This window comes from Polyodon spathula, chromosome 21 (genome assembly GCF_017654505.1).
Source record: "Polyodon spathula isolate WHYD16114869_AA chromosome 21, ASM1765450v1, whole genome shotgun sequence".
Taxonomy (NCBI): domain Eukaryota; kingdom Metazoa; phylum Chordata; class Actinopteri; order Acipenseriformes; family Polyodontidae; genus Polyodon; species Polyodon spathula.
In genome coordinates, this window is record NC_054554.1 from 13,680,248 (window position 1) to 13,752,336 (window position 72,089).

Here is a 72,089-nt window from a genome sequence, read left to right on the forward strand (position 1 = left end):
GTCTCAAATCTCTGGAAGACTGAAACAGGTTTCCCTCAAGAATTTCCCTGCATTTAGCGCCATCCATCATTCCTTCAATTCTGACCAGTTTCCCAGTCCGTGCCGATGAAAAACATCCCCACAGCAGGATGCTGCCACCACCATGTTTCACTGTGGGGATGGTGTTCTCGGGGTGATGAGAGGTGTTGGGTTTGCACCAGACATAACATTTTCCTTGATGGCCAAAAAGCTCAATTTTAGTCTTATCTGACCAGAGTACCTTCTTCCATATATTTGGGGAGTCTCCCACATTCCTTTTGGCGAACACCAAACGTGTTTGCTTATTTTTTTCTTTAAGCAATGGCTTTTTTCTGGCCACTCTTCCATAAAGCCCAGCTCTGTGGAGTGTACGGCTTAAAGTGGTCCTATGGACATATACACCAATCTCCGCTGTGGAGCTTTGCAGCTCCTTCAATGTTATCTTTGGTCTCTTTGTTGCCTCTCTGATTAATGCCCTCCTTGCCTGATCCATGAGTTTTGGTGGGCGGCCCTCTCTTGCCAGGTTTGTTGTGGTGCCATATTCTTTCCATTTTTTAATAATGGCTTTAATGGTGCTCCGTGGGATGTTCAAAGTTTCGGATATTTTTTTTATAACCCAACCCTGATCTGTACTTCTCCAAAACTTTGTCCCTGACCTGTTTGGAGAGATACTTGATCTTCATGGTGCTGCTTGCTTGGTGGTGCTGCTTGCTTGGTGGTGCCCCTTGCTTAGTGGTGTTGCAGACTCTGGGGCCTTTCAGAACAGGTGTATATATACTGAGATCATGTGACAGATCATGTGACACTTCGATTGCACACAGGTGGACTTTATTTAACTAATTATGTGACTTCTGAAGGTAATTGGTTGGACCAGATCTTATTTAGAAGCTTAATAGCAAAGGGGGTGAATACATATGCATGCACCACTTTTCCGTTATTTATTTTTTAGAATTTTTTTAAACAAGTTATTTTTTTCATTTCACTTCACCAATTTTGACTATTTTGTGTATGTCCATTACATGAAATCCAAATAAAAATCAATTTTAATTCCAGGTTGTAAGGCAACAAAATAGGAAAAATGCCAAGGGGGGTCAGTACTTTCGCAAGTCACTGTAATACCCACTTGGTGTAATGGGGGCTTATGGGGTTTGTTTGTATGCTATGGACACACTGTACATTAACACTTTAGCTTATCAATAAAGTCAGCTAAGTTACACTTTTACTATTTGGTCACAACATCACTAAAGGATAACCTTTAGTGTAAAGGATAACCGTTTACACAAGCACACTAAGAAGTACAGTAAGCTTTTTGAGTAATGTTTGTATATATTTGGGTAGGGTATTACATGAAAAAATTGTATTATTTTTTTTTAAATATAGTACCTGTCCTGATTACTTCATATGAATTGTTGATGAATTAATATCTGAACTTTAATTTGGCTCATAAGCAGTTGATTTTACAAGTGACCAGTATTGTCCGGGGCGACACTCGTAGTACGTTTAACCTCTTACATCGGGACGTTGGATTGCAAAAAAAAAAAAAAAATACAAGCGGCTGTCGGCTGCTTTTAAAGAGCCTACAGTTCAATACGTGCGCAACAAAATGTGTTGATTCATGCATTCATCAATCGTTTAAACGTTATAGATAATTTGTTTACCAATTCCAACATTTATAGAAAAAATAAAAAACTTCTGCGTTAACACTTTCTTTTTGTTATACATGCGACTTTGTTTTTTTTCACTCTGTGGAGATTCAGAAATTGCTAATTCTTAAAGCGGACTTTGTCGTGCTTTGATGACGTCACGGCAATGGCCGCTCTCTTAGTGTAGAGCAGGGGTTACGATTCTGTTCGTAAAACAAAATTATTTCAATAATTGCATTATTTCTCCTTCAAAGTTTGAAGCCGAGAGACGGGATAACAGCAACGCCCAGTAATCCTGCCTCATAGACGTACAGGTTGGAAACGGTAAAGAATATCTACAGCTCTCTAAACTTCATTTTGTACAGGGGATGTATGTAATGTTGATGGAGGGAAGCGTGGCTGATATTTACTGAACGCTAATTAGAATGCAAAAGTTGTGTCTAATTTCGTTTAAAAAGTAGCACTTGGAAGGGTAAGTTCATCTGGTTGTCCATGCACGTAGATTACTCGCAAAATGCACCGCGATATGGAGCGATGTGAAGTTGTTGCGTCGGCGTATCTTAATTTTTGGGCCTATTTTATGTTTTCAGATACGGTCTTCCTTGGCTTATTTATCACTAAACGTAATTTGGTGGTGTTCTCTTGAACTTTACGTTATAAATACGGGGGCGGCTCTGTCGGTGTGTCATTTCTTGTGTGTTTATGTAAAAAGTGGGTACCTCAATTACAGACGCCTTGCAGTATTAACAATACAACACATTCATTTGATGTTTAAATTGTGCCTACATTAGAGTTTACATATACGATTGAAGTATATAATGTATTACCCTTGTGATGCATAACAAAGTCATTTACGATTATACTGTTTTGTTCTTTTGACAGTGATCTATTAACTTATCTGAGTTTCCTAACACAAATTAATAAGTAATGACATGTTTGCATAATACGATCACAGATTTTAAAGTGTACATATGCTTTTAGGTACAGAATAAAAGTTAGCCATTAGTAGCTAAGTATTTTTGGTAACTGAGATTCCATAACGCAGTTGTACAGTCAGTATGCAAAAACTGCTACTTGACCTGCCATTTTTGTTGTTATGCTTTCTTAGAAGTAAGTTGTTTGACTTACCGCCTGTATACACATCTATTGCAGTAGTTCAGTCAATAACGAGGATGAAAATTACTGTTCTTTATTGAATCATCTGTTCGTTTAGAAGCATTAGTACAAGAGGGTGGTACATTGGGCATAGTAAAGATAAGTTCTTGGTGGTTGTCATCTGTCCCCAGAATATGGTACCGTAGTTGCTGCAGGAACTGGAGATCTACTACCTAAAATAACTTGAACACACCATGATTTAACTCTGACTCTATCACATGCTTTAAAAAATAAAATAATGTTGCATGTAATGAAAGTAAAACCACGAGTAGATCAAACAGCAGTTCAGTGGAAGTCATATTTCCATCTTTGAAAGCTAGTCGTCGATTTGTTGCATTTATTTATAGTGGTAAGACTTTAAGTGGTCTCCAGGGTTATTTAGTTACTTGGTCATTTGAACAAATGCAGTTAAAGGTTTTGACGCATTACAAGTATAATATATATCATATATATATAATATAATATATATATATATATATATATATAATTATAATACTTTATGATATTATGATATTTTTTATTTTGTAATTCATTTTGGTTCTGGATTGACAGCAGTGGAAACTGTAAAGTTATTTCTAGCTGTCCACCGTGAGAATAGCACAGGCAGTGCTCAAGTCTATGCTGGAGGGACAGCATTTCAGGCTCCCTGTACATCCAATACCTGGCATCTCTGTGCCAAATTGTGGGGTGGTTTTTGTAATGTGTAGTGGCCTACTGCCCACGCAAAGCAAAGCTGAGCTGAGTCTAACATAATAATTTAACATTATCTGGGCCATGTAACATTATTATTATTATTATTATTATAATTATTATTCATTTATTTGGCACATACAAGCATTTAAATCTCTACGAGTGTTGGTTATGGTACTTTTTCACACTGGTGGTAGGGGTGTCACGATATGAAAATGTTCTCATGTGATTATTGTGTGTGTTATTATCACGATAATTGCGATAAATACAATAATTTGCAAAGAACTACAAAAAAAAACCCTTACAAATTTATAAAGTTTACTATTTATTAAGCTATAATAGGTATGAAATCAGTATAGCCTAAACTTTAACTAAAGAAAAAAAAATGGTGCTTACTTATAATTCAGTAGATATTTATACAATACTCAATATTTAAAATGCAAAACTCTATGAAATAAAAAGAATGTGGAGCATTTCCAAAGTAAAATAAAATAAGCCTTACAGAAAGAACTCGGTCATCATCCCCATTGTTTTTTTTAATTGTTCTATTTTGCTGCCAACGTAGTCCAATATAGGGGAAAAAAACAAAAAACAACTGACTATAAACATAAAAACAAAATATTTTCATTGGAGTGAGGTGAACAAACTTAAATGGCACTCATTTCAGGTTTTTGTGTAAAAAACACTAACATGTTTATATGTTCTGGTGAAAGACGTAATCAAAAGGGTGTTGCAATATTTCTACCAGAACTAAAAACATGCTCTGATGGCACACTAGTTGCTGGGATGCAAAACAGCTTTTTCACTAAACTGGAGAGCAGGGGCAGAGCATCGGCATTGTCCTTCCACCAAAAAAGAGGATCAGTTTCCACTGCAGCTAATGGCTTGGCATGGCAAGGTAGTGGGTGTTTTCTTTTTCTAACTGTGCCTTCAAATTAAGCATCCCATCTTCAGGGGCGTTCTTCTGTAGTTTTTGTATTATTTTTTTGTTATCAGTAATCCGTTTTAAGATACCAGCTAGACCGGAAACCTGCTGAGGTCTTTCTTTCACCAGTGGATTTGGAAGAGCTGTAGAATGTCAGTAGTACTTTGGGATTCCTTTGGTAGAGTGGTTACATTACTTTTTGCATCTGTAGCAAGTGCCTTAATTAAAGCAAGCTCTTTATGCACATCTTCTACAGCAGTGGTATTTGGACCATCTGACTCAGAAAAATGTTTTTTGAATCTAGGGTCTACATAACTGGTTAGGTTAAGCAATCTGGAAGTTGATGCTGCAGAATATCTTGATTTTAGATCAGCAGAAATGATTTGCTTAATTTGTTTAGTGAGAATATGGTAACATGGGATTCTGCAGCTAGTGCATCTGTAAATATGTGCATTGTCTCAGGACTTGAGAGACATTTTCAAGAACCTGGGTGTTACTATCTGTTAGCATGAAATGCCTTGAACTGCAGTCAGAAGCAAGTACTGCACAAACTGCTTGTTGTTGCTCAGTGAACCTGGAAACCATTAAATACATTGACCCCCATCTTGTGGCCACGTCAAGGAGCAATGAGTGCTGAGGAACATCAAGTTCAACTTGCTTTTTAGTCAACTCTTTCTTTTTTTCCAGCTGCAATTGAACCCTTTAACAAGACTCCTGCAGGACCTCAAAGCTGTTTCAACTTGGGTCAATTTCAGGGCTTTACTGATAGATTATGAGATTATGGCCAAAGCAACTTAGCCATGGCACATCCATGAGGTCATTAAAGGCCTTCTTTACACTTGCATTTCTTTACGTTTGAGCCATTGTCTGTTACAGCTGACACATTTTTTGCATCCAGCCCCAACTTTTCCATTATGTAATTGAAAGCTTCCGCAATGTTTTCTGCAGTCTAGTCTTCTGGCAAGAACAATGTCTCCAGACAGTGTGCATACTACTTCCAATCATTTGATATGTAATGGGCAGTTACTGAGATATAAGGCTCTCCAGAGCCACCATGGCTTGTCCACATATCTGTTGTTGCTGCAACCCACTGTGCCTCAGCCATAAGGACTTCAATTTCTTCCTTTTTACTGTACATCTTTCTGATTCATAAATAAAACAGCTACTTGTTTATGTATGTATTATTATTATATGACCAGAATTGCTATCAATAAATGTCATATCACATTTTCTCTAAATTTAAATTTTCAAATGTATTTTTGTTTTTACTTTTAAATTTGAAATGTAAATTAAAAATAACTCAAAAATTGATGTTTTAAAATTATGAATGGTTGTAACACCCCTCGCTATGTAAAAACTACTGAACTATTTGTATAGTATACACCTTATGTAGTAACACACCAATATTAATTGTAACGAGCAAATGCTGCTCAGGAGGACATTGTTTTCCTGGCTTGCCAGTTGGCTATCATTTTAAAAGTACTATGAGGAGCAGCTAAACACAACTAGGCAGCAAAATAAAAAGTAGGAAATCAGTTTTGTTCAGCAATACAGAACAAATTAAAAATAGTTAATATGGCCAAGGTTTACATCAGTGCTCATGTTTGAGTTATTTGTTTATTTTTAAACAGGAAGTCCAAAAAGCAAACTGTTCATGACATTACTAATTTGTGACTGTATATGATCAAATACGTCTTAAACTAAGATGTTTGAAAACACTAATATTTAGTTGAAACAGAAAAAGAATGGATTCAAGGATATACAGCGAGTAACATGAATTTAAATATCCGATAGTCAAAGTTATGTTCAAGTACACTGCACAGGAAGATCATGTTGAAAGAATTACAGCAGCTAAAACATAAAATAATTAAATACACCAACTGTTATTAATACTTTGTTTAACTTTAAACTGTTCATACTTTGTTCCTTACCGATGTTGCTTCTTTATAAAGCGTTCTATGATGATCTCTTAAATGCGTGAACATATTTGTTGTGTTGCTGCTCTTGCAGAGAACACTAACTCTGCATACTTTACAAATTGGACCCGTGTGGCAAAGTGGTGAATACGTGCAGGTGAGTGCAGTGCAGAGTGGATAAATGACACAGACTATGATATACAGGTGCAAGGGTGTTTATTAAATGAGTTCAGTGTCCAGAGCCTTATAGCAAACCTGCAAATAATAATAATGTTGGAAGTGGTACAGCGGCGTGTATCACTTCTGATTATAATCCCACGGGTTTGACCTGTAACCCAAAGTCCAGTTGTTTCACCCACACAAAACACAGACACAATTCCGCCAGTGCGTGATTTTAGTGCTCGTGGTGCAAAAGACTGTTCCTGTAGTGGAAAAGGTCAGTGGTGATAGCCGGGTTTTACACTGGCCTGCGGCTGTAGCTCCGGATCATGCTCAGTATTCTTGGTGAAAAACGACACACAAAACAAACAGTGTTAATACACAGACAAGCAGAACACTCACGGTTTTTCGTATACACAAGATGGGCTCCTTCTTGGTTATTTGGCTTAACCATATGCAAAGGAACAGATCACAAAGCCACGCCCCCCTATTTATACCCTCGCCCATGACCCCTAGGTTAACGAGTGCATCCGCTCCTCCAATCCTCAGATGCCACGCCATTTACCGTCAGGGTCAGTGAGCTTGGGTGCCGTAGCTCCTCCCCTTTCGTAAATGGCCGACTTCCACCTACCCTTCGGAATAAATTGTCTTGCCATTTGTTTAAGGTTACTCTGTTCCTTCTTTCTAGTGCCCTCACCGGTCGGGAAGGAGATCTAACACCAAGAGTCATTCGATCTCTGTCACAACCACCCTCTTCAACAATTTGATCATCGTCAGTTTTTTTTAAACCAAAATAATCCCACATTATTGATTTAATTTGTTTTTTGGAGGGTACAGCTGCTTTGTCTCTTCACTATCTGTAGTGCAGTGTGTGCTGTAAACGCACTCGTGATTCAAACATAATTGAACTTACACAGTGCTGGGCCACGTATCATGACCAATCACAGCATTAGAAAAGTAAATAAAAGTTTCTACACCGGAAAAGAGTATGGAGGACGAAGTATACAGTATGGTACTGTCAGATCACTTTAAAAATTCCATCACTGCAATTTGAACTTACTTGTATTAATAATTTAGAGTTACAAATTATTAATTGAGGTTGACAAATCATAACTATAAGTAAATATTTAATTACCGCGATATTGAAAAATATTGACTATACAATAACTGTCAGAATTTATCAGGATTATCTTTTTATCGTCATATCGCAACACCCCTAACTGGTGGCTCTAATTCTTATTTTCAATTCGTGGCATGTGGGTTTGTATGTCTGTGACACACTTGCCTTTTTTTGTTGCAGAATAACCTCCTCCAATGGATGTACCTGAAAGTCCAAATCATGACCCAAAATCCCCAGATTCAGAAGATCAACAAATCTCAGACACTGAACTCCTGAAGGATGAGCTCTGTGATGAGGAGGGCGGCAGAGACTCAGACCTAGAGGATGAGGAGGGAGAGCAGGCCTCTGATGGTGAGGAAGAGGAACTGGAGATGGTGGATTTGGAGCAGGAGGGGGAGATCAATCACTCGGAGGAAGAGGAGGATATAGGCAGCGAGGCAGAGGTGCGCAGTGAGGCCAAATCTCAGGACTCTGATAACGAGCAGGGCCAGGAGAAGGTTGTTTCACCTGTTAACAGGGAAGATGGAGAGGAGGAAGGTGATGAGGAGGGGGTGACTGTAGAGGACCAGGAACATGAGGAAGAAGATAGGGTGAACAATCTGAATATTCTGAAAGATCTGAAGGATGAGTCCTCCTCTGTGAATCGAGATTTGGATGAGCACGAACTAGATTATGATGAGGAGGTACCGGAAGAACCGAGCACTGTGGCGCCCGGAGAGGAGGAAGAGGATGAGGAGGAGGAAGATGAGGAGCTCAAAAAAAGGCTGAAGGAAGAGACAGCAGCCAAAAAAATAGAGCAACAACAGAAGCCCCCCATAAGGGGCCAGAGAGATTCCTTCAGGGATAAAAAGAAAGATGAAGATGACGGGGAAATTGATGAAGGTGAAATCGATGTAAGCGAATATCTCTTTATTCCAAGGGTGACTAATGCTGTCTTTAGGAAACACAAGGGATTGCAGTCCCTGTTAAACTGCACTCTGTCGTTGTTATGAATTCAACATGCTGACTGTTGCAAAGTAGTTTTGTAGGGATCATTGCCTTACTGCTACCATTAGAGTAATATGTTTTTTTAATTTATTCCCAGAAGTTAATGTTAGAATGTCTTGCCCACACATTTACCAATAAACTATCAATATGCAGAAATTCAGTTATTCTAAAACTTAATTTCTGCATATTGAGAGTTCTGAAATATCTACCTTGAATAGTCTGTTAATGCTAGATGATTAGTAAAGTTGTTGGTCTTGAGACTCATTACTAATGAGTATACTTCTGTAACATGTTTGGTGTCTATTTTAATGATCTTAACCATGGTAGATTAAAATACTGCTACCCTTTAACTGAACCACTTAAGTACAATAACATTACAATGGAAAGAGGTCAGTGATAGAACAGATGTAAGAGTATAAGAGACACCGTATGATACACTAATGTTGTGTGTAATGTATTGGATGACAGTTTACTTTTTGTAATAGGGTTCTTCCACTCCAACTCAACCAGAAAAAGGACATTTCGTTGCCTGTCCATCTTGCATTTTCCTAGAAAAATTCACCTGGGGGTTTTCTTACTCGCTGAGTTCAGAAATGATAGCCATTATATATATATATATATATATATATATATATATATATATATATATATATATATATTTTAAAATTTCCCCTTCGACCTGTGTGTGACCTTGCAAAGGTCAACCTAAAGTGAGAAAGGGACCTTGACCAGAAAAATCATCCTGAGTGCAATTTACATGCTGCCATCATGTGTAGCACCTCGTTCTACTCACAATAAATAGGGCTTTTCAGAAAACAATACTAGGAGCACCCTACTCACTTCTGGCAAATTGCTAGACGAGGGGTAACTGAAAGTTTTATTTGAACTTCAGCCTTTTACCCTGTAGGGGATGGGAGTCCTAAAATGTAAGTATTGCTGTAAGACCCTTAGGAACCAGGCTTCCAAATTCTGTGAAAAACTTTTGGTTTCAAGTCCCACCACTGGTCATTAAACCCCATTAACATTTGAATTTTTACTGTTTGTACCAACTTTAGGCCGTAATAAGTCAGATATGTTTGGATAGATGTTGATGAACTCTGCAAACATCAAGCAAAATATTATGGTATCTGGGGATTTTGAAGATTTTTTAAGTTGCATTTGGCATGCATTTGAGCATTGCTTATCCTCACTTTGGTGAGGATAAAATGCCACTAGTTCTAATAATAATAAAAATAATAATAAAAATGGCTATCATTTCTGAAATCGTGTCTGAAAACCCCCCAGGTGTATTTTTCTAGTAAAATCTGAGGTAGAGATATATACTGCAGGAAGTTGTGTTCTTGCTGGCAAATCAACTGCAGTAAATGTCTTCCTTTCATGCAGTTCAATAATTAAGTCTGTCATCTTCCATGCTTGCATATCCCCAAGGGGTAGACACAGCATGTGGTGCTTTGCTTATTAAAACTCGTTAGAATTAACCTCTGTCTGATAAATACTTTTCACAACCTAATATTGAAGCAATAGCAAAGACATGTCGCCTTGATCTCCTGGTCATGAATGGCAACATAACATGTACAGAAGGCAAGAACCCTGGTTCTACTGGTAAAATCATTTGTCTAAAAGCAAGCAAGTGACATCTAGCAAGATGCAAGCACATTATTCTTGTGGATGCCCTATCTACTGTATGCAAGAACATGCTTAGAAAGTATATCTGATGGATATGAGCATTTTCCAGCCTGGCCTACCATTACATTTTACATCATGTTTTAACTCTCATTGATGCCTATTTTATACCTAGTTAGTAGTTTTTTGCCCCCCAAGTCTACTTTTGCTTGCTGGCTTCTTGAGAATTAAAAAAAGCCATACCGCTGTTATCTCTGACAAAGAGTGGGCACTGATGCCTAGCATAATTAATTACATGGCAAAATCCCTTGTCCGCAGGAACAGATTATTTTGGTAGCAGTGGTGCAAATCTGTTTTGGCCTTGCGTGACAATAATTTTCAGTATAATAAATCAATACGTGTACTACATAAATTATAGATAGTATCCTATTAAACAGTTGTTGTTCCAGTTCTAAATGTTAGTGTGTTTTTAATCTAGTATTAATTGCATAGAAACATTTTACGAAGCTCTGGAATGTTTAGTTCTATTATTGATTCTGCGCTGTGAACATTGAGTAAGACCTTTTATATTAATTCTACGCTTACGTACTGTGGTATTTGGAGGTTGAAGCTTGTGAAAAGTAGCACATAGGTGGTTGTGATCTTCAGCTGAGCTGACAATTGAAGCAGCATGGATGCATCTTATTTTTATTAAGTCTCACCAAGTCCTTAAGAGACTAAATATTTAAGTTATCCTTTTAAACAGATTTCCTCATTGAATTGCTGTGAACAACTGATAAAGATTCTTCGTGGATTCCAATCAAGAGACATTTGCCATCTTTTTGTGTTTTCCACAATCATTGGCTTCTAAATAATTCATATGAGAATATGTTTGTATTTTCTGCATTATAAATCAGAATGGCAGAGAGTCTTTGTTACCAGTTATGCTCCACATCTTAATATAGGTTTAGATTTAAGCCTAATCAAAATAAATTAACCAGGCAATGGCAGAGCTTGTTTGACCTATGGGGATTCACAGCCCCAGTGACAGGAATGTAGAGCAGATACCTTTATGTATGTCACAGTTATATTTGTACATTTAGCTGGAAAATCCAATGTAAAGGCTTTACACAATGAATCTGGGGATTTGCATGCATAATGTGGATGTAGACTTGTGTATTTTAAGCTGTGACGTAAGATATGAAAGTTCTTCCCCAGCTATGTTTTTAAAAAATAATTAGAAATATTAATTGATTATATTATTGATTGCTATGAACCAATACTTTCCCAATGCATATTATATTAATGTATATTTATGCACATATTTTTTGTTGTATTTTGTGAAGTCTAAACATTGTTGGCTTTTTGCTGATGTGCGATTACAAAATGAGTTGCTCATTGTACCTCAGACAATAATAATTTTGATTGTCATAAGAATGCTACTGATCAAGTGCTTCCGCTTTTGAGGGTGCGATCTGATTATATCTGATAAACAACAAAGACGCTTTTATATTAGCTTGCCTCCTTTGTCTTGATGATCCTTGCAGTTTTGCTCTATCTGAAGGGAATTTATTTAATACAAGTGGGACTCTCTCCAGCAGGAAACAGAAGGCCGGTGGTTAATTCAAACTCTCGAGACCCCTGTTCAGTGCAGAGAACTGAAAAAATAAATAAACTGTGTTGTTTCCAGGATGATGACCTGGAGGAGGGAGAGGTGAAAGACCCTGCTGACAGGTGGATCAGACCCCGTCGCATCTGCAGATTTTTCATGAAAGGTACAGGTATTGTGACATTAATGGTAAATTTAAGTGAGCAAAAACCTAATCATTACAGCTTGCCCAAATGTAATGTTACTCTGGAAATATAGACTCCTCTGGCAAAAAGTAATGGCCCTTACAGTTAGCCTGGAAGTGTCACTTGGCTATGGGTGTCATTGTGGTCATAGGACTTACTGGTTTCAAGATGATAAAGACCTAACTTTTAGAGATTGGTTTCACATTTGGTAAACAACTGTATTGTATGATTCTCAAGGTCAAGTTCAAATATGGTTTTGTGACAGCAACTTTTTAAACGTTATACCTGTGAAGCCTCCTTTCTGATTTTAATAGTTTCTGGCTATATAAATACTGTATTCTACAGTTGAATTTTGAAAGGTAATGCATCAATGCCAGCTGTTTTGACTACAAGTCTCAATTTAGCACTATCAAATGTTGTACTGGAATGGATGCTATAGTAAACGTGTTGGCAACTTTGACTTCTGATCCAATGTGGTTGCCACATTGAGGTCCTCTGACTTTCTGTGACTTTGTGTTTTGCAGACGGCACTCTGAGATGTTGTCTTAAGGCGATTTCTATGAATACTAGGGATGGGCCAATATCGATATTTTGATATTATATTGATAATTTCCATATTGCAGAGACAATTTTTATTGCTAATACTGCTAAAAATAAACGCAGTACAGTCAAGTTTATTTTATTGTAAGATACAACAAACTCTATACATACCAATCATTGTTAGTCTCGTAGGCAAACACCACAGATTAAAGAATTGTTTAACCATTTTATTCCATTGATTGGCGTTTTTCTAACAACCAGAGTAACTAGTGTATTTCAAACATTCAATAGCTATAAATCAAGAAAAACAACAAATCCACAACCAGTGTACCCTCTGTTTGCTGTACAACTCGTTTTCACCTGTTTCCTCTCACAAGCCAAACCTTTACTGGAAACTATATCCTCTTTTCAAATGGTGTATGCATCAACTAAATAAGAAACAGGATCATCTTCTTTTAAAGGGATTCACACCTAAAAACAAACAACACAAAAACACATAATAAACAGTAAAATCGGTTTAAATAATTTATATATACAGCTCTGGAAAAAATTGAGACCACTGCAAAATTATCGGTTTCTCTGGTTTTACTATTTATAGGTATGTGTTTGGGTAAAATGAACATTTTTGTTTTATTCTTTAAACTACTGACAACCTTTCTCCCAAATTCCAAATAAAAATATTGTCATTTAGAGCATTTATTTGCAGAAAATGACAACTGGTCAAAATAACAAAAAAGATGCAGTGTTGTCAGACCTCGAATAATGCAAAGAAAATAAGTTCATATTCATTTTTAAACAACACAATACTAATGTTTTAACTTAGGAAGAGTTCAGAAATCAATATTTGGTGGAATAACCCTGATTTTCAAGCACAGCTTTCATGCGTCTTGGCATGCTCTCCACCAGTCTTTCACATTGATGTTGAGTGACTTTATGCCACTGCTGGCACAAAAATTCAAGCAGCTCGGCTTTGTTTGATGGCTTGTGACCATCCATCTTCCTCTTGATCACATTCCAATGGTTTTCAATGGGGTTCAGGTCTGGAGATTGGGCTGGCCATAACAGGGTCTTGATCTGGTGGTCCTCCATCCACACCTTGATTGACCTGGGTGTGTGGCATGGAGCACTGTCCTGCTGGAAAAACCAATCCTCAGATTTGGGGAACATTGTCAGAGCAGAAGGAAGCAAGTTTTCTTCCAGGACAACCTTGTACTTGGCTTGATTCATGCCAAAGCTGCCCTGATTCCAGCCTTGCTGAAGCACCCCCAGATCATCACCGATCCTCCACCACATTTCACAGTGGGTGCGAGACACTGTGGCTTGTAGGCCTCTCCAGGTCTCCGTCTAACCATTAGACGACCAGGTGTTGGGCAAAGCTGAAAATTGCACTCATCTGGGGGTGCTTCAGCAAGGCTGGAATCGGGCAGATTTGTCTTTGTGAACTTATTTTCTTTGCATTATTCGAGGTCTGACAACACTGCATCTTTTTTGTTATTTTGACCAGTTGTCATTATCTGCAAATAAATGCTCTAAATGACAATTTGGAATTTGGGAGAAATGTTGTCAGTAGTTTATAGAATAAAACAAAAATGTTCATTTTACCCAAACACATACCTATAAATAGTAAAATCAGAGAAACTGATAATTTTGCAGTGGTCTCTTAATTTTTTCCAGGGCTGTGTGTGTGTGTGTGTGTGTGTGTGTGTATATATATATATATATACATTTCTTCCATTGAATACATGCTTACAAGATACGAAATGCTATTTGCGTGCTGCACTAAGCACTCTTGGGATTATTTTGAGATATGCTGCGCATGCATCAGTGATTTTGTCCATGCGATTACTTACACTATTATTAATGCATTTTTTAAACGTGAACTTTCGGTATTATAAATGAGATGTACTTTTAAAACCTCAAAGTACATCCCAAAATAATGAAACATCAGCATGACACCTTACTTACTTTTAGAGGTGTCATGTCAGCATATACACAGAGAAGATTTAAATTACATTTATATAATATTCAGCAAGAAAAAAACAAACAAACGATATCACTTAAAGTCCTGATGGGTGCACCTTTACAATTTTGATTTGTTTTTAAAATGAAAGAAAATGCAAAATAGACTTTAATCTCTTAAACTCTCAGATACAACATACACTACATAGATGTTTAAACAAGGCTTGCTTAAAAAATCAGATTTCCTGTCTGCCTATTAAATATATTCTGTTTAAATGGGTAATATTTTTGGGTTGCTTAATGTTCAATGTTTTGTGTTCCTTTTGGTTTTATAAATACATTTTACTCATTTGAAGTGGTTGAACCAAGTAATTGGACAAAATAATTATGTGCAAGGTCTTCTATTTAATTCCACTTGATTTATTTCATTTAATCAAATTGAACTGGAAAAAACAAAACAAAAAAAAAAAACATTATAATGTAATTTAAATGCAATAGGGTGTTAACCATTGTCTTTCTGTTTAAATGTTTAGGTAATTGCACATGGGGGATGAATTGCAGGTTTATTCATCCTGGGGTAAATGATAAAGGAAATTATTCTCTCATTGCCAAACCTGACCCCTTCTCCCCTAATGGGGGCCCAACTGCAGGACCTCACCCGCTCATGCCAGCAAATCCATGGGTATGGATGTTAATATCACTCCCAAAATACATAGGATTGCAACACCAAACTTTTTTTATTATTTATCTAAAAACATTTCACTGATTAGCACTAATCATGGACTGCATAATGTTACTTTTGGTACCGTAGCCCTATAGCCTATAGGAATACAACCAGCTGTGAATGTCAGTACAAGAGCCTGTTGCCAAAGTTTTACTTGTCTGAGAGACAGAAGTAATATTTTTTTTGAGAGAGACCTTTTCAGTTGATGTAAAACAAGAGACATGATAATTGGGCTTCAGTGCACACTGCAATGCTAGAGTTTTCACAATCAACATTTTTCTTGAATATTTAGAAACTGGAGAATGGTAGAGAACATAATGGGACTTTTAGAGTTAAGACAATAAATATTAATGTTTCAACTGTAAACCAGCAGGTGGTGCTAGTAGACTTCCTGAAGCCTTTTGAAATAATAAAAAATAAAAAAAAAAAGTTTGAGTGCATCATCTTTCCCTTTTCTGTACATTGTAGGGAGGACCAGCAGTTGAAGAAATCCCTCCTCCGCTCCCAGTGGAGCCCCCTGCAGAGAGTGCCTGGGAAAGGGGGCTCAGACACGCGAAAGAGGTAACTACTGTATCCAGCACAGACTGCTCAACTAGAAATAAATCTACTTTTTTGTATTTCACATTTTTTCAACATTGTTTTTTTTTTTTTTTTTGTCTGTCTGTCTTTAACTTGTGTGACATTTGCAGCCCTGATTCAACAGTCAACAGTTGAAAGTTTATAGCAAAGTATTAAATCTTATGAGAATGGCAGCAATTGAAAGACATTGAAAAAGACTTCTAGGAAAAACCTTTGCAATTTAATTTCTTACGTTTATTTTTGTGTTTCTAAAGTAAAGCTATTGTATTAAAACTTCAAAACCAGCCAGAGTTGTTTACATTGCTGACCTGCTTTGGAAAGTATTTGTAAAATTGACTGAGCAAGCTAGAATATAAAGTGAAAGATTTTGAAAGCCAGAAGGTGCACAGGGAGCTGTACATGACACTGACAAAATGCTGATATTCTGTATGTAAATCCTATAAAGTGTTTATTTTTTTCATGGCAATAGGTAAATAACTGGAATCTGCATTCCAGTGGTATAGTGCCCTCCATTCCCTAGTAAAGCTGGGTTGAGCAGTGGTATTTCATTAGTTTACAATTTATTTTGCAGGTTCTAAAGAAAGCAACAATACGAAAAGAGCAGGAGCCAGATTTCGAGGAGAAAAGGTTTAACGTCACCATTGGAGAGGATGAGAGGGATTTTGACAAAGAGAATGATTTCTTTAGAGAGAGAAGTTACCGGATAACAAGAGAAGTTCGGGAACCAGGGTAAGGAAAGCAGAGAGACACAAAGGAGATGAATTGGTCTCATCTAATTCGAACTGCTTTGTGTTTCATTTTTCATTTCACTTCTAGTTGCAAGGGATTTCTTTGCAATTTACAGCAGTATTGCAGGTGTTTCTGCAGTCTTAATGTTTTGTGTTTGTCTTTCTTAATGCTGCCTCAGTGAAGTGGAGTACAGGGATACAAGCAGTTATGGGTAAGACTTGTTGAGCTGTTTGTCTTACCATTGTAGTAATATGAGCTTCCATAGAGTGGCACTGTTAAATACTACTTTTGAATGAAAGAATAAATATTCATAAAAATTTTGGAAGAATGTTATTCTCACCTGAAAAACCTAGCACTGTTGTTAACATACTGACAAACAGTAAATTATCTTGTTTGGTGAAATAAATAAACTTTTCTGACTCCTCAAGAAACAGATCCACCACCACCGATCCTCCTTCAAACCTCAGAGCTTCTTATTGTCTGTCATTAAACAACACTTGAACATATTCTCTATTTCTGTGCTTCTCTTTAGGAATGATCCTTATGTTGATCCCTACTATGACTATGAAATGGAATGCTTATGGAGAGGTGGACAGTATGAGAATTTCAGAGTTCAGTACACAGAAACAGAACCCTATCCCTACAGGGTAAGTCGCTGAAGTGAATAACTGAACAGTAAAGCAAACAAATGCTGGTGTTCACGACTTTTCAATTACTTTTTTGTTTTAGGAAAGAGAGAGGGAGCGGGACACTCGGGATCTTCGAGACCGGCAGCGTGAGAGGGATCGGGAGCGTGAGAGAGACAGAGAGAGGGAGCGGCGGCAGAGAGAACGTGAGAGAGAGAAGGAACGAGAGAGGGAAAAGGAGAGGCAGCGCAGGAAAGAGGAGTGGGAGAGGGATCGCCTCAAGAGGGATGAGAAGGAGCGACCGCGAGAAAGGAAGAGAGAAGGGGAGAAGGAGAAGGAGAAAGACAAGGAGGAGAAGAAGGACAAGGAGGAGAAAAAGGAGAAGGAGAAACCGAAGCCCAGATCACCACCCCCACCAATGTAAGTATTCCCAGCTGATTTTAGACTTTCTGCAACCAGTTTTTCCAAATTGTCTTGCTGTTAATTTACTGCTTTGACAAAATAAACATAAGGGTCTAGTGCAAGGGTGTCCAGTCATGGTCTAATCCCAAGTTTGACAGGTAAAATCAGATCATTGCTTTAGGGTCTGGATTAGAGAGTGACACGGAAATGAAACTTGAGTTCCTTCCCATCATAAATTTTCCTGTCTCATCCCATCCTGTGAATTTTTTTTCAATGTCATTTTTGTTCCCATTCTGTCCCACCAGAATTTCCCTTCCCCTACTGTTCCATATATATATATATGTACATATTGTTCATTCACGTCCCATCTAGTCTTGTCAAAAAAAAAAAGAATAATAATTCCTGCCCCATCCCGTCCTGTGATATTTAAGGATATTTTTCGTTCTCATCCTGTTCATACTTTAATTTTGAAAAAAAAAAAATATATATATATATATATATATATATATAATATGTATTCACTACTGCCATATTCACTAGTATTACAAGAATTTGACCAATTTTGTGTCTTAACTAGTTCTGTTCATACAACAAGCTACCTCACTGAACATGAGTTCTTTTCTGACAGTGATATACACATGCCATGAGAGAAATGATTTATTCAAATATATCTTTATTTAATATAAATATATATTGGCAATATATATTATCAACTGACCTTGATTCTTTAAAAAATATTTTAAAGAACTTAAAGGTGACAGGCTATCACAGAACCAGCAGGCTTTCTACACAACGCAGGCACAGCAGTCTGTCACAAATCTGAACCACTGGCACAGAGCCAGTGGTCACCTTTTGGCGACATTGGCAGTGAGTGTTAACAGACAATGCATGTCCTGTTTTCAGTGTACTAACACAAACCTTAACACAAACCTATTTAAACCATTTTATTATGCATAATGTGGTGTTAACAAAAAAACAACTCCTCGAGGGCCACCGTCATTTGAGTTTCACTACAGCTTGAACTCCCAAAATGTTTAACCCTTTGCGGTCCTATGTCGGACCTGGTCCGACATCGTGAAAATCCCTTTCCGGTCCATTGTCGGACTCTGTCCGACATTGCTGAAAACCATGATCTAACACAGCATGTGTTGCTTTTAAGCCGCAAAAAGCAGAGGCGAGGTGTTCCCTAATCGTCTCTGATCGGAAAGATGGTGGAGACAACCAAATCGACCATATACAGGCTGAGCAAAGCAGAGTTGAACAGACGGTGACTGAAACGCAGAGTGAGAATGGCTCAGAGAAGGCAGAGAAAGTCAAGGCAGCCTGAAGAACTTACACAGATGATGGATGAGGCAGAAAGTACAGACAAAAGTAGTTTGGATGATGATTTTGATGAATCTAGTGACGAGGAAGTAAATATTTCTCTTACTGAAGAATCTGAGGAAAGTGACCACGAACCAGACGCGCAGCCGGAGGGCGAATGGAGACACGCATCGGTAAGTGCAGATGCTTTCACAAAACTCCCATTTACTGTGGTAAACGGGATATCAAGGGGGTACTACTTTGAGGACTGCACTGGAGTTTTTTCAACTTTTTTTCACAAATGCTTTGTTTACTGAAATTGTAAGTGAAGCCAATAGATATGCAAGGGTAAAACTAACCTGACCGCTGCGTCATAATTCTATTTGAAACTCCCGGAAACCTGCTCCGTTACCAGAGATGAAGGCATTTTTTGGTGTTCTGCTGAATATGGGGTTGAATGTAAAAACGGACATAAAAGAATATTTCTCAGAGGAATGGGCCGACAGAATGCAGTTTTTCAAAGGTGTATTCAAGAGATCGCATTTCATGCAGATCTTTTGGATGCTACCCCTTTGTGTATTATTCTTCTTATTCTTATTATTACCTCCGTCTCCAATCCCGTTCTCCATGCACCGGACACACAACCCAGAGTGGGTGAAAACATGCAGCTTTTATGCAGCTGTACCGAGACTCGATTGCTAATCAGTCATTAAATTGGAGTCGCAGTACAACTGCACGTGAATTAATAAATTGCAATTCCCCGTGCTCACATATTATTACATTTTACTTGCATGTGAAGTGCTGTGCAATCCTTGTGCCTAAAGACAAATATACATTTTAAACACTCGTGTTACACAGACCCGTTTATATCCTGTGTACCAATGACTATACACCAACATTAACACACATCATATAATACACACAGAGGTGGGCACTTTGCCACATTAACCCCCCTTGTGCAAAGCACACATGGCCTCAATGGCCACCTCCCCCCTTAAAATCCCAAAAGTCTCGCTCACAGTCCTGGGCCAAGAACAGGGATTTTAAGGGGTTGATGGGCGGCAATGTTGCCAGTAGCCAGACTGCTACTGGCCATGCTGTCAGCAGACGTTCTGACAGTGGGGCGAATCTCTCCTCCCGCTGTACCCCTGTCAGCGGAAATGCTGCCAATGGTGCAGCTGTCAGCAGACGTGCCGACAGCTTCCAAACTGACTCCTTCAGCCGGGGCAAGTCCAGCAGCGGAAAAGCTGCTGGGGTTGGTGGTCTCCAGACCTCCCTCAAGATCTCCGGCAGCGAAACTGCTGCAGGGTAAGGTGGTCTACTAACCTCTCCCCCCTTCATAGCCGGCAGCACCCTCTGGGTGGACTTCAGCCCCCAGAACTCCTGCAGCGAAATTGCTGCGGGGAAAGGTGGTCTCCTGACCTCTCCCCCCCCTTTTTCATAGCCGGCAGCTCCCTCTGGTTGGGCTCCTGCCACACTGACCCCTGCGGCCAAGCGGAGCTGACTGTGACCCCTGGCGAAGCAGTTCCAGCGACCCCAGGCGAGACGGAGCGGCTGGCAACCCCAGGCGATGCCAGGCAGGCATCCTTGGGCGAAGCGAGGCAGGGAATCCAGACAAGCTGGGGTGTGGGTGTTGGCCCTCGGCCACTGTGGCCGGGCGGTTCTTCCCCATGCTTCCCTCAGCAGCCTATGCAAGGGCTGCTGAGGTCTGCCAGCATCTAGTCCTGGTCCTTTTGGTTCAGGGAGAGGCAGCTCCAGCTCCTGTCCTCGTGATGGTGGGGGAAGTGATACCAGCAGGTTTTCATCCTCTGCTGGTGGGGGAAGTGATACCAGCAGGCATTCACCATCTGTTGGTGGACAGGGACCCAGCAGGCATTCACCCTCTGCTGGTGGACAGGGACCCAGTAGGCATTCACCCTCTGCTGGTGGAGGAGGCGGAGGCAGAGGCAGCTCCTGCCGGTGGAGGAGGCAGAGGCAGCTCCTGCTGCTCTGCTCTTGCCTGTGAAGGTGGCGGAGGCATGTAGTCTCCTGCCAGTGAAGGTGGCACAGTCCGAGGCAGCTCCAGCTGCCCTGCTCCTCCTGATGGAGGCGTGTAGTCTCCTCGGCGGAGGTGGGAGCAGAGTGTAGTCTACCCTTGTTACAGGGGACTGGTGCGGCTCTCCCTCACTTGCAGGGGACTGGTGCAGCTCTCCCTCCTGCTCTGGAGACAGCGGTGGGACCTCTCCCTCTGGCTCTGGAGACCACTCTCTAGACCACCGAGGAGGTCCTCCAAATACTGGCAGCCATCTCTCCAACTCCAGCCTTCCATTTCTTTATTATTTTTTTTTGTTATTTTTGTTTTTTTTTGGTTTTAAACCAGAAACTACGGTTGGAGGAGGCAGAGGCAGCTCCTGGCGGTGGACTGGTTCCCTGATCGAGGGCCTTCAAAAAGAGAGGGTCTTCATAGGGGCAAACTTCCCGGAGGTGCCCATACTCCATGCAGGAGGCACACCAGGGAGCCCCTCCTTCCTTCAACTCCTCTTGGCGATTATGCTATGGCTGCCTTTCTTTCTCACATTCCCCTTTTTTTTTTTTTTTTAAATTAATTTTCCGCCCGCAGTATCCCTGGTCTGACGCTTGGAGGTGTTGTTGTCCAGCTTCTTATACCACGTGTTACAAAGACGGCTGGAGTGGGTGGCGTCAGACCAGAGCCAGGAAATAAATAATGAGAAAGAGGTGGAGTTTGGTGGAGCTGAGCGAATGGTTTCGCTCAGCATTTAATAAACAGAACGGAAAATAAAAAGGTTGTAACAAACCAAAATACAGGACACGGCACATTCGTCAAAACAAAAGACAAACAAAACGGACTACACAGACAAACGTGAGCTGATTTAATGATTGTTATTATTCTTATTCTTATTACCTCCGTCTCCAATCCCGTTCTCCACTCACCGGACATACAACCCCGAGTGGGTGAAAACATGCAGATTTTATGCAGCTGTACTCTGACTCGACTGCTAATCAATCATTCAGTTGGAGTCGCGGTACAACTGCACATGAATTAATAAAGTGCAATTCCCCGTTCTCACATATTATTACATTTTACTTGCACGTGAAGTGCTGTGCAATCCTCGTGCCTAAATACAAATATACATTTTAAACACTTGTGTTACACAGACCCGTTTAGATCCCATTTACCAATGACTATACACCAACATTAACACACAACATATAGTACACACAGGGGCGGGCACTTTGTCACAGCTATTTATCCCAGGTAGAGACATTTGCATTGATGAGAGCAGCCTTGACTTCAAAGCAAGGATTATCTTCAAGTGCTACGATCCTCAGAAGCCTACCATGTGGGGGATAGCTGACTGTGAAAGCTGACTCTGAACAATCGCTGATATTGTTCCTTACTTTGGTAGCCCAACAACAGACTCCATATTGAGACCTGACATGCCATTTTCATCAAGAATTGTTCTTCACCTGTGTGAAACATTGCTGCAGACAACAAATGGACATGGCTTTCATTGGTTTACAGACAGATTTTATACAGGTTACGACCTGGACATGGAACTGCTAAAAATAAAAATTCACCTTACTGGAACAGTAATGGCCAACAGAAGAGGATTGCCAGTACCAGTGAAGCAAGGCTCAAACTAAAAAAAAAAAAAAAATAGACAGTCTCATTCAGCAAGGTCAACAAGGTCATGGTGCTAGGATGGAAGGACAAAAGACTAGTGCTCATGATGAGCACCTTCTATGGCAGTGACTGTGAGAAGGTACAGCACACTATCAAGAGAGGAGCAATTGAAGAGCTGGACAAGCCTTCAGTTATCTGTGATTACACCAGCAAGATGGGTGCGGTGGACCGGGCGGATCACTACTGTGCCAGCTATACTCTCACAAGAATGTCTCTCAAGAGGTGGAGGAAGATGTTCTTTTGGCTGCTGGAAGTAGCAATTGTGAACAGAGCTATCCTGTTCAATTTGATGAAGGTGGAATCAGGACAGCTACCTGTTTGCCATAAAACCTTTACGAAAGCCTTACTGATGCAACTGGTGGGAGATGTGCTCAACCCTAGCTCAAAAAAATGTGGTCGTCCATCATCAACAGACAGGGAAGAAAGGCTGAATGGAAAGCCACATTTCATTTCCAAAAATAAATCGAAGAGCACCAAAGACTGTGCAGTGACAGAAAGACCAAAGGGGGAGGAGAGAGACTTTATGATTCTGCAAAACATGCTCAGGGCAGCCAGGGTTACACCTAGGTGACTGACTGTTTTGAAAGATAGCATACTATGGACACATACAGATAATGAAAAATAGTTTTTAATATATATATATATATATATATATATATATATATATATTTTTTTTTTTTTTTTGTTTATAATAGTGTGAATTAACTTGATTTGTAAAACATTTTGTACTATCTGATTATCTCTAGAGGTATTAGTTAATCAATCAAAAACTTTTGTGACATTTTGAAACTGGTTTTTTTCAATGTTCACTCTGATAGATATATTCTATATATATATATATATATATATATATATATATATATATATATATATATATATATATATATATAGCTCTGGAAAAAATTGAGACCACTGCAAAATTATCAGTTTCTCTGGTTTTACTATTTATAGGTATGTGTTTGGGTAAAATGAACATTTTTGTTTTATTCTATAAACTACTGACAACATTTCTTCCAAATTATAAATAAAAGTATTGTCATTTAAAGCATTTATTTGCAGAAAATGACAACTGGTCAAAATAACAAAAAAGATGCAGTGTTGTCAGACCTCGAATAATGCAAAGAAAATAAGTTCATATTCATTTTTAAACAACACAATACTAATGTTTCAACTTAGGAAGAGTTCAGAAATCAGTATTTGGTGGAATAACCCTGATTTTAAATCACAGCTTTCATGCGTCTTGGCATGCTCTCCACCAGTCTTTCACATTGATGTTGGGTGACTTTATGCCACTCCTGGCGCAAAAATTCAAGCAGCTCGGCTTTGTTTGATGGCTTGTGACCATCCATCTTCCTCTTGATCACATTCCAGAGGTTTTCAATGGGGTTCAGGTCTGGAGATTGGGCTGGCCATGACAGGGTCTTGATCTGGTGGTCCTCCATGCACACCTTGATTGACCTGTCTGTGTGGCATGGAGCATTGTCCTGCTGGAAAAACCAATCCTCAGATTTGGGGAACATTGTCAGAGCAGAAGGAAGCAAGTTTTCTTCCAGGACAACCTTGTACTTGGCTTGATTCATGCCAAAGCTGCCTGATTCCAGCCTTGCTGAAGCACCCCCAGATCATCACTGATCCTCCACCACATTTCACAGTGGGTGCAAGACACTGTGGCTTGTAGGCCTCTCCAGGTCTCCGTCTAACCATTAGACGACCAGGTGTTGGGCAAAGCTGAAAATTGGACTCATCTGGGGGTGCTTCAGCAAGGCTGGAATCGGGCAGCTTTCCATACTGCCAGTGGCGACTATAGTCGCCAGAAACGTGTTTATTTATTTATTTATTTTTTAATTCTCTTTCCAATCAAATGCTTGTTGCTAGGTATGAAATATTGCACATTCATAAAAGTACACATCAAAGTAATGAAGTCTCATTTGTATTTTGTTTGGAGAGCATATATTGCGATGTCATGATCTGAAAGACAAGAGTTGTAGTAGGCAATTGAAAAATGGAAAGAGACCGAGGATATAAGAGAGAGCGGAGATTTGTTTTTGTTTAACTGAGATAGCGACAGTGATGAGGAATTTGAGGGATTTACTGAAGAAGATGTAAACGAGGTGAGGAAATGGAAAGTTCAGACCCAGAGGAGTTAGTGACCCCTGATTTGATTGAGTTGATGGTAACTGGAACAAACCGGTATGCTGAGACAATACCTACTAGTGGTACTCTAGCCCCCCATTTCCACTTTCACGACTGGAAACCTACCAATTGACAGGAGATTGAAATATTTATAGGACTCCAAATTGCAATGGGTTTAGTCATAAAGCCACATATTTCTGAGTATTGGAATACTAACGTTCAGTCAGTTACCTGGACACCTAGTTTTTTAAAGTGTTAAGAGAATGCTATGAGATTTTAAGTTCTGTTCTGCATTTCGCTGACATCAGCTTGAGAACTGAAGTGACAGGCAGGTTACAACCCCCTGTTCCGTGGGCGGAACATGGTACTGCAATTACACATTATATTTCAAAAATCATCTGTAATTTTATTACAAAAGCAAAACAGCAAAAAAAACTGACTCAATATCAGAAACGTTGTTTTCCTACCGTCAAACAGCGAAGGAATTTTTCGAATTCGCTATTTCCCCGCTGAGATATTCCCTTCGCAATGTGTCTAGTACCTCACTGTTCAAAAACAACTCCAGTTGACTAGCTGTGCTAGTCCTTCCAGTGTGGTACTGAGTAAGACTTGTATCAGATCTAAGGTTTTAGTCCTAATGGCCAGGGGGTTACCTTGAATTCAAGCCCTGAACCATGCCTGTGCTGTCTATACTTTGAAAGATAATGTGATTTATTTAAGGCCATAGCCCTCTAGGCAGAAATTGCCTGTGGGAGGCTGGGGGTTTAACAGGTTAAAGTCCGCCCCCTTCTGGATAAATTAATTGAAAATTTCCATAGAGAGTATAATCCCTTCCGAGATTTGGCTGTGGATGAGTCCATATCTTTCCATGGACGACTCTTTTCAGCAGTTCATTCCAAACAAACGTCACCATTTTGGAATAGAAAATGTTGTCCTCGCTGACTCGCACTAGTGTAGACTCAAACTACACTTATGCATGTGATATGTACACTGGAGGAGCATATTCCTATGTGGGGATTTGTTACAGTGTAGTCATGCAGCTGCTGAACACCACAAAACTGCTAGGAAAGGAGCCATGTAGTGTACACGACAACTTTTACACTTTCCCTGTTCTCTTTGAGACACTGCATGAAAAAAACACCAGCACTTCTGGCACTGTCAGAGTAAATCGAAAAGGCATGTTGCAGGAATTCAAAAGTAATAAAATGAAGCTGTGAGATTCCCTGCTGTTTTTGGAGAAAGGGCCTCTAAGTGTCAAAGATGCGGGAACAGTTACTTTGCTTTCTACCGTGCACAACACATCAGTGATTTCAAAGAGAATCCGCAGCAGGGGGCCAGAATGGTTTAGAGTAATCTGAAAAACAAAGAGCATTGATGATTATAATCGATACATGGGAGGTGTAGACAGAGCTGACCAACTCTGCTCTTATTACAGCTTTAAGCATCGCTCTGTCAAATGGTACCACCGCATATATCACCATGCAAAGGAGGTAGTGAATGCATTGATCATTTTTAAGAAAAGCACAAACACAAATAAGATGGCTGTTGAGTTCAGAGAGAGGATTGTGCAGAGGCTCCTGAACAGGGCTACAGCAAGAAATGCAGTACCAGCCCCAGTGATGGAAATACCAGGAGTGCCAGCTAGACTGGGAGACATTTCCTGGGACAGCATGAAAAATCAAAGCTGGACTATAAAGTCTGCTCTGACAGAAAGAGAGGAGAGGATGTTCAGATCAAGGACCTAAAAAGTCGACTTTTACAGCAAAACTTTTGCAGATCAACCAATGCTGTGCCCAGCCCCTTGCTTTGAACTTTACCGCACAAAGTTAATCTACTAACAGTGACAAGTAAGTTTACACTGAAATGTCAGCCAAATAAATTAATTAATAAGAATAATACTTTGCAAACACTAAACATGAACATTTTTATTCCTATACTGAAGTAGTTAATACTAAAGAAATAAAATGTCAATGTTAAGTACGTTGTACAAACATTTGCCTAATGAGTAAACAGTAAATTTGAAAAAAAAACAAAAAAACATTAATATGCATAAAATGTTATTTTCCTATTTAGGTAATATTTAAGGTAAAAAGCAAAAACAGCAATTCATACATAAATTCTAGTTGCATATGTAGATACACTGATTTCATTATAATATAGGTGCAAGTTTAGTGGCAATGTGCTATATTTTGACAAGGATAGGAAGAGGAGAGCTTTTTTTGCAGGTCAGACTTTAGAATGTTGCTGTCCGTCTTGGTTGGGCAGGCTGGCCGTGAAAGAGTTAAGAAACTTAAATTTAGTGACAGGTGTTTTTGACTAGAAGTCTTTTTTGGTTGTCTTCATGTCGAAACGTTTGTCACCAAATTAAAGTTTCAACAGAGTAGATATACAGGTTAAGATGTGCGGTATTTTTTTTGTTTGTTTTCTGAACCTTCTCATGATTATCTATTCAGAGATACCAGGGTATTTAGCAAGTAAGAGTTCTAAGTAAGGAAAAGTGGGCAATTCAGTCCCCACCCCAAGTCAGTATACTTATCAATCAACGGAAAAATAGTACTTCTTGAAGAACAAAAGTCAGTGATAAGCTGAAAACTCATTAGTTTAATTCTACCATGCTATATGAAGGGGGGAGCTGAAATATTATAATTGGTTATTACAATAGTGAGTTTCCAGTTTATCTAGACCAAATATTGTTTTGTCTTGTAGCACGAGCAAATATACTTGTTGATAGGTTATCTGTCACTAAAAAAGGAGACGTAATATAAAATTACTTTTCCTGTTTAAGGTTAGTCAGCACCTCAAGTATTGTTTCTGAGCTGGTGCAATATAGGAAGTTATTGTGCTTGGGTGTTGTCATTTGTTTAGTACAGGCTGTAAAAAAAAAAAAAAAAAGAAAAACTTGACAGGTGAGGTTATGTTGCTTGCATTCCATTCTTGCATGCCAAAGGTAATTAGTAATGCTGCTTATTATAATATTAATTCTCTTCAGTTGTGGGTGAAATGTTTTTATTTTTTAAATATGTTGTTGAAACAACAAATTCAGCATGTTAGGTGTCGTTATTCCATTAGGTTGTCAGACAGTTTTCCTTAAGGTTGTTGTCACCAAGTTTGTCTAAAATCTGAATTGGCCTCCAGGTTGTTAACCGTTTCCTTATCTTTTAGTTATTGTACTTTGTAAATCAATCATGTTACTGATATTTAAAAATGAAACAGCAGACGTCAGATTTGGATGGGTGTGTGTAAGGTTAATAGATTATTAGGAATGAGTTTAAATGTATGTATGTGGGTCATTCCACTCCAACTGAACCAGAAAAGGGGCATTTTGTTATAAAAAATTCACCTGGGGCTTTTTGGGCCCATTGAGTTCAGAAATGCTAATCATTTATTATTTATGTTTAATTTCCCCTTCGAGCTATGACCTGGAAAGGTTTACCTAGTGAAAAAGTGACCCTGTTCAAAACAGTCACCCTGGCTGAACTTAGACACTACCATCATGTCTAGCACCTTGTTTGACTGGTGATGAATAGGGCTTTCGAGAAAAAAATACCAGGAGCACCTAACTCACTTTTGGCAAGTTGCCAGACGAGGGCTAAGTGACAAGTTTTATTCAAACTTCAGGCCATCCCTTTACCCTGTAGGGGATGCGGCTCCTAAAATGTATTTATTGCTGTAAGAACCTTAGGGACCACTTTTTGTGAAACAGTTTTAGTTTCAAGCACCCTCATTAACCCCCTCTGAAATAACTCACATGGGGGTGGGGGGGGGCTCCAAAACATTACCCAAAGATATTTTTGGATAGATGTTGATGATTTCTGCAAGAATCGTGCAAAACATTTTGGTATCCGCAGATTTTTGGAGTTTGTCATGCATTCAAGCATTGCTTATGGCCACTTTGGTGAGGCTAAGGTACCACATAGTCCTAACCAAACTGGTATTATTCTTCAATTTGTCATTGTCTGGAGTTAGATCTAGAATAAAAAAGTGGCAGGGTGTGCCTCCAGTGGCACTAGCTTGGAACTGAGCGGTTATGTGGAAGTTGGATTTCTTTGTTACAGTGACACATTTCCTTGCGTGCATTTTTAAAAACTACAAAGTAATAGAAAACACAAAAAGTAGATAATCTTGGCAAACTTTAGGTGCTTGAGGGGTTAACCATTTCATGATCTTTGACTTGCTTTCCATACCATATGCAGTTTCCAATCTCAGAATGTTCTTTTGGTTGTGAGGTCTGGTGTTGAAAAAATTATGGAAAATTTACAAAAAAATAAACTTCACTGTTTACCCCTCCATTTGCATACACATGCCTTCTGCCTTCTTGACAATACAGCGTGGTTGCCATGTGGTTTTTAACACTGCTCCGGGCGGTGCTCCAGCGTCCCGGTACCATACATACCGGGAACTGGCACATCCTGAAGAAATAGGACTTAGCCTATTGACAAGGTAGAGGTTCCCTGCCACTAAAGACTTAAACTCCAAAGAATTTCAGGTGTGCCTGCCCACGAGGCTTAATTGACTGTGAAGGAAGCAAATGGCTTTCTTATGAATGGTTAGCCAATCAGTCAATCATCCCACACCATATAAAAGGGAGAGAGAGAGAGCTACCAAGTTGATGCCATTTTTTAGTTGGTTTTTGGCCTTTGAGCCATTGTTTATTTTGTGTTTTGCTGAAGTAAAACATTTAACCATATTTGATCATTTAGTTTTGTATCTTTCAAAATATTAAAAGGAATTATAAAGAGTTTAAGTCAGTTTAAGCCAACAGATTTCTCTACCAAGTGGTGCTTGCACCACTCATGCACGTGCACAAGCACACATACTGGTGAAAAGCACAGTCTTCAAAGGTATCCCGCCGTATCTGACAAAGATGGAGGACTGAACTTTCCGGTATCGAGATGAGTGCCACAAACTGACTTATCTTCAACCTAACTCAAACATCCCTGATCAACTGACACCTTCGAATTCTCTGAAGATGACCTAAAGCTGCTACAACTGAGGTTCTCTGGAGAAGGTGATGTGGTGTGCTTATGCCACGAAAAGTCACAAGACACAGGGATCGGTGAAAGGCATCAAAGTTATTACTCGGAAACAGGCGGAAGACCTCCCAATGTTTAAACTAATTCTGGGACACAAACTGTCCTTGATGAGTCATCCGCATAAACAATCCCAAAGTGCAAAACCTGTTTAAGGAAAGCAAGCAGAAGCAGCCTGAGCAAGTACAAAGCACTTGCAAAGAAAGCTTGGCTTCATCATCCGTTTCCTTCATTGATGAGGATGTCTGAACAAGTCTCTTGGCAACATCGGAGAGTCTACAGTGAAGCGGAAAGTTCCTGTTGAATGCCGTGAGGCTTACGGTAAATGTAAGTTAAAGATGATTTTTTTTTCCACATCAGTTCATCAAGTCAAGCTTGCACGAAAGCTAAAAAAGGAAAAGGGTTTAATGGTGAAGCCTGACCCTAAAAGTGGTTGGAATTTGACGAAAGACTTAAACGACTGTGTATGAGTCTTCTACAAAAAGCAAGAAATGAGTCGTATAAGCCCAGGGGCAAAACAGGTGGTAACTGTGTGTATCAATAGAGAGAAACTGAAGAAGCTAAAGCACTTTGTGAAACCCATTGTAACTTCCAAGAGCGATACCTAATAAAGATTGGATTCTCGTAATTTTCAGCTCTGCAATCTTAAGTGGTGCATACTGCCTGGAGCATCTGGGACTCACTCTGTGCATCTGAACATACCATCAGAACGTAAAGTTGACATTAAAGCCGTGTTGTGCTCAGAAGGACTACAAAAGCTTGCTTGGTAAGACTGGGTGCTCCCTTGAGGAAGAAGCTTAATCGTCCAAACTGCTGACTGACGGAGAAGGTTGAGGATTTCAAAAGAATCTTAGTTCAGAAACTTCTTCTAAGCAAACTTCCCGAGGTACCTGAAAGAAGATCTGAATGACGACCATGCCATCTGTCTGCTCGATTTTGCAGAAAATTATAGTTTTGTGATTCAAGACGCTGCCAAGAATTTAATTCGGACAATTCTCAGGCAACACTCCATCCGTTTGTGTTCTACTTCCGTCGGGACGGTGAACTTAAGTATATGAGCGTTGCAGTGATGAGTAATGAAATGCATCACTCCATGTCGACAGTGTATGCATTTCAGAAAGCGGTGATTCCTTTGATCAAGAGAGAGATACCTGACTTGAAACATATGCATTACTTCAGAGACTGAGCTGCTGGCAGTACAAGAATCACATTACTTTGCCACATCACATGGAAAAAATCTGTGTGATGGTGTGGGACGTACTATTAAAGCAAGAGCAGCACAAGCTAGTCTTCAAGGCAACATTATTCTTACCCCTTGCCAGCTCTATGAATGGGAGAAAGTACACATAGCCGGTGTGCAGGTCACGTTCATTTCTCAAGAACAGGTTAAAGAGAACCACCCTCGCCTTAATGCCAGGTATGATGACGCCCTAGCCATCACCGGCTCCAGGGAAGCACACCACTTTTTACCCGATATCCCAGGCAAGATAAAGTTCTCAAGTACGGAATTCTATGTGGTGACAGTGTTGAAAGGCACAGTTGTCCAGGAGGGTCCAGCTGAGCTACGTATACAAGTTGGGTGAAGGTGTTGTATGTCTATAAAGTGTTCCATGGAGAAGTTGAGAATGTGTCTGAAGATGTAGCACAAGTGAAGGTTCTGCATCCTGCCAGACTGAACACCTTCAAGTGGCCCTTCCCCAAGGACACTGTTTTATGAATGGAAGAACATTGTGAAGAAAATCTTGCTCACCGTTGCAGTTCACGCCTGTTGTAATTTTAAATTTGATGATTACTGAACTTTGTGAAGTGTGGTTTTCAGTAGCAGTTGTTAACCAACCACATTCTGCATGCAACTTTTAAAATGTTTAAAATCCTTTCCTTTTTGCAAAGTTATATACTTGGTGTAAAAACTTTGATTCCAGTAGGAGTAGACGTGAAAGGTTAGTGACACCAGGAAGTTGTTAACTCCTCAAGTTCCTTAAGTTTACCATGGTTATCTAAGTTTATGTGTTCTATCAGTTTATAGTTTTTAATACGCAACTAATTGAGGTTTTGGTAGTTTCAAATGTGTCACTGTACAAAGAAATATAAGTTCCTCGTGCAAGTTTTTACTCTAGATCTAACCCCAGACAATGAAAAATTGAAGAATAACAGAATAACTGTTCGATTAGGACTATGGTATCTTAGCCTCTCCATAGTGGCCATAAGCAATGCTCGAATGCATGACAAGTGCACTTCAAGAACCTGCCCAAAATCTGGGGATACCAAAATGTTTTGCTTCATTCTTGTAGATCTCATCAACATCTATCCAAAAATATCTGGGTGATTTTTTTGGGGGTTAATGACCTGTGGGGGGGTACTTGAAACCAAAAGTGTTTTACGTTTGGAAGAGTGGTCCCTTACAACAATACTAACATTTTAGGACCCACATCCCCCCACAAGGTAAAGGGTTGTCCTGAAATTCAAATAAAACTTGTCACTTAGCCCTCATCTGGCAACTTGCCAAAAGTGAATTAGGTGCTCCTGGTATTTTTTTCTTGAAAGCCCTCAAACAAGGTGCTACACATGATGGTAGCATCAAATTTGATTCCAGGGTCATTTTTTCTGGTAAGGGTCATTTTTTTCACTTCAGGTTGACCTTTGTCAGGTCACATCTCAAATGGGCAAAAAAAAAAAAAAAAAAAAAAAAAGGATTAGCATTTCTTAACTCAGTGGGCCCGAAAACCCCCAGGTGAATTTTTCTAGCAAAATCTGAGACGGTCGGGCAACAGCTCGAGTTGGTATGGAATGACCCATGAATACAAGCAGATAGGATGCAGAAACCTTAAACCATGCCAGATTGAAGTGCGGGAAAGTTAAATGAAGGGAAGTGGAATCATTTGTTTGTCGATAACAAGCCACAGGAAAAATGTAATTAATGTATTAGTTGATTGACTTTAGGAGAACCAGGGTTTCTGAGAATTGGCAGAGTTCCTGAGGTGTTTTCCAAAGTAAAGCACCACATCTTTGGTTTATACAGTAACTAAATTCCTGAAGTTATGTTTTGTTTTTGTTTTTTCGTTTGTACTTGAAAAGGCCTTCAATCCCTTGCAACAGGAATGCTGTGGTGGCCTTCATATACCTGTGTATTATTATTATTATTATTATTATTATTATTATTATTATTAGTTTTTCTTAGCAGATGCCCTTATCCAGGGCGACTTACAAAATATCACATTGCAGATAAGAGCAGCTATAAAGTACAGTAATCAGTAGAAAATAAGAGCAGAATAAAGAATACAATAAATAATTCCATTTAAGAGTGAATTTGACTAAGACCAGTTAAACTTCTAGTAAAAATATATGCTTAAGAGTAAATTCCATTAAGCGCACATAGTAACTACAATAAATGGATAAGAACAATTTCAGATAAGAGCAATTGTAAAAACGTGAATACGGATACTTACAAGAGTAAAATGAAGTACAAGATACAGGAAATACAGTCAACCCTCTTTATAGCGCCAAGAACGGGCCATTAGCAAAAACAGGCAATAAGCGAGGGTGGCATTATGAGGGTCAACAAAAAAAAATACTCGCACACACAACCATTTTTGTTCGCAATACATTCAAATGTTTTATATTTTTAGCTATAGAATTAGAGTATCTCCAGGCCATTTTAATAAAATATTAATCTTTTTTTAAAACTACAGTACTAGTAATGTTTTTATCATCTTTTCCCATCTGTATGAAATATGCATGGTTACTTTTGAGGATCAGTTCATGCAAAAACATTTAAATAAACACTCATTTTAGTGTTAAATCACCCAAACAACAATTCCATAAAAACAAAAAGTATATTTTTTTTATTATTATTTATTTATTTTTTATATAACTGTACTGGACATTTGAACTTTACTGTCTGTGGCACGACTGTAAGCCTGCTGAATACTATCCCCTATTGAACGATTCAATTTGTTTGTTTCAGAAAGCAATTTAAGCTCAACAGCATTCTTTTTAAAAGCTTGTTCAAAAAAAAAAAATGTTGATTATGTACAGGCAAACCCTTTCTTTAAACAAAAAAGTAATAAAAAAATAGATATTCTGCTGTTTACAAAACTGTTGTTTTAGTTTGTCAGTCTTCATTTGTGCAAAACATGCACATAAACAAACAAACCTCTAAAAAAATTTTTTACATTTACTGTGGTTTATAAAAGCCACTTATTTTAGACTGTGTCAAGACTTTTTTAGTTTAACAAAACGACTCCTTCCGTCAAGGTAAGCCATTTGATTTTATCCATTCGAATGTCTTCGATTGTCCTTGATTTCTTATTTTCAGATGCATTCTGAAAAAGTTAACTGCATAACTTTGTTGTTTTAGTTGGCCATGATTGCTTCGCTGGCACTACAGTGAGGGAAACTACAGTGCTTATTTTTACGTTTGCTTGGCTTGGGAAGTTGGCAGATGGTGGTGGTGATATAACAGGTAAAAATAGCACTGTTTTTGGTGAAATTTGTTCAGCGACAATAGCTGGCGGTATGCAAGGGTGGCGTTATAAAGGGGGAGGTATAACGCAGGACAACTGTAGTTAGAATTAAGAGCAGTAGTAGAATATGGCAATGTATGGAGCAGTTCAGTGCAATTACAATGTCACACAATATGTTTTGTCGTGCAACTTTGAGATCACCAGGGTTTTGTGTCTGTTTGAACATCTGTTTGTTGCACTTACATTTTTGCCTGTATCCAGAGAACCACTTCTCCAGTTGTCATAAAACTTGGTAATAGCTTACCATAATTGTAATGTTAATTTATTGAGAATATTGAATTCTGGGTAGATAGAGGAGGGATGGACAACTGTCCATTTAATTTCTCTCTTTTTTTATATACATTTCTGAATATATCTGGAGAATTGCTTATCAAAATGTGATTTAAGCATTTTATTGCTAATTGTTATTCTGTACTATTCTATAATATTGATGTGTGTCATGGTCAAACACTTTATTAAACCGATGGCTCCAATTCTGATTTTACAGCCGTGACACAGGGGGTTTATGTTACTGACATCCTTGTATACATATATGGGAAAACATTGTTTCTGGCTATGGATGTCACTGAAACTGCATTTTATTTGAGTGTGCTGCCAATGCCTTTGTAAAAGTGTGTGTTGGGGGGGGGGGGGGGGGGGTAGGAAATTCGTATGGCCTTATTGCTGGTGTCCTTTGTCTGGTGTTCTTTGTCTAAGTTTCTAACCTGGAAGTTCCGAGGTTGTAACATGTTTTGTCAGCTACAACAAGGTACAATTGAGGGATGATTTAGGGCTAGTGATTTACCATTCTGGGAATAGCAAATTCCATTTTTCAGATATGACCAATTCCTTTTTCCCCAGTTTTTATCAATGTATTGATTATTTAAACATGACATTTGAACATAAATATAATGTTGATAGTTAAAATTAATAAAGTCAAAAACATGTAGCTTATATCACACACTAATAATTACCAGTGTTTTCCATTTTTGGGTGCTGTCGGTGGGTTCAATCTTCCAAATATCCCAATATTGTTCACGATTGATGCAAGTAGAGGTGCCACACCATAATAGTAGATGATAGATCAAATTTCTATTCTTTATTATTTAAAAAGAACTAAGTTAAAAACAGCAGTACATTTATACATATTACCACCATTTTTATCACCTATACGTATAGTTCACTTTAGTAATGTACATCAAACAAATATGAGTTCCTATATATGTTCTATAGTAACCATTAACCCTTTGCTGTCCCATGTCGGACCAGGTCCGACTTTACAATTTTCCCTTTCCAGTCCGATTTCGGACCCTGTCCAACATCATCAAAAAGACAGGTCTCTAGTCGTTTTTTCTCTGGAAAGAGAAAACCTTTCAATGGTTGAATGACACAGATAGGAGCCGAATGAAGCCCCCCAAAAAAGGAGGGGGGGGGGGGCATATATCTCATAGCCCCATGCACCACAGAGAACACGGACATAAACAAAGGAGATAGCTGCCTCTGCATCCAGAGCTCTGAGAATATCAGAGACATTTGCAGAGATTTTTGAGATGTTGTAGTTGTAAAATAATAACTTGGATCGCATTAAGGAGCTTGGTGATAAAATGAGTGATCAGGAGAGGATTTATCAGTATGCACGTCTATAAAGAGGTATATGAAAAATACAGCGAACAAGGGGTGGGGCTTGGCTGGAGATACAGTATTGAGCGTCCCTTTGCGGTTCAATGCCTTTTAAACCTGTTTTACTCTGAAAAAAATATATATTTTAAACCGCACGTGTAAAATAAGTTTGACCTGGTGCGCCTGACAAGGGCTGAATAATGGGCTGCAAAGGGTTAATCTGTCTGCACTCTGTAAGGAGTTATAAGCTAGTTTTACATTTGACCTTAAGGAGACGTCAAGGTCAATATCAAAGTATTGTTTTTAATAGAGCATACATTAATTCTCATAGTCCTCCACTACTCTGACGTTTTCGTGAGTTTTTTCCAATGGTGTTCATTTTATGCGCAGTATATGCAACTAGAGCAATGCTGAAAACTAATTGGCTTCATTTTAAGCACCGTGCATCTTGGACAATCCCTAACCATGTGTACCAAGTATCCGAACACTGTGATAAGTGGTTTCCGACAAGATGTGTTCCGACATAATTTGTTGTAAAATCCAATATGGCTGCCAAACCATCATGTTCATTTAGCTATGGACATTAGTTCCCATTGGCGTCTACAACTCTGTGAAATTTCAAGAGTTTTCATGTAACGGTTTTATGCAACTTTTAAAGTTTTGTTGGCGGAAAGAAAAATAATAGTAATCTTAACAACAACAATAAGCAATTGGCTTATTGGCTTGTGAGAGTAATCCTATTTACAGTACTTCGCAAATGAAGTTCAGAATTTTACTGCATTACAATAACCAGGATAAAATGTTAAATAGTTTGATTAAGAAAAGGTGTGTTGATTCAGTTTTGTGTATCACCCGGTTGTAATTTACATAGCGCCCCTTTTAATTCTGCCTTGTTATTTGCAATAATGAAATACACAATTTAGCTTGCTTCGTGAAAGCCCTGCCTTAAATGGCAAAGCAATGCATTCTTCTATTGTCACAGTCTTTTTTGCTTTCTTGTTCTCTGTGTGTTTGACTGGCAGTATGATCTCTAATGGTATTGACTAGTACACATTCAGTTGAATGACAGCAAAATACGTAGATTAGTATCCCACTATCTTCATATAGATAATCAGAAGATACTTTAGCTCTCTCTTGCTGAAATACTGCCTTTTTTTTTTCTTTTTTTCTTCGTTGTGCAGTCACCATGTTGAGTTTCAGCAGAAACATGTGTGTGAAGTCACATGATGAATTAACTTGGTTGGGTATACGCAGAAAACGCAACACTGCAAAATCCCATTCCCAAAATGCCTAATTCTGTGATCGTGGAAAACCACTAACCCTGAGATTACAATGGTGGAGTTTCTAATTTATTTGAGACATTGTGCTTGAGCCAAATGAAAAATGTCCCTGTACATTTCGAGTTTATTTTCAGGCACAATCCTGATCCTCTCGAGCTGTTCTTCTAAACGTGCATCCGCACCACTTCACATGTAAATAACCACATGGAAACTTCCCCATTTGAGCGATAAGAATGGTTAGGTGCAGCTTTCTAAGGGATTACTGTTAAAAGACAAAAATGTTTATTTCCCTAATTAAAATTTAGTCCCAATGTTTTTCCTTCATTACTTAAATGTAAAGAAATCTGCTTTTAAACAATGAATAGTACCAGAGTGTTCTAATCTTGCAGTGAAATATTGAACTAGGACATATTTTGAGGTACTGATACTTTTAATATCTACCTACAGTACTTTCCTCCTGTAGATCTGTATACTTACTTTTTTAAGGGACGTTTTAAGAGGGTGACTAATCCCTCAGCTCATAAGAGGGATCAGATTTCAGTGCTAAAAATAGTTGCTAAATCAGTACTAATAATAGTAACAGTAATGCCACAGACATTAGTAGTTTAATATAAACTGATGTTTTTATTGTTCTGTTGATGCATGCTATAAATAGATCTTTGTATCATGTGGTGTGGTGTGGAAGTTTCATATTCAGTTGACATTAATGACATCAGATGCTTTGAGAACTACAACAGTTCCTGATTTTCAAGTCTATTCAAAATCATATTTTTCTCATAATATGTATGGAAGGCATTTTTAAAAAGGGTTTCTAATTTGATCAACCTTTTATTTTACTCTGTGGAAGTGTTTATTTTTTTATTTATTTATTTATTTTTTTTTTTAACACACATGATGCAGAAAAGAAAGTACAAATTATGCAAAATTGAGAATTTAACAAAAAATTACATACTACTAAATATCAGCAAATATAAATTATGAGCTGGAGAGAACCTTGATATGTTGAAGCATGAATTGCTTCTTGGTCTTCCTGCATTGAGACTATAGATTAAATTAACCCGAAATAATACATTTGTTACACTTTTCCACCATTTGCACAGTTTTAACAGGTAACATAGCATATTGTTTGGCATAAGACATCTTGTTTTCAGTAGCAAGACCCCCTGCGTAGCAGTTTAATTGCTGGAAGGTGGTTGAAGGTGTGGCAAATTCACTCTCCAGGGGAAATATCCTTCCTGAAAGCCAAGCTTACAATTAGAGCTTTCTTAATGCCAGGTGTTATTGATTTTTCAATGGCACACGTTTCTTTCAAATGAAATAGCACAGCAGGTACGATTACTGGAATTATTGTGTTAACTAAAACCACATCAAAGTATTGCCAAGAGGATTATTAACTTGTGGCTTGATGAGCAGTGTACGTCACTGTATAACATCCTTACAAGTCTCCTGTTTCATTTGGGGGATATTGTAAGCATTTTCTTTCTCTGTGAAAAACAAAACAAACAGAAACCTTTGTGTCCCAGGCAGACCACTCTTAGTTGTGTTATATATCCAAAGGAAGTCAATCCTGCTGTAACAGGAATACAGTGAGATGTATCTCACACTTCTCATAAAACACTGGCCACATGGTGTGCTACAAAAAGTCTTGATGGGCTGAATGACCTCTTCTCCTTGTCGAAACCAGTGGACAAGATATTTATTGTGGCTCTGCCTGTGATTTTGAGTCATCCTCTGATCCTATGCAGCCCTGCCGGTTGCTATCATTGATATAGACTGCATGCTTAACTGATGGCCTGCATAAAACTGCTTTATACTACTGCATAAAACACTGGCATCTGCACTGCCTTCAATTGTAGCTATCTTTAAGGCTACTGATTGTTCTATTCTTGGGAATACCAAATTATGTTTGCTTCCACTGTTTATTCATTAATTATTATTAATGAAAAATTGCATTTGAACATAAATATAATGTTTGTAGCTAAAATAAGTAAATTTAATAAATGTTACCACATTTTTTTTTTTTCAAACTTACTTTGTAGTAGTAAGTAAAGAACCTGTCATTATGTGTGTAGACATCACTTGGCTCATTATTGGCATTAAAATAACTAGGAAAACCTAAGACTTATATTACAACAGTTCAGAAAACCAAACGTGCTGCATAGTTATGCGAATCATATCATATTTACAGTCTTCCACTAACACAGTAGTTCAGTCTACAAATAAAGGTGTTTTGAAAAGACCTGTTTAGCTTATTGCTGGCATTTATAATAACAATAAAAAATATGAAACAGTTCAGGAACAGTCCACCAATGTCATATGACAGTAATGCTTTGTACAGAACTCCACAAATTAAGTTCAATGTTTTACAGGCATTATAAATAATAATAATATAATAATAATAATAATAATAATAATAACCAGGGTAAAATATGAAACGCTAATAAAGGCGTGTTGACTAACTTGTTGCACTTTTAGCTCATTTCTTGGTTGTGAGAAAATATAATTCAATTAAGGAACAGCCATGGTTTACAATTGCTAATTATAGCTTCATTAAAAAGCAGGTAGCATGGAAAGAAATAACCTAAACAATAATGAAATGTGCAATTAATTTATCTTCCTTAATTAGGGAAAAGCTCCACCTTGAGCACAGTACCTCTTAGTTTTTCAGCATAGAATGCAGTGCTTTGCCATTGTTGCTGATTTATTTGCTTTCTTATTATCTATGTGTTGACTGGCAGTGATATTTTAATGGTATTGACTTGTACACGATCACACGAATTACAGCAAAACTTTAAGAGTTTATCGCACCATCCTCATAGATAATCAGATTTCTTTAAGCTCTGTCTTACTGAAACATTGCTTGTTTTTTCTTCGTTGGTGCAGCCGCCATGTTGAGTTTCAGAGTGAAGTCACATGATGAATTAACTTTTTAAAAAAATTAAAAATAAATAATGGACATGGTATGTTGTCTTCAAGTACTATACGGAAATGTGTATTTTCAGCTAATGTGTTGATTTGCATTCTTACCAGTTTCAAAACGCTTGATGATTTCTGAAATGGTTGTTTTTTTTTAAAGGGAAATACAATAAAAACTGTCAGTGTGAGTGCTGTGATCTTTATGTTTAGTTGAGTGTTTATATTTCTGAATAGCACAGGAAGGTTGTGCTTCACTGATTTTAGTATTCAATTATACAATGAGTTAAAAACTGTAAAGTTCATGAACAGCACCGAGCACTACTCTCGATAGAGGCAGAGATGCCTGCTTCGCCGACCCTGTAGATTCGCTGGTGCATGAGCGAGTTTTGCACTAATGTGACGTGCATTTTTACAGAGGGAAATCGGAGAATCAGCTGCAAGACGGACACAAATATGCTTATGTTAATGCTTTGTAAGAATGGACTCAAAATAATAGGTTTACCTCACGAGGCTGGAGTCTCGATGGGGTTGTTATTTGTGATAACTTGTGAAAGGTAGTAAACTGAGTGCAAAGGTTGTTGTCAGTTACTGCGAAAAATGCACGCATTTTAGCCTTAGAGGTAGCGCTACCCAAGGCCCATCTGTGCAGCTGCATTAGGCAAAGCGGGCCACTATTAGCACTCCTTTGGAAAATGTAAAATTAAAAACATTTCATATGTTTGAACCTGTAACATTATAAATAAATTTAAACTGTCCTTTATTCATTTGAATAAATATTGTGAAAGATAGAAACCTCATAGAACATGGACTGAAAGTAAAAAAACTGAAACACTAAATAAATTGCAAAAACTAAAGGGACGTTTTTATCAAACCTTTAAATTATGCACCTTTTGTATAATTTAAAATTTTAAAAATGCATTTATTTTTCTTGGTCATCAAACAAGAAAGAAGTGCATGTCCCTTATTATTTCAATTCATAAATACATGAACAGGAATCACTGAGTAAAACCAGTACAATGTGCACAGAAACATAACTTAAATCCTGATTTCTGAAAACTGTAACTAAAATGTCCAGCTGTTACTGCTCATGCTCCAAAAAAAAGAATGTGCACAATACAGAGGGAAACGAGAGCCTTGCAGAAGTTACTTTTTTCACCACTACTTTTTCTTCGCAAATATAGCTTGCAAAATCTCCCCCCCCTCAAAGAAAAGTACAAAATCTGAGCGCCACTTAACCAAGCAAAAACTTTAAAATATTCTAGCATTATTTTAAGACGGCTGTCAACAAGCCAGTAATCAATAAAATAGCAGTATATCCAAAAAGCAATAAATCAATTACTGTTATGTAAAAAGATTTATCAATAAATACTTGATTTATACATTGAAACATACATCAAAGTACTCAATATGTTAAATGTTAATAGCTAATTAGTCACAAACATATTCATCACTGGCATCAATTGAATTTGAATTTTTTAAATGAATGTTGTCAAGTACAAAAGTTAGTATGAAAACGTTTCTACAAAAGAAAAAACACATTCCAGCACCTCAAAGCTTTGGTAGCGGAGTCGACATATTGTAATTTTATAAAATACTGAACACACTGTTTACGTCTGCTAGCAGAGCGATCACATGACCTTAACCCTGCCGTGTTGTCAGAACTCTCGCTCTACACCCTGCCTACAGGTAGGCAATCTGTTAGCTATGATTTGTGAATTTCTGCTTTGATTGACAGTCCACCAATACTCCCTTGTTACATTTTATTTTTCTACAGTTACAGCTGCCACCGGCACCTGTTTTTCGCTGTTAATAGGAAAAAATAAATAGAATGTCATTGCTCCCGTGGCCCACCCTGGACTGTGTCGCGGCAGACCACAGTTTGGGAACCCCTGGTCTAAACAATATAATGTAATTACCTCTAGTACGTAATCATTGCTTGAGGAAGGATGTGCTTTTTAAGGTTCCCTATGTGAAATGCCCTAATGATGTCCACATCGTTAACAGTTTGTTCTCTTTCCCAGCAGACAGGTGGAGCCACCGCCCAAGAAAGACATGGGTGTTCCAATGATCAAGCGACCGGACGAGTGGCAGGACCCTTGGCAGCGGTCAAAATCTCCGAAAAAGAGGCTTGGTATGAGTGGTTCTCCGATCAGGGGGCGTCGGAGACACAGACCCTCTGGGTCTTCTGTTTCTCTGTCCAACTCCTCAAGGTACCTGGGTTAATAGTACACACATCTTGGGATGCAGTTGTATACTGCAATATGAAAAAAAAAATAACTTTGTTTGTTTTGGGATATAGAAAAAAGTAGAAGAGATTTGGTTGAAATCAAAATTCCTGCCACTCCTATTGTATGTTGATTTAGAGACATATATTTGTAATCCACCAATAACTGATACATTTGAGAACACATAATTTTTACTTCGAAGGCTCAGTTGATATTTATTTATTTATTTTTTTTGACCGCTTCTATAAAAAAAAAAAAAATATTATTATGAGAACACAAACTAAATTTCTCTCCCTTCAGATCTTCATGTTTTCCTCTTTTGCTTCTGGGTTCAGACCTGTCCATACAGATATTGGCAACCACTACACTCATAATGCTAAGACCTATTATTTTTTTTGTTTTTGTAGATCCATCTTCCATCCTTGATAGAAAAGCCTAGTTTGTTCTGATCTGTCCCGTTCTTAACAGTTAACCTTGTTTTCAGGTCGTCGTCGCGATCATCTTCGTACTCCGGCTCTGGCTCCTCTCACTCCAGATCTCGCTCCTCCCACTCCTCCTATAGCTCCTATTCGAGCCACTCCTCCCGGCACAGCTCCTTCTCAGGGAGCCGGTCCAGGTGAGCAACACCATTACCTTTACTGTGACAGTCTCTGTTGATTGTAGAACATGATCTGAAATGTTTATTTCACTGAGAATCAGCTGACAGAAAATAGTGGGATATATATATACCCCATATATATATATATATATATATATATATATATATATATATATATATATATATATAGTGTGTTTTTTAAATGTACAGGTAAGTCAGGCATCATTAGGCCAGTTTACATGTGTGATTATTTCATGTGAATCGATAATACACGTGAAACTTGGCAGGGTTAAGCTTGTGAAAGTGTTCCAAAAAATGGTCTCAGTGTTTTACCGTGAAAGTCTCTATTTCATGTGAGATTCCAGGAAAAGCTTGTGAAATCAACGGCTACTTACACATGTAAACACGATGTTCTTGTGAAAATGTTAATTAGCTCATTCAAGTCCTTTCCTAAAGCTGCTATAAAAGTCACATGGGAATACGTAAGTTACCATAATCCAAAGTTGGCAGCAGGGAAATTAATGTTATTTTTATAATTAATATTTCCTTTATCAGATTGATGTTGCGACTTTTTTTCCTGTGTTTTTCCTAGAACTTTGTATAATGCTAATCATACACAGATCTAAATGTGTTTATAAGGTGTCATACAGAGTGTATTTACCATGTTTCTGTTTATAACTATTACTAAAAATGTTTGGTAAACTGCGTAGGCTTGTGAATTCAGGTGGTTACAGCTACTGTACAGTACTTCAGAATACACTTGCAAATAGCTTTCCAACCAACTGTCAAAAGATCTTCATTGTAAAGTACTACTAAGTACTATGTTTGTTTAAATGTGTATAACTATACTCCAATGCATTTTCTCCTAGTTACTTATGTCTGAGCAAACCCCGTGTCCATCCTCCACTTAGGTCCGTTGGAGCGATGAAGAGGCTTGGGTGTTAATATCCATAAGGAAAAAGGATATAATGAGGCAGCTTGATACAGTGCACAGGACAAACATTGTTTAACCCACTCCCAAAATAAAATGTGTGGAATTTTTGCGACTTATTTCTTGGGAATCAACAATACTACTCAGTATTCCAATTCTTTATTAAGCAAAAGCAGTCACACAAGTACAGCGCAAATGAGGATGCTATATTTGGTATAAAAAAACAATCTAATGAAAGCAAAATGAGATACAAAATAAAAGAACACCGTCGGGTTACAAAAATAGATAGCCGTGCATCTCTAGTAGCAGGACCCTCTTCATATCCAATTCTTGCTGGAGGCTGAGGGAGTTGTTCCTCTGTTTGCCTGAGCACATCCTTAAGGTCCTGGCACAGATTGTGCAGGATACAACAGGCTGTAATAATTTGGGGAACAAGCTTGTGGTTCACTTCAGTATGCTTCAAGAGTATCCACCCCCTCCCTTGCAATAGCCAAAACACTTGTTCAGTAACCACTTGGATTTGGTCCAGTTTATTATTAATAAAGATTTAACAACCCCCCCCCCCCTCCCCCACACACAAAAACACACACAAATGATGTGTGAAAAGCAGTGTGGGCGACAACACTAAAACGCAGACACAAATCAGATCTTTAGTAACCATTTTTCATCAAACATGATGACAAATGGATTCTTTCTTGTGAATCTTTTCTCTGCTCATGTAAACAGTATTTTGGGGACTTTCATGGTTACCAGCACGAGAATCTAAGTGGGCCGTCAGCATGGCTAATTTAAATCTGACCCCCCCTTCCCCCTGTCCTTCATTTACATAGATTTCGAGGGAAAAGTAGGTGTTCCAAAGGGAAATGAGGGGCTTTACATGTAAACACAAGAAGGCACCATGTCCACGTTTTATTTCACGAGAAAAGCAAACACTCATGTAACGTGGCCAATTGTCAATCATGGTTGTTTCTCTGTTTCTAGCATATGTATTTAAGCAAAGAGGAGCACATTCAGATAATTTTGATGTGTGGTGCAAATAGTCAATGCGGTGACTAACAGAGAAAATCTTCATCGTAATATAAGATATTACCAATGATGCCTCCCTTAGGGGGCGCCCTGAATATAGATTTTTAGAGAATCATCAATAGTGTTATTTTTTTTTATTTATTTATTCTTTTTTGAGAGTATCAGAACTTAGGGATATGTGGAAGTAGTAGTCAATATGTGGTGTGTGCATTTTATATACACATGCTGTGGAAGTAGGTTGTGGTGCTGTACTTTACCATGATACTGATAGGTATACTTTTGTATTTATAGCCATGGTGGGGGATGTAAAGGTGTTTTAACTAAAGTGTATGTACTAGTGTTGTGGTAACATGGAAAACATAATTTGAAACCCATTGGTGTGGTATTGGTTGACCTGGTTTGGTCAGTGTTGTGTTTTAAAGTGGTGCGTTTAAAATTGAGAAAGAGATGAGGTCTAAGGCCGAAGCAAGAAATGTTGCCGAGTATAATTTGAGGATTTTTTTTCTCCTTTCTTGCAGATCAAGGTCATTTTCCTCCTCTCTTTCTCCTTCACCGACTCCTTCAGCTAAGAGGAATGCTGCGAAGACTAAAGCTGATCCATCGGTACCCCCTGTCAAGGGGTAGGGTGTTTTACACTTCACACACTCAACACACCCAACATCACTCAATATTAAGAAATGACTAAACACAGCTACATACTGAACTTCGGTAGACAAATGTCAACTACCTCAACCTCCAATAAATTTAATAGCCGTAAATATTTTATATGAACTACTGTTATTTAAGTTGGAATATCATCATGTAAGCAGTGGCTAAAGAGAACCTTTTTATTTTAATGTCAAAAACTTTTCTGGCTTTCAGGTGTTAATGTGGTTTTGTTTCATAATATGAAATAAACAAACCAGACAGTAGACGCCCTAGCCCAACTACTATAGCAGTAGAATGTAGTGGCTTTTTTTTCTATTTTTTTTTTTTTATATCAGGATATTTTTATTTTTTCTATATAGCTACAGGGGAGCGAATGTAATTTTCACAGGTACTGGTGCATAACTGTAAATTGATTGCGCCTAATGCAGTCTCAGTGATGTTGCTAAAGACTGTAGTTCTTCCCGCAGTGATAAGCCTGTGAAGAAGCCACCCACCCCTCCGCTCCCAGGGCCTCCTGGAAAGGGTGCAAAACCAGTCCCTGAGGTGGGGAAGCCAGCTGATACCCGGGAAGGCAAGAGGAAGGCACGCCAACAGCATAACCCACCCAGACGGTAAGACAGCAATTGCTGCAAAGCCTCTAGTACCCAGGCTAAGTGGGGATGCTCAGTTGACTACAAGAGCTATAGCAATCGAGAAATCTTCTTTCAAATAATTACAATACAACCCCTGTGCCATTTTTATTACAAAACACAGTGTGTGTAATCACATCAAGGGCTGGTCAGTGAACTTTCTCTCTCTCAAGGTTAATTTACATTTTAAAGTTCAGTATATTAGATTACATTTTATACCAGAAATGGTTGTAGTCCGCTTTCACTCTTCAAATTGTGCCAGAAATGGCAACTTAGTGTTGTAAGTTTCAACTGTGTATTCCAATTTTACACAGATAACAAACTTGTCAAAACTAATTCTGTCTGACAGCTCTCGTACAACTTTAAACCCTGTAGTTTTTTTTTTTTTTTTTTTTAAATATATTTAAACACATAATGTATTCAAGCTAAGTTCGACTCTCTCTAAAATTTTATCACAACACACAAAATTGTAAATATTATTTTATTATATTAATAAAATTGGTCGAATCTTCCCTAAGGGATTCCAAAAGGTGGTCAATTATGTTGTAAGAAGGTACAAGGAACTCGCTAAACTTATTTTTCAGCAAGACAGTCAAAACCTTCGTATCAGTTTTGGAATACATAGTAACACACACACACATATATATATATAGTAATATAATATATGGGTCTATGCGGGCCGCGGGCATATATATAAGGCGATATAAGATTTATATAATAATATATAATATTTATTGCAAATGCCATTAATTATAGAATATTATATAGTTTATAGTTTATTCAAATTATCGTTGAACCAGACATTCTTTCCATAGCTTCTCTCCAACCTGACACTAATATGCAAATCTCAAATATTTTAGTGGAGAAGCACCTGGCAACTTACTATAAATAAGCATGTAAAATAATACACCGTTGTGTACCTGTAGGTTTCCCTACAGTAGTTTTCCACCAGATTTGTATGTTTTGTTCAGTTGGGATGAAACATGGTACAGATGTTCCTTAACATATATTCTTAAGGTTATTAAAATCTAGACTTTAGTGATCTACTTTGTTGGGATTAGTTTCCATTACAATATTGTGAGGTTACTTCTGTTGTGGAGAAAATGGTAACTGTATCTTGGAAACCACTCAACCCTCAGGCCACTTTGAAATTTTTTGGAGAATTTTTAATTGGCATCTACTGTTGTTTTTCTCTAACTGTATGGTTATGATAACTTACTGTAATTTTGCAAAAGTTAAGTCTAAATGTAACTTAATTATGCAAATATAGCCCTTCAGATGCTTTTATGACGCCTCAATATAAAATAAGAGACTGGGAAATCATTCTGAACATTGGATGGCTTTTACTATGAGCCAGTTGTTTGGACATGTGCTACAAAAAATAGCTGTAATGTGAATATTGATCATGCTTGCTTGTTGTGTGTTTTTTTAATAAAATCTTGAAAACCGGTCTTGACCAAACTAAGCTGGGAGTTTGTCACGAGATTTCTATGTGCCGTGAATGCATGTAGGTAGCCGTGTCGGCGTTAGAGTAACAGTAAGCATATTGTTTTGTTAACCATTGCTGGATTGAGTCATGTGAAATCTTTGGGCAGGGTTTGAATTTGTAGGATGGTGCGGTTATGATGGTTTGTAAGGTAATGCCTCCTTTGTATCTTTACAAATAAGGCTGACCTCGCAGCACTCCTTCCAAATACTGATCCTGCCCTTTCAAACACATGTTTGTGCTGTTGTTTAATTTAGATGCTTGTGGTCGGAGCCTCAGAAAAGGTGAAAACCCTGACTTTGCAATGTCCTGTCTGTAAAAGATTTACATGTGTTTTATTTTTTGTGGTTCAATGTTTTATCAATCATAAAAGGACCCTGCTATGCAAGTATCCTTTTATGAAGGAACTGCCTTTTAATATGGGGAAATCCAGAGTAAGTGAATGCTAAACCAGTAAATAAAGGGTAGCTTAATAGACTTAATGCCTATACACAAGCATTGTTTTTTACATTAGCATAGCTTTCTGTAACTACATTGTTTGCAATTTTTTTAAATTGTATTTATCACTGTTCATTTTAAATGGTGGCCTTACTACTGAAGGTATATTGTTGAAAAATTTCTCAAAGAATTTTACTATGGTTAAAGTCGTCCCATCGAAGTTTGAGGGTTTAGTAGTTTATAGGATGATGGTCTTATTAGAGTAATTTAACAGTGGCTTGACACATTTAGGACTGGTAGCGGTAGTGGCCTTAATACTTAATAAAGGGCAGCCTCATTATTGAAGATGAGTTTTTGTTTTGATTCAGTTGAGACTGTTAAAAAGTGACCTTAATTGTGAGATGACCTTAAAGGTTTTACAGTATTTAGTATTTAGAATGATCCTTTCAGTGATTCCTAGTTGTTAGTTTGACCGGTGTTTGATGGGAACTCTCTCCGGTACAGGCGGACAGAGAGTGGCAGTATCAGCGGCAGTGCCAGCAGCTTCTCCGGCTCCAGCTCTCACTCCCGATCCCCCTCCCTGTCCAGGTCTCGCTCCTCCTCAGTCTCCCACTCCAATTCCCCTTCCGGATCCAGGAAATCCAGGTTTGTGAGCAATCAGATCAACAGTAAAGCTTCTAGAAACTAAAGAGTTAATTTGAGCAACCCCCACCACTGTTTAAAGTAAAATTAAGCATTTACAGCTCCAGGGTAATCCTGGGATAACCACACATAGGTAGTTGATGCAATCTAGGTGAGTCCTTGGTGCGTAAAATGTTCTAAAACCAATCTGTGGTTTAGTCCGGTGGAGTATATGTTGATCAAATCACCTCCCAAGCCAAGTAGACAAACATTTCAGCCCCTGTCATTAGCTAAAATGTTTGTCGACTGACAGATTGCAGCCTCCACAGGGGGAAGGTCCCCATGCTTTTTTTGTTCCTTTATTTCAGTTTTGATTTTAAATATGTTTTCCCTCCATATATGTGAATACATTCTTACATCACTACATTTTAAAAAGGGTTTATTGTAAGCTTTTGTGTTTTCATTGGCAATTAACAATTATGTATGGAAAGAGGTCATATTTGATTGTTCAATGGCTATTCACTGGCTAAGCAGCAGCAAATGTCATGTAGGAATTAAGGTAGACATTTGATATGAATATATAAATTGTTCAGATAGTCTTCTATAACAGCCAATTCTGTCAGCACATATATTAAATAATTAAATTTAAGGGTATCTTTACTCCTAATGTAATTATTTCTCTCTTACCCCCCAACCCCCACCCCCGCCCAATTGCTGACCACAGAAAATCCAGGTAAGCTTTGTTTTCTTCTTCCAATCTAGAATAAGCAGTCGTTATTAAAACTTAACAAATCCTTGATCGTCAGAAGTTCATCAGTCAGTTTTGCTTTCTTGTTAATTTTCATTCTGAAGTTGCAGTGATTTGTTTGCGCTCTGATGTCTTTCCTGTTGCTCATGAACCACAGGGGTCTGAGTGTGAGCAGCGTGTCATCGGTATCCAGCGCCTCTTCAAGCAGCAGTTCTATACGCAGCGCGGACTCGGAAGACATGTATGCAGACCTGGCCAGCCCAGTGTCCTCTGCCAGCTCGCGATCACCAACCCCAGCACAGCCAAAAAAGGAGAAAGGTAACCCCTATGTAGTGTATCCGGTCGGAGGGTGGGCATATGTTGTTTGTTCATTTACCATATAAATGCAAAGGAAGAGTGTTCCTCTCATTTCTTGAATATGTTGTATCATGGGGTGCACAGTTTATTTTTATTTTTTTTACTCTAATTAGTTATGTGAGACTAAAGAATATTAAAACATGAAAAGCCCATCTTTTAAACATTTAAAAGTAAAAGAGGAAAGTTTCTTATTAAATAGTAGTTTGATTTGTGTACTAAAAGTAGCTTCTTAAATGCAGTGACACAAAACTATATATACACCCCACCCCCCATTAAAAGCTTTACTGTAAACCATTTCTGTCTTTAATGATCTCCCAGGAAAGCCTAAAAAGGAAGATCCCATCAAAGAGGAGAGGAGGAAACAGGAGTCGCCTGCAGATCCCTCCAAACCCTCCTCGGGTCAGAAATCAGGGAGCAGCAAAACCTCCCTGCACCCTGCACACCATCACCACCACCCCCAGCACCAGCCGCCACCACCACAGTCACAAGCACAGTCCGGGTACGGCTCACACAAGGATATCAAACTGACACTGCTCAACAAGGTAACTAGCTGGCTAGTTGCACATGTGTTTATTCACCCATTGAGTGCCATTGTCCTCCTTTGAGGACAGGCTACTTTCACTTTTTTGGAGCATTTTTAACTGGTATCTACCTGTTTTTTTTTTTTTTTAATTTTCTCTTTAGCTATATTGTTATGGTAACTTACGCTTTATTTTCTTAATCGCAATAGTTAAGTCGTTATTTCTGGAAATATTGCCCTTCAGGTGCTTTCATGACCCCAATATCAAATAAGAAACTGAAACCTAAAAATGATACATTTCTTTCCTAACCATAGTGTACGGTCCCAAATAAAATAAAAAAGCTGCTTGCTATAAAATATTAAGCTGTGATTTTAATCTGACCAATTTCCTTCTGTCCAGCAAGCTGAGAGGGGAAACAGGAAGAGATACCAACCATCAGATAAAGAGAGGCCATCGTCTCCACTGAGCAAACGCATAGCCATGTCACCTGAGAGAGGTAGGGTGGATGGAACACACGGGTTAAAAACAAAGCAACTAGGGCCGGTTTTTCAAAACTTTGGTAATTGGATTTCCTTATTTGATCTGGATTATATTGTGCAATTTGGTTTTTCAAAACATCAAATTGTGATTGCTATTACTGTGATCTGGATTTCGTTTTGGTAATTCCGATTGCACATTTAATCACAATTAAATGTTACAATTGGGTTTTTTAGAATTTAAAGAGATCAGGATTACATTGATCCAGAATAACAGAATTATTGTGATCCTGCTGCGGAGGTGGATTTAGCTTTTAAATGATCACAGAACAGTGATATTTTGTTTGAATTGTCATAGCAAACACACGCTATATGTCCAAATAGTGTTAGAATATAATATTTACATATGTAAGTTTTGTATCCATGCAAGCAAAAAGGAAAACACATATTTAGTGGTATAGCTTTAATAAAAAAGCATACGCATATGCCTTCACATACTCCCTTAAAGCTCGTCTGAGAGATGCTGGACTCCCAACCGACGAAGGCAATGAAGATGTCTGAAAAAAATATCCTTTTTTCAAAAGTTTTGTTTTTATTCAATATAGTTTGTTATTTAATTTCTGCTAAGTAGGCATACATAAAATAACCATTATCTGCATGCATTATATGTGCACTAACATTAAAAGTGATTTAGATTTTGTTTAAAAAATATATATAAAACAAAATAAATAGTTGTGTATTAATCATTATTACCACAATCTTATTTATTTTGTTAAATTAGGTTATATCATAAATAAGGCCTCTTTAAAAAAAAGAACTATTAAGAACTAGCCTATTCAAAAAAACGGATTTCATTGTTGTGATTGTTGATATCTGGATAAATGTAATCCAGCAGTGACGTTTTCTGAAAAACTGAATCAAAATGATGCAGGTAAAAGTAATCTCGATCACAAAATGTAGAATTACAAAATCCAGATCACTTTGATCCAGATAAAGTTTAGAAAAATCGGCCCCTGGACATAAAATTGTGAATTAGTGTAGAATTAATGTATAATTTACTGTCCATTTTTTGCTGTTCTAACATTAATATGCTAAACGTTAACTAGTGTCTTCAATACGTCTGATCTGTTAGTAGTATTAAAAAACCAGAACCAATCTACGATATTCTTAGTTTGGAGAAATAATCGCTGGAGGTATCATTTAATAATCGAATGTTTAATAGTCTATCAGAAAGAACTATTAAACTGTAAAGGTGATATTTCAGGTAAGACAGTCTGGCATTGATACCTAGTGTACAGTAACAATCTTTAGCTGACTATCTGATTTAAGGTGGTATAGGTAATGTGTTTAAATCCCAGTGCTAAGTAATGTAAATATTGCTGGACAAGTCTGACAGGTTTAGGGTTAGGCACTCCCATGTGTTTGCTAGGGGTTGTTTCTTGGGGCTACTGATTTACTATTCAATAATAATGCTATGCATGTTTTCCTCATTTTAGAAGATGACACAATTGAGATGGCATTGTATTTTTTTTTTAAGGAAGGGGGAAATATGGTGTGTTTTGTTTTGCTTTTTTATAATGTTAGATACATCATGACTTTTGGCTACTGATACAGTATCTATTTTCTCTGAGGAAGGCACTAAACGAAACTTACCTCTACTTGACTTGCAATAAAACTAGTACTATTTTCTAACAGTTTTATATCATGAACATAAACGTTGACCAATGAGAATGAAGGCATTTGTATTCTGTTCGGGTACTATAAGAATGACATCACACGCTAGAAAACTATTGGACTGATTCATGGTAAAAGAAAACATTTTCGAAACTGTTTTTGCTGTTCTTTATAAACAGGTCGTGACAGAAGATTGCCTGGAAGGCCACTTTCACCCAGACTAGAGCGTCCAAGAGGGCAGAACCAGCGGCCACCGCCAGCGCAAATGGAGAGGTCAGTGTATACGCCACCACAAGTGAAGTTAATGAAAAGTTTAATTTCCAATTTAAGTAGTAAAATTAGAAATGAAACTTTCAATGTTATTTATAATTCTCATCAGCTGTTTTTTTTCTTTTCTTTTTAGTACAACTAATCACTGTTTCATCTGATTTTACATGCTAGGTTTTTATATAAGAAATAACATTTTGTTTTTCAGGAAACGTCCCCTATCTCCTCAACCTAAAGCTTCAAGCAAAACCCCAAGTATGTCAGGCAAGCCCCAGACAGCCGGATCGGCTTCTGCCAAATCAAGCAAAGCCAGCACACTGTCCCGGCGCGAGGAACTGCTGAAGCAACTGAAAGCTGTGGAAGATGCCATTGCACGCAAACGTGCAAAAATCCCTGGGAAAGTATAGTGAACAAAACAGTGCAGAGACAGGTATCAAGATTTTATATTTAAAAAAAAAAATCATAAAAAAGACAACGAAACAGCAAAACAGTGGTGGGGTGGAAAACTTCAATACAGTTTTCTTATTTAATGGGAAAACCTTTGATATGTTTTTTCATAAGAGTCTTTGCTGTGGACTGTGACTGTTAGACCCCTGCTCATACTGCACCGGAAAAAAAAGTTGGGAAACAACACTTTCACGATCACTAACAGTTTGGTATGTAATATTTCAAGAGACCAGAATATCAGCCCTCATTCAAAATGTAGGGACCTTCTTAATCAGTGATCTGTATTTTAGTTATTCTGTGCATTCTGTGTTATTCAACATTGTATACTTCAATTTCTTACAATGTACAATTATAGAAAAAAATGACTGTCATGTGAAGTATTTGCCATACTTGTTTTTAACCTGGCAAAAGTTTATTTTCTCTTTTTTTTTCCCCCTAGATCTTCCTAAATAAAATAATCATTATTTTATTTTATTTGTCCTGTATTTTTAGTTGATACAGATAGTGCACCTGGTTGTTATTGGGATGTCTGCTTAATAGGAGAAGGACTGCATCTTGGTTTCCTGGCAAAAATAAACTATTTTGATAAAGAGTTGTTCATTTCTTTCTGTGTGTTCCCTGGATGGATAGATCATTTTGTTATTATTGTTAGACCCCAAAACCAATCACTTAATGAGCTGCTTCAAATTTGTATAGTGTTCTCTAACATTTCTTTATTTTTTTATTGATATTTTTTAATAGTCTGATTTAAGTTGTTTCTATAGTTATGCCCAACAGTTTTGCATCACCTAGATTTTAGGATTGAGACAGTTAAAAAATTGTAATAGATAGGTAGATAAACATATTTTGGATATTTTATTTAACATTATGCAATCAAAAAACCTACAAAATTATATTCAATAAGTCAAGCCATATTAATAGTACAGTATTTCATGTCAGATCTCGAAATGTCACATTTTTCAGTTTCTGTTCAATATATGGGAAAACTACAAAGCTATGTTAACATAACATTATTCAGCAGGTGCCATTCGACTTTATGAAGCAAAATTAGTTTTAGGGTGATGCAAAACGTTTGGCCATAGCTGTTTTGAAATTATCATAACAATAGCAAGAAGACAACAAAGCAAGTCTTTCCATTCTATTGTGAAAATGTCACCCTAACAGAATGGGTAAAAGCATTTTATCCAGAGAAGAGAAAGTATATCGAAGCTAAGATTTAAACATGCGCCTGCATTAGGTACCCTTTAGCTTTCAACTAGTTTACTTTGTTTCCTGGAAACATATCAGCCCAACCGTTCTGGCTAACATCTATTACTAGAGATTTCTTGGAGGCAAACAAAAAAAAAATACAAAATATATCATTTTTATTATGCATTTCTATTAATACTGTTAGGAAGTTGTAATTAGCTTAAGGGAGCACCTACTATAATTAGATTTTATAAAGGGCGTGATTAACTAATGCAGTATTTTAATTCTAATTCTGACACAATTTGATTGAGAGAAAGTTCTATCGACAAGCCATGTGGAAATGAAAAACGGAAGTGTGTTGATAGGTGTATTGGTTTCTGTGCCTCAGACCAGCTATACAGTTGAACTCTGCACCGTAAATCCTAACATGTAATTATACATTTAAGTAATTTAAAAAATGGGTGTGATTCCTGCTTTGCTTTTACGTTTTCTTTTTTTCATTGTTCAGTATATGTCCAACTCATTCGTTTGTAGTCAACTGAAAATCAATACCTCAGTACTGTTAAGTAGTATAACTGTCTTGACATCCACTATTACAAAACAAAGTTAATTCAACTGTTGCTTGATTTGCTTACTATTGTATTTCAAGGCTATCTTAGCAGGTAGAGACGTCACACATTACAATTGCATACACCCAATATTGTAATTCTTGCCAAGGACATGCTTTAGCCAAGTTATTAGTGTATGTTACAAGATAACAAAAAAACACTTGTGATGAAACTTGCCAAAGGCCTTGAATATCTGTATGAAGGCAACATCCTGCTACTTTTAAAAGTGTAAACTCCTGTTTAGTTTATTACCAGTAATGAGCTATCAAGGTTTTACTACAGTGAAGTGCTGCCTTTTGTTTTGAAAGCTATGTGATTGGCAAAGTAACTAGGTGGAAACAGCTGATTGGTGGATTAGTAAGAGCGATTTCTACAGTAATAAACAGTGTGTTTGTTATTTAAATCTATGGGAATGGCACATAACGAGATCCAAACAGCTGAGTTTGCCCAAAATATATGGTGTGATTAAGACCGTATAAACAATGTCTTTGTTATTGAAATCATGGCTGCCTGAAATAACCCTGTACTGTTTAAATTGGGGGTGCTGTACCTCAAACTTCACTTTGTACCCCAGATATACAATTCATGCCGCATTCATTTGAGTTCTAAAGCTCAAAATATAATAATTAGAATAATGCATGTTTCATATTTTGTCTAAAACCGATTTACATTTTATTAGCATGCTGTGCTTGCAGTATTTACAGTTGCATCATCCAGGCGTTTCACATACAGCGTTGAGGTGAGTGACTAATACCACACCTTGGGCAAAAAATGCTTCGATTAGTCATCTTTTTAAACCTGGGTGATTTTTTTATTTTTTTATTTTTAGAAATGTAAATGTTTTCACAGTTTTATATGGGCTTTCAAATGCCGATCATAAAAAATCTTACTATGTTACAGGTAAGTACGGATGTTGTTTACAGAACATAATAATTTAACTTGTATTGTGTGAGGGCTGCCAAGCAGAGGAATGCAATGTGTGTGTGCCCCCAGACTATATGACCAGTGCCCTTTATTTTCCATCTCAAGTGGAGGTGGTCATGCATCACTATTTAAATTTGTCGTTCTATCTGGATAACCACATATTAAATTGTGGCGAAACTTGGTATTCACATTATTTAGCATAAGTTATTGGGAGCAGCAGGTTGTGGGGATATATGATGGGGTCTCTGTCTGCATATGTCACCCTTACATTGTTACATGTATCTTGAGAACTCAAGAAGTTATTCCACATGTTGTAAATCAGTCATTAAGTTATTTGCTTACCATATGACAACTTGGTCTTAAATACAACTTTTACAGTTTTCTATTGGCATTTCTTTTATATTCTGTACATACTGTTAATATAATTTGTGAGTATGATGGCTCTAACTTTGAATTTACAGTTGTAGCCAGGGATGGGATATATTGTATTATATTATCTGGTGAGCAATTTTTTTCAAATGGCTTATTCAGTTGATATTGCACGCATTAAAACCAGCAACAGAGCACTACCCCAGTGCAACGCATCTAAGCAATTCTCTTGAGTACCCAACAGAGCCCTCCATGTCCAGTGAAAATCTGGTAAACCAAAGAGAAACTTGTTTCCAACATCAAAACTACCTTGGTAACAGGCTCTCGTCATTCAATCTTTGGGCCGAACTGCATTTTCCATGAGGGACTCACTGTAAACATCTATAAATCGGCCACCCGAAAAATCTGCCATCCACACACAGATGCTTTGCAATACACTCTGATTCTGACTGAAGGTAAGCCACTTCTTACAAAATGGTACACAGAAATGTTAGCAATCACAAACACCCTCGGAACAAACCAGTGAACTTAAAAATGGCAAAAAAATGTTTAAGCGAAACCTGACGTGAAAACAAAACACAAAAATCTTAAACAGCCACTCAGCTTAAAGAAAAATTCAGCTCCACAACACCTGAAAAACCAAAGAAACTTGCTGTTTATAAGTTACAAGTTTGGGCTTCACCCTCAGGATTTATGTAGCATTCCACACTTCGGGTGTGCATTAAATGATCTCATCACACACTACCCCATGCCGTATTCTATATGTATTGTACGAATACAAATAGGTTTTTGGGGGTGTTCCTAATAAAGCTGTTTGAACCCTGTACAAGATAATTCTACAAAAAAACAGCATTTAAATGTCTCTTTCAGTTAAAGAATATTCTAATTTCTTCATCATAACAGTAGTTGTCAGCTTAATTTGTCTTCACTTTTCATACAACTCTCAACTCTTTTTAGGTTCAAGAGTTTCAGGGAGGCCTCAACAGCTATTGAACAAAACTTTAAAAACTGAATTAATTATGGGACACATGTCAAAAAATAATCTTTGTTCTGTACACATTTGAAAGGACAGATAAAATGTCACCTGTCACAAATTAGTATTTAAAATGATGATTTTTGTTAGGCTTTCCATGATTATTAATTTAACATAGAATTATAACTATTTATACTTTTTAAAAAATTACTGGCATTTTAAAGTTTATTATAAACCACTCATGAGAACTCAACCACTTACTGCTAGTATGCATGAATCCAAATTCCATTTCATCTTGTGTGCAGATGTCATCTTACAGAGAACAAATAAAACTATTGTAGCAGTAAAAGATAACACTATCTAACACAATTTTTGTTCCTGGGTAGTAAGTGTTATTTCCTAATTGCTTATGCCTCAAAAGTATAGAAAATGGCTATTATTCCCCACAAACTTTGCTTTTGTGACCAGGACAGCGATATTTTGAAATGTACCTATTTCCAACGAGAAAACGGGCGAATGTGTGTCTTTTCGTTCACATAAAATCAGAAAAAAACAACATATGAATCCAAATTAACATGTATTTATACTAAAGTAATACAAAAATGACTACAAAAGATTTAGAAGTGAGTAGTTTTTTGAGATTTACGATTATACTGTAAATCACTTCCACGAATCAGCCCACAAATGTAGTCTCCCATCATGTTCTCGTTATACTGTCCTTGGTAGCGGCGTTCAAAGTCCAGTATATCTTGGTGGAAGCACTCGCCTTGCTCCTCCGAGTACGCTCCCATGTTCTCCTTGAATTTATCAAGATGAGCATCAAGGATATGGACTTTGAGGGACATCCTACAGCCCATTGTGCCGTAGTTCTTCACCAGAGTCTTAACCAGCTCCACATAGTTTTCGGCCTTGTGATTGCCCAGGAAGCCCCGAACCACTGCGACAAAGCTGTTCTAAGCCGCTTTCTCTTTACTAGTGAGCTTCTTGGGGAATTCATTGCATTCCAGGGTCTTCTTTATCTGTGGTCCGACGAAGACACCGGCTTTGACCTTTGCCTCAGACAGCTTAGGGAAGAAGTCTTGAAGGTACTTGAAGGCTGCCGACTCCTTATCTAGAGCTCTGACAAATTGTTTCATAAGGCCCAATATGATGTGCAGTGGTGGCATCAACACCTTCCGGGGGTCCACCAGTGGATCCCACTTGACGTTGTTCCTCCCCACAGAGAACTTGGTCCACTATGGCCAGTCCCGCCTGTGGTAGTGCGCCTTGGTGTCCCTGCTGTCCCAAAGGCAAAGATAGCTGGGAAACTTGATAAAACCGCCTTGGAGACCCATCAGGAATGCCACCATTTTGATGTCTCCTATGACCTCCCAGCCGTACTCATCATACTTCAAGGCGTCCAGCAAGGTCTTGATGCTGTTGTAATCCTCTTTGAGGTGCACCAAGTGAGCCAGGGGAAGAGACAGGTACTTGTTACCATTATGGAGCAGCACGGCTTTGAGGCTCCTGGATGAGCTGTCAATGAAGAGGCGCCACTCATTCTGGTTACAGGCGATTCCGATTGCCTCGAACAGACTGGTCACATTGTGGCAGAAGCAGAGCCCATCTTGATGGGTGAAGAAGCTGGAAAAAGGTTGGTGACGTTTCCTCAGATCTGCGACTTGCACACTTTAATCCAACAAGTTCCACTGCTTGAGCCTAGACGTCAAAAGCTCAGCATTGGACTTAGTGAGACCAAGATCTCTAATCAAGTCGTTGAGGTCTTTTTGGTTGGGGTAGTATGGGTTTCTCTCCTCAGCTCCACCTCTGAAATTGTCATCTGGATCTACAACGTCTTCCTCGCTCTCTGACTTGCTGCTCTCTTCTAAAGACGGCTGCTCTCTCTCCGGAGGAGTGGGTACCGGGGCGATGGATGAAGGAAGGTCCGGATACGTGATAGCAGGTGCATTCTTGCCAGTCCGACGTTTGGAAGGGTCCACCATGCAGAAGTAGCAGTTGTTTGAGTGGTCAGTGGGTTCCCGCCGAATTCTTGGGATAGTGAACTTCATGGCTCTCTTTTCCCCTCTGTACCATCCTACAAAAATACATTTATTTCACCCATGACTAACGTGTAAGAGATTCTCAGAACATTTTTCATATATGATATATTTTTTCAATAACATTGAAAATTGTAAAACATTTTAAAATTAAAAACTTTTACAATTTTAAAAATATTAACAAATTTTATACATAAAATTCCGAGCAACAATTGTCCATCTTACCTTCCAGAGTTTTTTTGCAGTGCTCGCAGGTGAAATGAGTCGCCCAGGGTTTGTCTTGATCCCCAACAGGCATGCCAAAATATGCCTTGTAGGCCTCATACATCTTAGCAGATGCTTCCACGAAGTACTTTTTCGCTCTTGTCTTGATAAATTGGCCGCAGACATAGCAAAATGCATCTGCCGGATGCTTGCAGCCTCTTGATGCCATCTCAGAAAAATGCAGATATGTATCCATTTAGACAGCTGGAACTAAACTGAACTGGTGGGCTTAAGGCCCCTGTATTTATACTAATATTTATATTACTGGAAAGTTCTAGAAAGTTCTAGAAGTTACTCCAAGTTTACTCAGCACTGAATCTATCTGGAATGTTCTGGAAAATAGGTACATTTCAAAATATCACTGTCCTGGTCACAAAAGCAAAGTTTGTGGGGAATAATAGCCATTTTCTATACTTTTGAGGCATAAGCATTTAGGAAATAACACTTACTACCTAGGAACCAAAAAAAAAAAAAAAATTGTTACACGGTGTAATCAATCTTGCTTCAATTTTAAGTGCATTCATACGCCACAAAACTTCAAAATATTGTGGGAAAAGAATATAAGCAATGTTTACAATATCAGACTTTAAATGAGATTGTACATTTGAATATTCGATCAATGATTGCCACTCAGCAATTGCACCTATGGTTTACATTTGTGTGCAATACAACCTTAAAAAGATTATCCAACTAGACATGCAGCAATTAAGCCAAGAGTTGCAGGAAGTGGTTAAACAGTAATTAACAGTTAGCATCACTGGTTTCAGGAAATACTGTAATAATGCAGCAGCCACAAGCATGGGCGCTGGAACTGGGGGTGCTGGGGGTTGCTTTACATGGCTTCCATCATATACAGGGGTTATAGCTTTGTTCAATGGCTTTCAGCACCCCCACTATAAAAATTGTTCCAGTGCCTCTGGCCGCAGGTATAACACCACTTTAATCTGTCTTTTTTTTTTTTTTTTTTTTTTTTACTTTCTAAGATTACAAAATCCATCCATTAGTTCAAAAACATTCAATCATAGATGATGAGCTAACAAAGAAACTAAGTGGTCAATTTGAACAACCAGTACTCAGATGCCATGAGCCACAACTGAATTTTATTAGAGTCTTTGAGAGCACCCCATTGGATTGCATTAACCACCTATGTCTTGTGTAATCCTGAGATAGCCACTGATAGGAGGTGGTGATTTCCCAGTACCGTAGAATGTTCTAATAAAATCAACCCCCTACGTCATGTAAATGTTTCTGTTCCTCCTATCATGCTGATGCAGCTAATTTGATCAAAACATGCATTTAATTAGAGCATTTTACACAATGGGGAATTCTGCTAGATTGCTTCTAACCTATTATAAGGGTTAATACAATGCAGAGTGCAGTGAAAAGCTCTAATGCAATATCCTTATGGTGAGGTATAGGTTGTTCAAATGAAATGCCTTGCTATTCTATACAATACTTACCCATGCTTTACCATGCTTTTTTACACTTTCTTATGCTTTTACTGTGGTACACTTTTGTAAGGGAGGGACAGTACCAGTCAAAAGTTTGAGTACACTTGCTGGAAACTATTTTTTTTTCATAATTGACAATGTTTTATGTTGTATACGTTTCAGTAAATACCTGAAAATGAAAACACATGTTACAATATACAAAACAAAACCTAAGGAGTATCAAAGAAATGTTCAAGAAAATTGAAAATTGTCTCTAAATCTTGGATTCCTCAAAATAGCCACCTTTTGCCTTAATAACAGCCTCACAAACACAAGGCATTCGGTTAACAAGTTTCAGCAGGAAATCACCCGACATGTCTTCCCAGCTCTTCTGCAGCAATTCCCAGAGATGTAGGGCACTTGTGGGTAGCTTTGCATTGACTCTTCTGTCCAGTTTGTCCCATACAAGTTCTATGGGATTGAGGTCTGGAGACTGGGCAGGCCAGGTCATTAGATTGAGTTGTCCTTCACTTTCCTTCTTCGCCAGATAGTTCTTGCACAACTTTGAGGTGTGTTTCGGGTCATTATCTTGCTGAAGAATGAAGGACTGTCCAACTAGCTGTAATCCTGATGGAATGGCTCTGAAGTATGCTATGATAGCCATGCTGGTTGAGCTTGCCATGTACTTGAGAAAGATCACCAACTCTTGTCACCAGCAAAGCAACCCAAGACCATGACACTGCATCCTCCATGCTTGACAGTGGGAGCCACACATGGAGAACTCATGTGTTCACCCTCTCTGCGTCTTACAAATACTCAGTGGTTGAACCCAAATATTTAAAATTTTGACTCATCGATCCATAAGACCAACTTCCACTCCTCAAACGTTCAGTTTCTGTGTTTTTTGGCCCAGGCAAGTCTCTTCCTCTTATTCTGCACTCTTAACAATGGTTTCTTTGCAACAATTCTTCCAGTTAGGCCAGCTTCAAGCAATCTCCTCTAAACAGCTGATGTTGAAACATCTATACTTCTAGTAGCATTTAGCTGAGCTTGTATTTCAGGGGCAGTTAATCGTCGGTTTCGCAGACTTGTGACTCGAATGAACTTGTTCTCTGATTCTGAGGTCACCCTTGGCTTGCCTGACCTTGTTCGGTCCTCATGAGTGCCAGTTTCTTCAAATCGTTTGATGGTCTTGGCCACAGCAGTTACACTTGCAAAGTTCTTGCGATTTGTCTTAAAGATTGACCTTCATTTCTTAAAGTAATTACAGTCATTTTTCTTTGCTTAACTGAGTGTATTTTGTCATTTTCTGCTCCCTTACATTCAGGAATGACAAACTTATGCCTATACTACTTATGTTTATAGTAATCATGGACCCTCACCTGTTTACAATAATTGGTGACAAAAGGTTAATTAGGTTATTTGCTAGTTAACAGAGAACATCTAACAAAGACACTTTTATACTTAAGCCAGTGTTCTAACACTGTGTTATACACATTTCCGACTTTTAACTGACTTGGGCTTCAGTCTGAAATCCCCTTGCTTTTGGTGAAGATTTACATTTTCATTTAAAAATAAAATTTTTAAATGCAATTCACTTATGATTATCAGCTCATATAAGTACACGTATCATATAATGAAATATTAAGTGTTTATAGACAAGTTTATACAGTAAAAGCATAGATAATCATGAAAAACCTGGTTTCAAATTTTTGACTGGTACTATATATTATCTATAATTGTGGTGTATAGAGATATTGTTCCAACTTCTGTAGCTTTCCCTTATCTAATCAACAACAACTTCCTCTACAAGTCTATTAAATTACATAATGGAGAAAAAAAAGTCAGACAGGTGGGTGTGCTAAAGATAAAAAAAATTGGTATAAAGTATTTATTAAATATATTTATTAAACACACACACACACACACACACACACATATATATATATATATACCATTTCAGCAAATCAGCACATAACCAGAATTTATTTATTTTTTAATCTGAAACATCTGAAAGTTTAAAAACACAAAATTCTCTATTATTTAATTAAGGAACCTACAACTCTTCAGAAGCTCCAATGATTGTGTGAATTGAAAAATAGTTTATTATTCGTTACTTCAGTGGAATATTCAGAGGCGGATGCTTTAAATGTAAAAAAGGAACTTCCAGGATTTTCCCAGCTTCAACACGCAAAGTCTACAGGGAAATGGTGGTGCCTATAAATGTGAAGAGAAGTGAACTCACAATTATACCGAACACTGCTGTACAAGTGACATCATATAGTCCACTGCGCACCACCTGACTTCCTGAAATGAATACGGTAAGAAGCTCAGCATACTGTGTTTTGGTTTGTTTTTCACTGGGCGCTGATAAGCTGTTTTAAAGGACTATTTTACTTAAGTCTTGTAAAATTAATTACGTACTGTACTTACATTGTGTGTGTTTTAGTTGAGGCAGTGTTATATATATATATATATATATATATATATATATATATATATATATATATATATATATATATATATATATATATATATATATTTGTAATTTGTTTTTTAACCCCTCTTTTCCTTCATTTTCAGATTCTGGTTTTACTCATCGTGCTGTTTGCATGTTTGACCGAAGGGGAAATTACCAGGGGAGGTCATTGTTACTACGACAGTGACTTGCAAAAGTACAGACACTTTGTAGGAAAACATGCATGGAATAATTATCCATCATTTTACATGGTGAAGGAGCTAGAACAACTCGAGAACAGCGGGAACAGGCAAAGACGGCACACTCGACCCAGCTGCCCCAATCTTGTTGCCAGTATTGAGCAGGTGACAGAGGATCACAACAGTCGCTCTATCTCCCCCTGGCGTTACAGGTAAGGAAGGGCTCAAAAAGTTTGTTTATTTATTGTTATTAATAGTCGTAGTAGTATTATTTACTTCTTAGTAGACGCCCATACCCAGGGCGAATTACATTTGCATACAAAATATTATATATTATGATATATATAGATATATATATATATATATATATATATATTTATATATATATATATATATATATATAGATAGTACGTACGACTCCAATGTCTAACACGTCCACTTGAACGCATATATACTGCCAAAAGCGTTTAGAGAAAAAATATATAAAAAATTTGACTATTTATTAGACTTAATTATATTAAATGAATTATACGTGGGCACCCGTCAATTTGTAAACATCTACGTAGACGTTATGCCCATTTCACGGGTTATCAATAGGGCATCACTGATTATTATTATTATTATTATTATTATTATTATTATTATTATTATTATTATTATTATTATTTAGCTAATAGTTTACTATTTTTTAATCTCTGCAGGATTGATGTGGACGAAAACAGGTTACCGATGAAACTCGCCTTTGCTGAGTGTCTGTGCTCGGGGTGCATTGACGTCAGGACTGGGAGGGAGACCGACGCCGTCAACTCTGTTACAGTGAACCAGACCATGATGGTACTTCGGAGGAAACTGTGCCCAGACCTGAAGACGTACGCTTTCCAAGTAGAATATATCAAAGTCCCGGTGGCATGCACCTGTGTGCTTCCAAAAAGCCATTACTAAATGCCTCTTGTAGAGGTATTTGGAATGAAACCCTACTGTAGTGAGATGTATCACGTACCTAAAAAGTTGTGTTTGTTTTAAAACGTGCTTTATTGTAATGGGTCACATTAACCCAAAACACTCGTATATTTTAACCAACCGTGTTTTTATGTAACAACGTTCTGTTGTTAAAGACACAATGTATTTTGAAGTTGATATCTTATTTAAATGTGTGCTTATATTTATTTCGTTTTAATTACAATAATATATAATTTAGTATGGCTTGCCATATTTAAAAATGCCTAAACTACTAACTGTTGGAAGCAGCTTGAGTGAGGCGTTTGTTTTATTAGATAAATTACTAAATTAATGTGTATTTTAATTTATATATATATATATATATATATATATATTATATATATATATATATATATATATATATATATATATTACACACACAAAGCAATCTTGAAGTAATATTGATGATGTTTTATTTATTTGAAATATTTTCTGTTATTTATTTTCAAGTCTTGTGAAAATAGTTAGATTATTAAATTATCTACAGTCCTTCAGAGAAGGTCTGTTTATTTTAATGAAGTGAAGCGCAGTCAGAAGGCAACTTCGAATGTGTTTTAATCAGTTTACCACTGATGATATTTTAGTATATGAACATCAAAGTGGGACACTGTAGGTTTAAGTTATTTATTTAATTATTTAAAACAATCATTATTTTGTTACAAAATATTTATTTGTGTGCACTGCTTTGTATTCATTATATAAAGAAGGAGCGATGACCGGTGCTCTTGCGGTTCATATCATAGAACCACTCTGAAATTATTTTCTTAATTCTGAACGTTTAGCTTGTGTTGTGTTCTGCCTATTTAAATAAACTTGTTTTCTGAATTACTGTTGTCTTATTTTGAAGCCTGTTTTAACAAGCAGCCAATTAGTCTGATTTGTTTAATTTAGAATACACAATCCTCTATGTATTTATATATGCTGTTATTTGTGATATTGCTTTAGATACCATGTGCTTTATATGAAATGCAAATTATTATTATTTTTGTTTATATGAAGAGGTTATAGATGCACTAAATTAAAGTTGCATATACCGTTTTTGCCACGTACAACATGGACGCATGTAGTGACGTTGAGGTCATGTAATGCTACATGACGTCTGTCAAGTGCGACATCAAAGCGGAAGGCTTAAAAACACACAAAAAAGTTAACGCTTTTCTTTTCTTAAAAACATTAGTGATGGAGAAAAATTAGGCTTTTCGAAGCAATGAGCTACTTGAAGCAATTGTTTCAACATTCGTTCACTGATTCGAAGCAATTGGCACTTCGCGCTCAACAGTGACATCTGGTGGCGGATGGGAGTATAGTAATTCATGCAAGCGCCTCAGACACCAGGCAAACCGCTATCTGCCTGCTTGGGTTGAGTTTGCCGTGAATCCGTGTTTCATTTCAGCTAGTGCGAACCAATCACAGGTGTCAGCAGCATTTCACGAAGGCAACTTCGTTTTGTTTGCTTCATTCAAAGCTGAAACGAACCCAGTAATATGCTGGCACGTGATAATGATTCAAGTGTCATTGCTTTTCTGGTCTAAAGATACTTTAAATCAATGCTTTACAGTACACCAGTTAGCTATGTTGAGGAGGCAGTGTCATGCACTTGCTTGTAGGTATTTCGTTGTGTCACACACACATGCACATTGATAGGGTATATGGATATGGTAATATATGATCCATTTATAACCTGTATAATAATAAGATTAAATAAAAATTTCCTTGATTGAACTAACAGGTTTAGACATAAACATAGCAAACATGGCATTACAGGGATTTCCTTGATGCTTGTGACAAAAACACGTTATTAAAGATCATAATTTAACATTGAAATATGGACGAATCAGTGAGAAAATGTGTTTCATTTTTTTTTATTGCATTACAATACAATTGATATACACCTTGCTTTGACCACGAATTGCTATCCCATGACTCCCAAGTATAACAATCTATAAACATATGTGATACTGCTGCATATAAATTTGAGAAAGTTTTAATGAATGTCTCCTATAAATGTCAAACTATTTAAACACAACATATAACTTTCCAATTACATTTACTCTGTTTTACACTACGTTTATTCATATATATATATATATATATATATATATATATATATATATATATATATATATATATATACATACATACAACTCTGGAAAAAATTAAGAGACCACTGCAAATTTTTCTTAAATCAGCATCTCTGCATGTATGGCAGCCATTCCATTCCAGTGTCTGTGGAATTCCAACACAGGCACACCTCATTCTACTGAATGAGGTACTGATTAGGGGATCACCTGAACCAAATCTTATTTAACGAGGAAAAGTATAAAAACCACTCCTGTGGTCATCGCTATCCTCTTGCAATAGGAGCAACTGGATGGCAAAACAGTGCCAGTAGTACCTCAAAAGTAATTGGAATCAAAAAATAACTATTGACCATGCCCAAAGAGTTGAAAAGGAAAGTTTTGAGTGAGGAAAAGAAGGGTTCAATTCTGGCTTTACTGGCAGAGGGATACAGTGAGCGTCGGGTTGCTTCCTTCCTTAAAATTTCAAAGATGACGGTTCATAAGAACAAAGTCAAGCAGCACACATTGGGGACAACAAAGCTACAGACCGGCAGAGGGCGAAAACGACTCTCCACTGACCAGGATGACCGCCAACTCATTCGAATGTCACTCAGCAACCATAGGATGACATCAAGTGACCTACAAAAAGAATGGCAAATGACATCTGGGGTGAAGTGCACGGCGAGGACTGTTCGAAACAGGCTACTAGGGGCAGGGCTGAAGTCGTGCAAAGCTAGAAAAAAGCTTCATCAATGAGAAGCAAAGAAGAGCCAGACTGAGGTTTGCAAAAGACCATAAGGATTGGACCGTAGAGGACTGGAGTAAGGTCATCTTCTCTGATGAGTCCAATATTCAGCTTTGCCCAACACCTGGTTGTCTAATGGTTAGATGGAGACCTTGAGAGGCCTACAAGCCACAGTGTCTCGCACCCACTGTGAAATGTGGTGGAGGATCAGTGATAATCTGGGGGTGCTTCAGCAAGGCTGGAATTGGGCAGATTTGTCTTTGTGAAGGACGCATGAATCAAGCCAAGTACAAGGTTGTCCTGGAAGAAAACTTGCTTCCTTCTGCTCTGACAGTGTTCCCCAACTCTGAGGATTGGTTTTTCCAGCAGGACAATGCTCCATGCCACACAGCCAGGCCAATCAAGGTGTGGATGGAAGACCACCAGATCAAGACCCTGTCGTGGCCAGCCCAATCTCCAGACCTGAACCCCATTGAAAACCTCTGGAATGTGATCAAGAGGAAGATGGATGGTCACAAGCCATCAAACAAAGCCGAACTGCTTGAATTTTTGTGCCAGGAGTGGCATAAAGTCACCCAACATCAATGTGAAAGACTGGTGGAGAGCATGCCAAGACGCATGAAAGTTGTGCTTGAAAATCAGGGTTATTCCACCAAATATTGATTTCTGAACTCTTCCTAAGTTAAAACATTAGTATTGTGTTGTTTAAAAATGAATATGAACTTATTTTCTTTGCATTATTCGAGGTCTGACAACACTGCATCTTTTTTGTTATTTTGACCAGTTGTCATTTTCTGCAAATAAATGCTCTAAGTGACAATATTTTTATTTGGAATTTGGGAGAAATGTTGTCAGTAGTTTATAGAATAAAACAAAAATGTTCATTTTATCCAAACACATACCTATAAATAGTAAAACCAGAGAAACCCTCCCACCTCATGTTGAAGGGGGGCGTCCTCACAATAGCACATCACCATTTTCTCTCTCATCTCACTGAGACAGGTCAGATTGTGTTTTTAGAAACGAAATTGGCTGATTTGTTGGATTTTATCCACAAATTAAAAAACTTCCACAGTATAATCGTGCTTTTGAGCATTTCTAAAGAGTGCTCTCGTCTTATTCTCTCGTCAGTTTACTGACTAGAGCTGGTTTCAACCCATCTTCTGAGATTGGCGGCAGCCATTACTCTTTTTTCACTACACAAGGCCTTGTTATATCTTGTGAGGAGCTGTTGTGGTGCTGTAAGGAGACCCTGCGGCCTCACGGTGTCGTCGTCTACGTCGATTTAACCGGTCACAGCGACCGCACTATTTTCGACGCCGATCCCGGCACCAGTGAATAGCTTCGGGGCCATCTACACCCAGCACCAAACGCACTACACAACGGCACCGACCTCAGCGCCGATTGACTTGGCACTGACAGCGCTTGCCTAGATGCCGATCCCGGCACTGGTGAATCGTTGTAAAGCATCTATAGCTCGGCACCGACCGCGCTACTATCGGCACCAAGCGCAGCAGTTCACCTGCAAAGCCATGACTTTCCAATCGATTTAGTCCTCTGCTAGGTTCCACCAATGCGACCAGTGCATGGCGTAGCTACCAAGGCAGGACTAGCACCAGACCTGTGCCAGATGTCTATTGCTAGAACATGTGGCCAAAGCACTGGCAGGTGAGCTGGACTGCTCTCCCTGTAGGAAGAGCAGTCCAGCTCACCTCCAGTCTCTCTCCTCCAGCCAGGGGAGAATGAGATCAGTGGTCCAAGAGCCTCCACAGAGGTCATCCAGGACGCCCCCTGCTACAGTGACCAGGGAGCTCTCACGCTCATCTGGGTCACCCTCCCCTCCCCAACCACCGGTACAGAGGCACAGACATCTCTCAAGGGAGGCAAGATGGTCATCACCGAGGCCGTACCATTTGAGGGGACGCTCACCAGGGGACAGGCGGTAGCTGCACAGGCACGAAACCCCTTCCCCAAAGGACAGGTGGTCACCACTCAGGCACCGCTTCCCTTCTCCACGCAGGCACATATGATTTCCATCACAGTCGCTTCGAAGGTGCCCAAGCTCGGCCAAGCGACGCTTCGTGGAACTGGCAGAGACTGTAAGGGCTCAGCAGACCAGAATGGAGACCCTATTAAAATCTCAGGGCAGACTGCCCCCTACCACCAGGCAGCCCCAGCACCCTCAGTCTCGTTCCCAATCCCCTCTGCCTAGACCCCCTAGCCCAGGCAAGCTGTCTTTGTCGGCGTCCAGATCGGATGTCTGAGACCCAGCCACCTCCATCGGGCAGGCCACAGTGGGAGGCTCCTTACCGCCCTTGCCACACGTGTCACAGAAGGAAGAGTTCTGGGCCCTAATGCAGCATGCAGCTGCAGCCACAGACGTTCCCTGGTCGGCAGAACAAGAGGGAAAGGGGAACCGCTTCCTCCAACAGAAAGGGCACCCACAGCATGCACTCCCTTTATGCCAGGACTTCCTGGAATTGGTGCTCTCGTCCTGGAGCAACCCAGCATCTGCACCCTCAGCCTCCAGAACAGCCTTTACTTTATACTGCAGGAGCCCAAGAAGCTGGCCTAGGCACATTCCCCACTATCGAGGACACGGTCACAGTGTTGGTGCAAGGTTCCACCTTCACCAAGGGGGATAAGGACCCAACTTGCCCGTCCAAGCCTTGCAGGACAATGAACATGATGCTGCAGAAGGCATACATGTTGGCAGCACTGTCAGTGTGAGCAGTGGCCATACTGGAACTCTACCAAAACCAGTTTGTGGAGAGGCTGCAGGACAGAGCCATGGAGGCAGACACAGGGGAGCTCCAGGTGGTGGCTAAGGTGATGACTAACCCAATGCGAGAGTTAGGTCAGGCACCAGGGAGGTTGCTGCCAGCATTTGTGGCTAACACAAGTCAAGATCATGGAGACCGAGAAGGTGATGCTGCCGGATGTCCCCATTACACCGGGGCAGACTTTTGGGGCGACCATTGATGTAAGCCTTGAGAGGTCCCACAAGACCATGGAGGTCGTTTCAAAGTTTCCCACCTCCCGGCTTACAGTCAGCGCCCAAGGTGGCATTTGCAGCCTGCTGGGGTAAAAAGGTCTGAACATCACCCTCCACCGCAGAGTAGGCAGCAAGCAAAGACAGAGGCAAGGCCAGAGGCAGGGGACCACCGCCAGCCAGGGGTAACTGGTTATCCGGCTGGAGATCGAGGGCGGGGCCTAAGAAAGACCTGCCCCCTCCCAAGCCCATGGAAGACGGCCCCTGAGGGGCCCCGTTTGCCACCAAACCCCACCACAACTGGACTGACCAACGGCAACAACCCATGGCAAGGCTGCACACAGGACTCCTGGGTGCTATCGACTATGAGATTTGGATACACTCTACAATTCTACATAGACCATCCACCCTTCAAGGGTGTGCTCCTCACCACCATCAAACGAGCAAGGGCAATACTCCTTCAACAGGAGATCGCCAATATTCAAAGGAAGAACGATGTATGCTTGGTAAGTCCAGGTGATGCCCTCAGCGGCTTCTACTCCAGGTACATCCTAGTTCCCAAGAGGGACAGTGGTATCAGACCAATGATGGAACTCAGGTTCCTCAACTTGTTCCTCAAACAGAGGAAGTTCAACATGTTGACAGCACAGTGTGTTCAACTGGGTGACTGGTTCACATCGATCAACCTGCAAGACGCCTATTTTCACGTCCCGATCTGTCCCACGCACAGAAAATATCAGGAAATGCGTATGAATTCTGCGTGCTGCCATTTGGCCTCTTGCTGGCGCCCGCACATTTTCAAAGTGCATGGATGCAGCACTGGCTCCACTCAGGCTGCGGGGTATTTGGTTCCTAAACTATCTGAACGATTGTTTGGTTTGCACGCAGTCAAGTTAGGGCTCTCAATACATCAACAGAAGAGAAACTTTAACCGTCTCAGTCCACTGTGTTCCTGGGGATCAAACTGAACTCTGTGAGTATGCTTGCCTCACTGTCAGAAGACAGAATTTGGTCACTGGAGACCACATTCTCCCTATTCAGAGAGGATGCTCTCCTACAGGTCAAAGTATATCAAAGGTTGTTGGGGCTGATGGCAGCCGCCTCGAAAACCCTTTCACTAGGGCTGCTGAGAATGCGTCCGCTTCAAGCCTGGGTGAATAAGCTCAAGATGCACTCAGTCAGAAATCGGTAACAGCTGGAGCGAGTGTCCAGACAATGCCAGAAGACACTGGAGTGATGGCTCCGTCCCGGCAATCTGCGCCTCGGATCTCCTCTCGGATCCCCTCACAGAAGGGAAGTGATCACTACAGACACCTCCAGTCTGGGCTGGGGAGCGGTCTGGAATGGGAGAGGAATAAGAGGTCAGTGGAAGGGACATTGGCAGCAAGAGCACATAAATGCGCAAGAGCTGCAAGCAGTGAGCCTGGCGTTATCCCACTTTCGCCAGAAACTAGCGTACAAACATGTGCTGGTCCAAACGGACAATACCATAGTATAAGCCTACATAAATCACCAAGGCGGCCTGCGCTCACCAGGTCTTCACCACTCAACGTACAGACTCCTGTCCTGGACGCAGAGAAACATGTGTTCCATCATAAGAACATAAGAAAGTTTACAAACGAGAGGAGGCCATTCGGCCCATCTTGCTCGTTTGGTTGTTAGTAACTTATTGATCCCAGAATCTCATCAAGCAGCTTCTTGAAGGATCCCAGGGT

General features: G+C 38.6%; 2 protein-coding genes across 5 annotated transcripts; both read left to right on the forward strand.

Moving 5' to 3' along the window:
* Positions 1-1,812: 1,812 nt before the first annotated feature.
* LOC121296372 (zinc finger CCCH domain-containing protein 18-like) lies at positions 1,813-53,723 on the forward strand. 4 transcript variants are annotated; one of them, XM_041221863.1, is made up of 21 exons: positions 1,813-1,985; positions 7,807-8,519; positions 11,906-11,990; positions 15,042-15,190; positions 15,701-15,793; positions 16,383-16,540; positions 16,719-16,751; positions 17,073-17,187; positions 17,270-17,586; positions 42,058-42,246; positions 42,746-42,877; positions 45,335-45,436; positions 45,932-46,075; positions 48,522-48,662; positions 49,363-49,371; positions 49,544-49,704; positions 50,062-50,285; positions 50,664-50,760; positions 52,594-52,687; positions 52,890-53,111; positions 53,243-53,723. In XM_041221863.1, the coding sequence occupies exons 2-20, from the start codon at positions 7,821-7,823 to the stop codon at positions 53,086-53,088; spliced, it is 3,141 nt and encodes a 1,046-aa protein (XP_041077797.1). In that variant the 5' UTR covers positions 1,813-1,985; positions 7,807-7,820; the 3' UTR covers positions 53,089-53,111; positions 53,243-53,723. The 4 variants fall into 4 exon arrangements, with proteins under 4 accessions (XP_041077797.1, XP_041077796.1, XP_041077798.1 ...); XM_041221862.1 differs by having other exon boundaries at positions 52,890-53,723; XM_041221864.1 differs by having other exon boundaries at positions 42,061-42,246; positions 52,890-53,723.
* A 9,767-nt stretch (positions 53,724-63,490) lies between these two features.
* Positions 63,491-64,726, forward strand: LOC121296720 (interleukin-17C-like). The gene is made up of 2 exons (XM_041222490.1): positions 63,491-63,790; positions 64,280-64,726. The coding sequence occupies exons 1-2, from the start codon at positions 63,648-63,650 to the stop codon at positions 64,518-64,520; spliced, it is 384 nt and encodes a 127-aa protein (XP_041078424.1). The 5' UTR covers positions 63,491-63,647; the 3' UTR covers positions 64,521-64,726.
* The last annotated feature ends 7,363 nt before the right edge of the window (positions 64,727-72,089 follow it).

Excerpts from the sequence above, each read along its gene's own strand:
- LOC121296372 (XM_041221862.1), top strand. The coding sequence starts at position 7,821 with ATGGATGTACCTGAAAGTCCAAATCATGACCCAAAATCCCCAGATTCA. Across the intron at positions 46,076-48,521 it reads CAGCATAACCCACCCAGACG|GCGGACAGAGAGTGGCAGTA; the intron begins GTAAGACAGCAA and ends TCTCCGGTACAG. Across the intron at positions 52,688-52,889 it reads CCGCCAGCGCAAATGGAGAG|GAAACGTCCCCTATCTCCTC; the intron begins GTCAGTGTATAC and ends TTTGTTTTTCAG.
- LOC121296720 (XM_041222490.1), top strand. The coding sequence starts at position 63,648 with ATGGTGAAGGAGCTAGAACAACTCGAGAACAGCGGGAACAGGCAAAGA. Across the intron at positions 63,791-64,279 it reads ATCTCCCCCTGGCGTTACAG|GATTGATGTGGACGAAAACA; the intron begins GTAAGGAAGGGC and ends TAATCTCTGCAG.